Source organism: Callorhinchus milii, unplaced genomic scaffold (genome assembly GCF_018977255.1).
Source record: "Callorhinchus milii isolate IMCB2004 unplaced genomic scaffold, IMCB_Cmil_1.0 Scaffold2, whole genome shotgun sequence".
Taxonomy (NCBI): Eukaryota; Metazoa; Chordata; class Chondrichthyes; order Chimaeriformes; family Callorhinchidae; genus Callorhinchus; species Callorhinchus milii.
In genome coordinates this window covers 179,583-248,258 of record NW_024704743.1, presented here as the reverse complement: position 1 = coordinate 248,258, position 68,676 = coordinate 179,583, and the positions used below count along the sequence as shown (strand labels likewise).

Genomic DNA, 68,676 nt, shown 5'->3' with positions numbered 1-68,676 from the left:
CCCTTCGGAAAAAGGCGATCTGCCAATCGACTTAACAACCGGGTTCTTACTGACTGCGGTGTAAACAGAGGGGTGTGTGTGTGTGTGTGTGTGTGGAGGGGGGTAAGGAAACTTGCCTAAGGTTTCGCCCCCTGTCCTGCCCGGGAATCGAACCCGGGTCCCCTCTCGCTCGCGGTTTCCTGGCTGTGTTTGGCCGGAATGCAGACACTCACTATTCCTGGAACAGAATCCGAAGCCTCTCTCCTTGTATCTCTCTCTCTCTCTCTCTCTCTCCCTTTCTCCTAATCTCTCTCACTCTTTGATTCTCTCTCTCGCTCTCTTTCTCTCTCTCTCTCTCTCTCTGCCCTTCTCTCTGATTCTCTCTCTCTTTCTCTCTCCCCATCTCTCTCTCTCTCTCTCTCTCGATCACTTTTTGACTCTCTCTCTATCCCCCTCTTCTCTCCCTCTCTAGATCTTCCTTTCTGTCATTCATTCTCTTTTTCTCTCTCTTTCTCTCTCTCTCTCTCTCTCTATGTGTCTTACATACTCTGACTCTCCCCGACTCTCTCCATCTCCCGCTCTGTCCATCTATAATAGTAATAATAATAATCCTTGCATTTGATACGTCTTCGAGACATCTCAAAGCATTTCGCAGTAAAGTGAATTGACTGTATATTTTGTGGGCGAAAAATCTCTTCATCTCTCTCTCTCTCTCTCTCACACACACACACACTCTCTTTGACTCTCTATCTCCATCTCTCTCTCTCTCTCTCTCTCTTACTTTTTCTTTCTCTTTCTCTCCACAGCAGCTGCTGGGTTGACTATGGAATTTGGTCTCACCCACCGACCCACCCGCCTCAAACGGAGAGTGCGGTTGGGAGTCCCACATTCCCACCGCTCTCTGTGCGAGGCATTTATTTCCCCCCCCCAACCCCCACTTTAATTCTATTTCAGATCATCTTAAACTTGTCTCTTCCCGCAGCCAAATCTCCGATCAGCCGGAAATAAACACATGACTTGGCGCAGAACGTGGGCCATTCGGTTCCTCTCAGAGAAGCCGTCCATCCGATCCCACTGCCCAGACTGGGGCACTGCCCTTTCCCCAAACTCCTACGCATAGGAGTCCTGTAGCTCAGCGGTTAGAGACCCTCGCCTCGCGAGCGAGCGAGAGGACCCGGGGCAAAATCTTAGGCAAGTTTCCTCACTCCCCACACACACACACACACACACACACCTCAGCAGTAAGTAACATAATAGTAATAATCCTTGTCTTTCGCATCGCACCTTATCGAGACGTCTCAAAGCATTTCACAGAATATACTGTGAAGCGTAATTGACCGTATATTTTTGTGGGCAAAGGCAGGTTGTGCGTTAATTGGCGGATCGGGGGTGATAATTCCCCCCCTCTCCCCACTTTCCCCGAACGTTTGTGGGACGCCGCTGTGTGGAATTGGCTGCCGCGTTTCTGCCACAAAATCCACAGTCACTCCACTTCATAGTATATTCTGTGTAAGCGCTTTGAGACGATGTGATGAGGCGCTGGATCAAGTGCAAGGACTATTATCATAATTATATACTCAGCTATTTCACGCTTGAAGCCCACAATCTTCTCTGCCTCTCCCACCCGACTGGGCAGAGTATTCTCGACCCCCAACAACTCTTGAGTGTGAAAACATTTCTGAGACCACGTGATTCCGATTCCCGAAGCGGGGCTTGAACCCACAAACTTCTGACTCCAGGGGCGAGAGAGAGAGAGAGAGAGAGAGAGAGATAGAGAGAGAGAGCGCTACCACCGAGACACACAACGAGAGAACGGCTCATTCGAGCCGTGTCCATTCCTCTCTCAACCTCAATCTGAGCTCTTTCTCCCCCTCTCTCTCTCTCTCTCTCTCTCTCTCTCCCCCCCCCCAACAACAAAAACAACAACTTGCATTTATATCGAGCCTCTTCCGAGCAGGACTGGAGGGCGGAAAGCAAGAGGACTCACCTCAGCCTTCTCCGGGACGGAGAGATCCCGGGATGTGCTAGTTTCCCTGCGGGAAGACAGGAATTCTGAGTGTCTGAATGGCTCTATGTGAAAGGAAGTCCGCTCCCGGCTCAGGCTCAGGCTCAGTCTCTTTCGGACTCTGGGAGCCGATGACAGCTGGTTTTATCTATGTGCCGAGGGCTATGTTAGGAGGGTGAACGCGATCTATTAATAGGGGCTCAGGATTGCTGTCGCTCTCCCAGGGGAGGGGGGGGGGGAAGGGGGAGGGAAGCAGCCATGTCACCCCTACGTTCCTATCATTCCATCGGCACCTGTTCCTGGACACTTCCCAGATAGCCATGATCTCACACGTTCCCTGTTCCCATCACCCCCCCCCTCCCCCCCTCCCGCACCCCACACTCCCCAAATCCTCCTACTCTCTCCCTTACAATTGTGTCGAGACTGAAATAGCGGTGGAATCCCCACCATAGACCCCAGGCCGCGGGATCGGGATCATCGTAAATAGCATTTAAACACACAACAGTAATAATGATCCTTGCATTTGCTACAGCGCCTGATCACGTCGTTGAGCTGTCCTCAAGCACCTCACAGAATACACTGCGAAGTGGAGTGACTGTGTATTTCCTGGGTGAAACGCGGCAGCCGATGGCGGACAGCGGAATCCTACAAACAGTCGTGGACTGAGCGACTACAGGGGGTGGGGGCGGGGAAGCGGTAGGGTGGGTGTCCTAGAGAGGGGGGAGACCAGATGGGCCAAAAGGGTCTTCATTCCAAACCCAATCTTGTGGTCTTGGGACACCATTGGAGCAACTGCTTGTGATACAGTGCCCTCTAGTGGCCACCTTTCACGTCTGCATCTCTCGGGCGCGCTCTCACTTGTGCGATAACAACAACAACAACAATAATAATCCTTGCGCTTGATACATTTGACAAAGTGTAGTGACTGTGGGCGAAACTCAGCAGCCAATTGCTCTGCGAGACGTCTCGAAGGCGTTGCATCAAATGCATGGATTTTTATTATTATTATTATTGCGATGTCCGTGTCACATTCTTTGCTGATGAGGTCGGATCTAGTCGGGGGTGGGGGTGTGTGGGGGGGTGTTAATGGCTGGTTCTCTGTTGAGTCACCCCGACCCTGGGACTCGCTCGTGTTGCCTTTGCCCTCTGACACAGCGCTGCTCACTGGGAGCAGAATTAGACGTTGACGAGGTTCTGGATCACCGGAAATAGCAGTGTTCTCATCAAGCACAGAGCGGCCCCGACACCGTCCAGCTCAGGCGACCGCACACACCCAGATCAGAGAGGACCTTATAAGACCACAGGAAGGTGATTCCCATGTCACCCCCCCCTCCCCGCACCCCCCACTCCCCTCCACCACCACCACCACCTCGTCAGAAGCTCGTGGGCTCCATTCCCCACGTCAGGACTTGGGGATCACATCATCATAATCCTTGCGTTTGATATAGCGCCTTCGACTAACAACCGGGTTCCCCACTGACTGCCGGGCAAACAGAGGCCCGCGGAGTAAGGAAACTTGCCCAAGGTTTGGCCCCACCCGGGGATCGAACCCCGGGTCCTCTAACCAATGCGCTGGTTAACTACTACATAGAGGTGTCAATATCGGACTATACGAAGGTGTCGCTACACAGAGGTATTTCAATGCCCAACAAACAGCCGGGGAGTGAATATATTATGAGTTATTTTTTTGTACACTGATGTTATCGTTAACTCCCACTCTCTCTTCATGTGATCTGGGAAATTGCAAGTAATGAAAGGAGACCTATTTTTAGTGTAATGTGTAGACAGAGGGTGACTGGTAGTCAGGGATAGAGTCTCTCTCTCTCGCTCTCTCTCTCTCTCGCTCTCGCTCTCTCTCGCTCGCTCTGGCCAGACTTGTAAACAGTTCCCGACAATAGACAGTAGGAATGTAGAAGTCATCACTTCCTCGGTGACCACTGGCTACTCTCCGCATGTGTCAGCCCGGCTCAGTCACTTACCCTCTCGCCTCTGAGTCAGAAGGTTGCGAGTTTCAGTTTCAGTATATAACAGTAATAATACTTGCTTTGACATGTCCTCCCAACATGAAGGCGCTACCTTTCTCAAGACCTTTCTCTTGGACCGTGCCTTCAGCTCCCCCCTCGACTCTCTGCCCCTTCCTCGCTCCCTCCCTCCCCTCCCCTCCCCTCCCCTCACCCTGACCATCTCCCCCTCCTCGCTCCCTCCCTTCCCTCCCCTCACCCTGACCATCTCCCCCCTCCTCGCTCCCTCCCCTCACCCTAACCATCTCCCCCCCCCCCCCCCCCCCCCCCCCCCCCCCCCCTCCCCCTCCCCCCCCCCCCCCCCCCCCCCCCCCCCCCCCCCCCCCTCACCCTAACCATCTCCCGCTCCTCGCTCCCTCCCCTCCCCTCACCCTACCATCTCCCCCCTCCTTGCTCCCTCCCTTCCCTCCCCTCACCCTGACCATTTCCCCCCCACCAATGCTCGGGTCCCGACCCAACTGTCCAGGGCCTCGGGACCTCCTCCCGACGCGAAAGGCGCTCTATAAATGCAATCTTCTTGTTGTTGTTGTTGTGTACATCAATGTTAGCATTTTCCTAGAATAGAACAATCCTAACTTTTTTTATAAGAATAATAATAATAAAAAAAGCGTAATAATCTAATTATTACCACAACAACTTTGCTATCGGAAAAGTAATATTTCATTGCGAACGATCACCTGCAATCGTTTCGTTTTTTATTATACGTAATAATATAGAATTTTTCTTCACTGCCGTTATAATAGTTTTATATTGGACCACACAAATTTGTATAATTGCAATAATCCTCGCGTTTGATATAGCGCCTCGTGGATGTCGTTGAGACGTCTCAAAGCGCTTCACGGAATTTGCTATGACGCGTGTATTTTGTGGGAATCGAACCCGGGTCCTCTTGCCTGAGAGCCGAGTGCTCTCGAGCTGTCACACTGACCCAGTTGAAGCCCACAAATCAAGGACCTCATCGTCTCGGCTCACGGTAGAACAGGTGAGGAGTTCTCACGTGGAGTATAAACACCGGCACGGACGGGTTGGGCCAATGGGCCCGTTTCCATCCCGTAGAGACTTTGCAAACTAATAATATTAATAATAATAATAGTAATAATGATAATCCTTGCATTTGATGTAGCGCCTTATCGTGTCGTTGAGACGTCTCAAAGCGCTTCGCACAATAGGCTGTAAAGTGGAGTGACTGTGTGTTTTACGGGCGAAACGGAAATGTAAAGGTGGTTGTTATTTAGAGACCGAACCCTCGACGGCCCGGGTCGGGGGTCCCCGGGTCACGGTGAATACTCACGTCTGTTGTTGGCGGTTGAGGAAGAAATGCTTTTGCGGGGCAGGGGTGTCGGACGCTGTCCTCGCTCGGGGGTGACGGTCTGGCTGGATAGTCCCTCCTGTGGCAATGATGAGAGCAAACCATTATTCTTTTTTTGCTGGTGGGGGGGTGGGTGGGGGGTGTAGGGGCTGTAGGACAGGGGGTGTAGGGTGGGGGGTGTAGGGTGGGGGTGTAGGGTGGGGGGAGTGGAGGGTGGGGAGTGGAGTGAGTAGGGTGGTGGGTGAGGGGGGATCGTAATTTGTGGGTGAAACTCGGCAGCCAATTGCGCACAACAGTTGTGGATCGAAGTGACCCAATTGTGTTTTTTTTGGGGGGTTTATTATTTGTGGGGGTTTCTGCTAAAGTGTAACCAACTAAAAACCCACACAGCCCTCCCATTGGGGAGCGGGGTAGTGGGGAGCAAGTGGGGGAGACATGTACCCACCTTGACAACCTGCTGGTCGGGCTTAGGAGGAGCGTCATCCAAGCCATCTCCATCGGTGGCTTTGACCCGAGGGGCTGGTGTCTTGGGGGTCTGGTGCCCCTCTCTTTCGGGCCCCGGGGTGCTGGGCTGGGGGAAGGCTGGAGGGGGGCCCTGACTCAGGGCGCAGGGCTTTTCGAAGATGGACCTCAGGTTCCTGATATCGGGGCTCATGGTCCGGATCTGGGACAGGTTCTCCATGGACTTGTACTTCCTCTGAGCCAGCGCCCCCCCCTTAGGGCCTCGGCACTCGAACAGCTGACGCAGATACTCCATCTTGTTTGACGGTAACGTGACAGGGCTTGCGAGCTACACACACAACAACAACAACACCAACAACATGTTACATTTACACGGCGCCTTTCACGTCGGGGAGGACGTCCCAAGGCGCTGGACAGTCAAGGAGTCGGGCCTGAGCTGGGTGTGTATATCTGTGTGCGCGTGTGTGCGTGTGTGTGTACATCTGTGTGTGTGTATCTGTGTGTTTATCTGTGTGTGTGTATCTGTGTGTTTATCTGTGTGTGTGTATCTGTGTGTGTGTGTATATATATCTGTGTGTGTATGTGTGTCTGTGTGGGTATATCTGTGTGTGTGTGTGTGTGTATCTGTGTGTTTGTGTATATGTGCGTCGTGTGTATATATCTGTGTGTGTGTGTATATTTGTGTTTGTATATCTGTGTGTGTGTGTATGTTGGTGTGTGTGTATATCTATGTGTGTATATATCTGTGTGTGTGTGTGTATCTGTATGTTTATGTGTGTGTATATTAACCACATCATTGAGAACGTCTCAAAGCGCTTCACAGAATATACTGTAAAGTGAAGTGACTGTGCATATGGCAGCCAATTGCGCACAGCAGCGTCCCCACAAACAGTCGTGGGTTAAGTAACCAAATTATTATTTTTTGGAGGGATTATTACCCTCGTCCGGTCGTCTAACAACCAGCGTCCTACTGACTGCCGGTAAAACAGAGGCGTGTGTGCGCGGAGTGAGGAAACGTGCCGAAGGTTTCACCCCGTCTGGGAATCGAACCCGGGTCCTCTCGCTTGCGAGGCGAGCGAGCTGTCTAACCACTGAGAGCTACAGGACTTCTCACCAATCTAATAGAATGGCGGAACAGGCTCGAGGGGGGCTGAATGGCCTCCTCCTGGCTCTCATGTTCCTAATAGACGGTGCTGATCCAGCGTGAGCGACGCTGGCCACAGATGTACCGGTGGCAACGTGGCAATGTGCCACATAACGTTTCCTCTTTTGTCTCACCCTCTCTTCCTGCTCCGTGTCTGCGCTCCTCAGATCGTGGATACTCTGAAATCTACAGAGAGAAACCAACAGAGGCTCGGGTTAGAGTCACCTTGTACCAACAACAACTCACACGGCGTAGAGTCCCAGAGCGCTTGACAGTGGAGGAGCACGAGGCCAAGATGGGTGGTGTTGGGGGAGGTGGGGTGGGGTGGGGTGACCGTAGGCACGGTCGAAGAAGAAGGTCTTAAGGCGCGACCTGAAGATAAGGAAGGAAGGGGGCGAGGCGGAGGGATTGGGTGCTCCAGAGTTTCAGGGCCTAGTGTGTGTGTGTGGAGTAAGGAAACTTGCCCAACGTTTCAACCCAACCTGCCCGGGAATCGAACCCCGGGTCCTCTCTCGCTCCCGAGGCGAGGGCTCTAACCACTGAGCCACAGGGACCCCACGTAATAATCCTTACGTCTCAGCCTTTCGCGTCGGGAAGGCATCCCGAAGAACTTCGAAGGGGTTCCAATGTCAAGTGAAGCAACTGCGTATTTGGAGGTAAACTCAACGGCTCATTGCGCGCAGTGACGTCTCACATACAGTCGTGGAGCGAGTGGCCGATTTTATTTGGGGTGTGAGGGGGAATTGTTGGCCAGGAAACCGGGAGAGAAGGAGAGAGAGAGAGAGAGAAGGAGAAGGAGAGAGAAAGAGCAATTCCCTTCTCTTTTCGAACAGTGGATCGGGAAATATTGGGACTTGGAAACTCGTAGTCTAAGCTGATACTTCAACGCAGGGGCACCGGGCAGCGTGTGCTGTTGAGGGGGGTGTCCTTCAGATGGGACGTGGAACACGGGTCCCGTCTGCCCGTTCAGGTGGACGTTAAGGACCGTAAAGGGAAGGGAGTTTTTTATCTCTCTCTCTGTCTCTCTCTCTCTCTGCCAACCTGTAATAATCCCCACACAAAAAAAACTCCCACGCAAGCACTGGACTTTGCCTAAAGCAGCTGTACGACGTCTCGAAGACGTGATAAGGCGCTATATATGAAAGTCAAGGGTTATTATTATTATTATTAACCATAAAGATTTGACAACAAGGACCGAGGCTCCGTATCAGACGCAATCTTTCTTTTTAATTCATCCTCGGTTTTCCTTTCCCTCCTTTCATTTTCTCTTTTATCTTTAATTCGTTCTCTCTTTCTCACTCGTCGGCGACGACTCGGTTCACGTCAGGCCCCTCGACTGTTTGCGGGCGCGATTGGCTGCCGCGTTTCGCCCACGAAAACTCGCGGTCAATTCCGACCTCGCGGTCGTGTTCGGCGAAGGGCTTTGAGGCGTCCCCAAGACGCGATAAGGCGCTGTATCAAACCACAGGACTATTATTATTATTATTATTATTATCATCTCATTTTCGCAGCACTCTTGTGTTCTCCAATTGGCGCTCAAACTCGCGCACTCGCGCCGCCCCCCCCCCCCCCACCACCCCCTCGGTAACCCCTCACCCTCACCCCCACACCTCGTACCTGGTCACCAGTTGGGATACAGACAGCCTTTGGGAATTTTCCGAGTCTGAAACGGAGAGGTTCCACATGGAATGTGCCCGCCTCATCGTGTCCTCCGGCTCCATCGCTTGGCTTCCCAAAGATTGGTCCCACCTGAAAGCAGCGAGCGAGGCGCTGAAACACAGAGGACCAGGATGCGGATTAGTCTCCCGAGAGGAGAAACGGTCCACCGAGTCTGCGCTGGGAATGGTTCATTCACCGGAGTTATCTCCCCTGATCCTCCTCCTGATACTGGGATAGGAAGAGAGAAAGAGGAACGGGGAAGAAGGGACAACGACTTGCATTTACGCAGCTCCCCTCGCGCAGGTTAGGGTCCCGCGGCCCTCGACGGCGGCGGAGGGGGGAGGTGACCGTGAGCGCGGTCTTCGAAGAAGGTCTTCAGTCGTGATCGAACAGAGGGGAAGGAGGGGACGAGACTGAGGGATTGAGAGAGAGAGAGAGTGCTCGGGGAGTAGTTTGAGCGGAGGGCAGCGAGTGGTGGGTTGGGAGGGTAGGGGTGGGGGGTAGGGGTGGGGTGGGGTGAGGGGGGGGATTAAGCAGGTCGGAGAAGCGGGGAAGTGCCAAGATATGAAGGGCTTTGGAGAGGAGTCTGAGGATCTTGAAAGGAAGGAAGGAAGGAAGATAAGGAACGAGGAAGATAGGAAGAAAGAACAAAAAAATAGAAGGAAAAAAATCCGGTGTCCTCCACACTTCGGAGACACGAACGAACCTGTACACCGAAGTCCGGTCTTTGGCTGTTCAGGTGGACGTTAAAGTTCTTGTGGCAAAAAGGAGTCTTTCTCTTCTCTCTCTCTCTCTCTCTCTCTCTCTCTCTCGGTTTCCTGGCCGCCAATCCCTCCCAGATAAAACCAGTCGCTCCCCTTCACGGCTGTTTACCGGGAAGTCGCTGGGCGCAAGTTGTCCGCCGCCTTCGCCCACGAAGCGCCCCGGCGTGCAGTTAAAATAAAAGTAAAAACCTGCTGCGATAAGCTCTTTGAGCCGCGTCGACGAGGCGACGAGCCACGAGATATCAGGCTGCGAGGATTATTTGATGGTGTATTATTAACCCGCGTCCGCCGTACCTGGAAAGGAACAGGTCAAAATTCAGCGGCTTGGTGCGAGCAGGAAGGAAGTGTTTTTCCGGGCGGGTCCGAAGCCGAGGTTTTCGCACGGTTTAATCATCCGCGGGTTAACGTTTAACTTTTAGGTGGAATCCTGTAGCTCGGCGGTGAGAGAGGGCTCGCGACAGAGAGAGAGAGAGAGAGAGAGAGAGAGTGACCCGGGTTCGATTCTCGGGCAAGGCACAATGTGGGGCAAGTTTCCTTACGCCCCCCCACCCCGCACACACACCCCCCACCCACACACACACACGCACACCCCCCACCCCCACACACACACACACACCCCTCTGATTACCGAGCGGTGAACAGGAGTTGGAAAACTCTGGATAATACCAACCGTTCATCGCTAACTGTAGCGTCAAAGTTTTTTTTTGACACTTACGGCAAAGTGTTTCCGTGTGATCGGGTGCTGTATAAAAAAGAGAGTTCCTTTCTCTCTCGTGCGGTACGGAGGGAGTAGGGGAGGGGGGGGTGGGGGAGTGGGGTTGGGGGGGGGCGGGGGCAAGAGAGGATGGTTTCGGATGACTTAAGGTCCAAATTTACCCTGGGCTTCAGGAGGAGAACCAGGCGTAGACGTCCCCGAGACGTCTCGAAGCGCTTCACAGGATACACCGTAAAGTGAGTTGTCTGTATATTTTGTGGGCGAAATGAGGCAGAACAGTTGAAAAGAGAAGGGAGTTTTTCTCTCTCTCTCTCTCTCTTCCCGGTGTTCCCCCACATAAAATGTAGTCGCTCACTCCACGACTGTTCGCGGGGGTGGGGGCAGAGACTCCGCTGTGCGCAACCGACTGCCCACAACATGCGCAGTCACTACACTTTACAGTACGTCCCGCGAAGGGCTTTTGAGAAGGCCGGGCGACGCGATAAGGTGCTGTGTCAAACAAAAGGATTATTTCCATTGCCAAACATGTCACCCTGGGGCCAGTTCAGCTCCGAGGAGACCTCGCCTACCAATGTTTTGGTGGAAGAGAAAAGCCGGGCAGGCGGTCGGTCGGTCGGAAATCAGAAGTGATTGGAGGAGGGGGAGAAGGAAAGAGGGATCGAGGGAGGGGGTGAGGGAGGGACAGAGAGACTTTACTGGAATTATCAATGGCGATGATCAGAAACTTTTATCGCGAGTGTATAAAGATGGAGAGAGAGAGAAAGAGAGAGAGGGAGAGAGAAAGAGAGAAAAAAAAGAGTGAAGACAACTAACTTATTGGAGCGAAATGTCCTCAAAAGTTGTAGCTCAAGGAGGGGGAATGGGGGTGTTGTTTTGGAAGAAATACTTTGCGTTTCGTCTCTCTCTCTCTCTCTCTCTCTCATAAGAACTATTTAAGAATTACATATTGTAATTTGAGGGGAATAATTCACACGGATTTAAAACTGATTTAGTGTCAATTAGGCTCTGATTCTCGTGGGTTTATTGAAATGCGGAGGGGTGTACCTGAAGGAAAATTTGCTTCAGTGTAGCGAAGGTGGTTTTATTTTATTGATGAGCACTAACCATTGATTAATTTATTGATTAATTCTGTGCGAAAGCCATTGAAAACCAGGTGTGGGGGTCTGTTTCGTGTCCTCACCGGTGTGTTCCTGTGAAGCGCTTTGAGACGTCTCGAAGACGTGATGAGGCGCTCTATCAAACGCGATTATATTATTATTATTATCATTTTACTTTTAAAGGAAAATCACCCTTTCTTGCGCCGGAGAATTTCACTGGAGTGCAAAGCTCCACTTGACACTCGAGAGAAAGAGAGAAAGAGAGAGAGAGAGAGGATAATTAACCTCTTATCTTCCTCCCGGCGCACTCTCTCGTTCCTTCCCCGTTCAGTCTAAACCGACGGTCACGATTTCCGTTGAGCTTAGAGAGAGAGAGAGAGAGAGAGAGAAGGTGGGAGTTTTCTTTTTCTAAACGCGTCCGATGTATCAAGAAAGGCGATAAATTATAAATGAAGATTTTGTACTGTACATACACTTTATATCAAAACAAATCGCGAGTGGGGTGGGGTGGGGCGGGGGGGGGGGTGGGGTGTGGGGGGATGGGGCCGGGGAAGAAGTATTTAAACCTCTGCGCCGTACTGGATTGCTGCAACTTATTTATCTTCTCGGTTAGTTTCTATATCTCGTTTGTGATTATTTATGAGTGTTTGACGATGAAAAAAAAAAAAAGGCTTTGGGCTTCACTGTCCGGTAGCTCAGCGGGTCGCGGACTCGCCTCGCGAGCGAGAGGACCCGGGTTCGATTCCCCGGCAGGACGAAACCTTTGGCAGGTTTCCCCAGCAGCAAGCAGGAACCCGGTCGCTTTCCGGGGGGCGTGGGGGGGTAATAAATCCGTCCACGCAAACGTTTGGCCACTCAGTCCACGGCTGTTGGTGGGACACAGCCGAGCGCAATTGTTTTCTGCGTTCCGCCCGCAAAACGCCCAGTCAAACCGCTTGATAGCAAATCCCCCGAAGGGCTTTGAGACGTCCCCCGAGACGACGTGATGAGGCGCCACGTCGAACGCGAGGGTTTTTTTTTTTTCGAGGATTATATTTAAGTATTTATTGTAGCTCTGTCCGTTTTTTGTTACCTGTGCCAAAAAGACAAGTGGGACATCTTTTCACTCACACACACACACACACACACACACACACCAGAGAGATCTGGCTATTTGCTCCTTCCTGCCTGCGGCCCTGTAAGATATTGAAGTGAAATTCAGGAAGATATGTATTTATTACAAAGTGTTAGGGGTAAATTATGCTACGAATTGAATGACTTGTCAAGCAGTTACCTGTTTGCCTTCACTGTGTAAATAGATATATCATTATAATATAAAAATCAATCATTTTTGTCGCAGATGGTACTATGGATTCGTGGCTTTTTTTTTAATATATATATATATATATATATATTGAAGGAAACCAGACACTTGGCTTACGCTGTACAATAGCGATGGATTTACACGCTTGTTCGTTTCATTCGAGCAGCTCGAACCCGTTTTCCAAACTTTTAATTAATAAAAAAAAAATGAATTACGCAGCGTGTGGTCTCTGTGGCTGTAGCGCAGTGGTTAGAGCACTCGGCCTCGCAAGCGAGAGGACCTGGGTTCGATTCCCGGGCGGTTTCCTCACCGCGCACACACACACAGACACGCGCGCGCACACACACGCGCACACACACGCACACACACAAGCCTCTTGTTTACTTCGCAGTAAGTAGGAACCCGCCGATCAACTAAGAAAGGAAGACAAGACAAAGACACTGAGACGATGGTGTTTTGTGCCCTCTCTTTATTGATGAGATCTCGTGGGTCTCTCAGCCTCCCAGCTCTCGCCGCTCAGTCAGACTCCCGTCACCATCATTTACTAGCGACCACCTGGAAGAGATCAACAACTCAGTGTCACGCAGCGACCTTGGCACGGGATAGCGCCTCGTAGCGGTGTGGTTGGACTCGTACTTCAATACGTCATTGACCCGGCGCCTTTCGCGTCGGGCGGACGTCCCAAGGCGCTGGACAGTCAGGGATTTGGACCCGAGCTGGGGGTTGGGATCAGGAGGGGTGGAGGGTTAGGGGAGGGCAAGGGTTGGAGGGTGGTCGAAGAGTAAGGTCTTGAGGCATGCCTCGAAGGAGGCAAGGGAGGGGCGGGGGCGAGGGGGAGGGAATGACGGATGGGTTCCAAAGAGTGGGGACAGAAAGGCTGAGGGTGGGGTGGGCCGGGTGGGGGGACGTGGAGCAGGACGGAGCCTGAAGGAGACGAGCTGAAGACTTTGAGGAAGGGGGAAGAGGAGATGACACGCAACTCCAACTCAACCCCGGTCTCACCTCATTGATCCAGTCCAGGTATGCAGACACTCTGGTGAAGACCGTTGGCTTCTGATAAATGTTGCACGTTCCTGGGCCAAAGCTGACGATGCCCTGGACCACCCAGGAGCCATCGGTTCCCTCGCAGTTAAGAGGCCCCCCCGAATCCCCCTGGGCAACAACAACAACAGGATATCGTGTAAAGTGTAGCGACTGTGTATACTGAGGGCGAGATGCGACAGCGTTAAGTCCATTGATATAATGTCGACCGTTGGAAAAGAACTGTCGTGATGTGTGTCAAACTCAACCCACCTTGGGTTTACAGGGACTACTCCCACCCCCCCTCCCCCCCCGCCCTGTGGTGGTTGAGCCGGGGAAGTATTTAAGGTTTTTGCACCTGCTCAGTAGGGTGTGACTATTCGGGAGCCCTTTCACGCTGGTTTTGGGTAAGGTAGAGATAAACACTTTATAATTTTATACTGATAACGATATAGTAATAATGGGACCAGGGACTTTAGAGATGCGGAGAGACTAGAGAAGCTGGGATTGCTCTCTTTAGAGCAGAGAAGGTTAAGGGGAGACTTAATGGAGGTGTTCTGGAATAGAGGAGTAGATATATAGGGAGAAACTCTTTCCACTGGCGGGTGGGTTGGTAACCAGAGGACACAGATTTAAGAGAATTAAGAGAATTAAGAGAGAGAATCATTACACGTGATATAGTGTCTTTCACGTCTCCTTTGCTAGCTCTCTCTCTCTCTCTCTCTCTCTGTGTCCCTCTCTCTCTCTCTCTCACTCCCTCTCTCCATGGGGACCTATTTCTTTCTGTGCATCATGAGTTCGTAATTACGTGACAGCCGGCCTTTGAACCGTCTCCTCCAGCGCAGATCATTCGCTGGTTCACACCGGAGCCCCACCATTCGTCCCTCGAGCACGTGGCGTGGTCTACCACGGGGAGCAGCGCCTCCTGCAGGCGGATCGCTGCGTTACCCCCGGCTGCAGGGAGCAGTCACATACCATTAACAACAACAACAACAACAACAACCCTTGCATTCGATGCAGCGCCCGATCGCGTCTTCGAGACGCCTCAAAGGGCTTCACAGAAGGAAGTGAATTGACTGTGTGTCTTGTGGGCGGAACGTGGCAGCCAATTGCGCACACGAGCAGCCGTGGATTGAGCGACCGTGGATTTAATCATTATTATTATGATGTTTTGATGGGATTATTGCCCCCCCGGGAAATAACCCTCGACTGCCCAGCGGCTCGGGACGCGAAGCTTTAGAGTAGGTGAGACTTACCTTGGATTAACCCCCAGCCAGTGATGTAGCAAGGGTGACCACTCGGCAATGTGTCTCCAGGAGTTGGCAGTGTCGCGATCTCAATGTTTGAGTCCTCAGACACTGGATCGGCCAAGTGCAGCAAGGCAATGTCGTTGCTGAAAGCACAAGGGATAACTCAGAAGGTTGAGGGTTCGAGCACCCCACCCGTGTTGAGGGTTCAAGCCCCCACGTTGGAATCAATGCAACACTGAGGGTGGGTTGGATTATTGGAGGTGAGACATTAAACCAACCTCCCCGTCTGTGCCCGTTCAGGTGGGTGTTAAAGATCCCACAGTGCTGTTCGAAAAGAGAAAGGAGTTTCTCTCTTTCTCTCTCTTTCTCTCTCGCTGGAGGGACGCCCCCCCCCACCCCCGTTTACTTAATTCCGGAAAGTATTAGGCGAAGGTTGGCGAGAGCCAAGGCTTGGGAGGGGGGGTAGGGTGTTGGGGAGCCCAGAGTGTGCGTTGGGGTAACTGCTGGAGTCTAACCAGCTAAACCCCCACACAGCTCGGCCATCGAGAGCGCTGTCCGGCCAAGCTTTCCCGCTGCTTGGACCTCCCTCCCCGTTAGTTAGGGCTTTGGCTGCGGGGTTACCAGGAGCTGAGTGAGATGACTCTCTGGCCACAGTGACTGATCACTTCCAGGTCCTGCCGACGAGCCAGGCCGGGCTGCGCGGTCATCAGCAGCGTCCTGCGGAGCCACCTATCAGCTGCCACATTCGCCCACGAGTCGCACAGTCACGACACCACATCTCATGGAAATGTTGTCGTTGACTCACCCGAGCGTCAGGTCAGTGGGGTTCCAGTAAGGATGAAGGTAAATGTAGTTCACGTCGACGTAATTTTCGGTGCCTTCATCCTCGTAGAGGTCGTGCTCTCCCAAAGCCACTCGGTACATTTTCCCCTCGGTTCTGGGCAAGAAACAAGCTTTGCAGTTAGCCACAGTCTGGGGCCTCCCAGGTTCATCTGCGTCCTCGGTTTAAACCTCTCTACGATCCAGCCTCGACCCGAGCTCTGGGACCTTCTAAAAACCCTGCCACGTAGGGAACGGGCTCCCCTCGGGGAGAGGGACGGTGGAAGCAAAATGGTTCAAGAACAATTGAGATAGCCAATAATATTTAACCAAATAATGTTCTCTCCCCCGGAGTCCTGGCAAACACTTCCCCCGGATAAAAATGTTCACTCGCCCCAATTGGCTGGCAGGATTCACCCACAAAATACGCGGTTAAATCTACTTTACAATATAAAGCGCTCTATCGAAGGAGAGGATTAATACCGTTACTGATATATTGTTCTCCCGTGAAGCGCTTTGAGGCGTCTCAACGACGTGATGGGGCGCTGCGTTACTTACGCTATGATGCAGTGGGCAGCGGTCATGACCCAATACGGAGAGACAATGGTACCACCGCAGAGGTGGGCAAAACCATCAGGGTCCCACACAGGGCTGATCTGCAAAGAGACCTGCAGGGTGGGGGGAAACCCACAGGGATAAGAATAAGAGACGACAAGGTAGGGCTTGAGGAGTGAATGAATACACAAGGACCCGAGCTGGGAGCGTTGGGATTGGGGAGGGTGGAGGGCAGAGAGGGTAGCGGGGTGGCCGAAGGCACGGACGAAGGGTCTTGTGGCGTGACTTGAAGGAGGCGAGGGAGATGTTAAAAGCTGTCTGTATCCTGTTAATGATCCCGCAAAAATAGAAGGGAGTTTCTCTCCCTCTCTCCCTCTTTTTTCTTCGTCCAAAGCGATGTGATTGTGTGAGATTACTAACGCCCCTCCCTCTCTCTCTCTCTCTCTCTCTCTCCTACCTGCCATTTCCATCGGTGTGGTGTTGCTTCCTCTCCTCCGACGACACGTTCGTTGTGGCTGAGAGGGGTCGGAAGCCCAGACACCGTTCCTATTTCGTAAGTAGTAATAATAATAATCCTTGCATTTGATACAGCGCCTTATCACATCGTCGAGACGTCTCAAAGCGGCTTCACTGCAGAGTGGATCGACTGTGTACTTTGCGGGCGAAATGCGTAAGGCAATTGCGCACAGCAGCGTCCCACAAACACCCATGGATTGAGCGACCAATTTACTATTATTACTTATTGATTGATTTCATTTGAAAGGGATATTATTAACCCCCAGAAAAGCGATCCGCCAATCGATCAACAAGCGGGTTCCTGCTTACTGCTGGGCAAACAGAGTGAGGAAACCTTGCCCAAGGTTTCACACTGCCCAGGAATCGAACCCAGGTCTGCTGGCTTGCGAGGCGAGGGCTCCAACCACTACACTACAGGACTCCTTACATCGTCGATCGGGAATAAGAGGAGAAACAGGTTAGTAGAAATTTCCCTTTTAACTATGTCAGGCCAACAGTCCCTCAGATAAAACCGCTCATTCACTTCACAGCTGTTTGCGGATTATTGGTCACCGTGTCCAACTGGAACATACGTAGGAATTGCTGGACGAAAAAAGACCAAGGCCCTATCTGGTTTGCCTTCCATCGTCCTGGTAGTCACGTGCTACAATAAATAATTGTGCGACAATTAATTGGATTACTCTACAACGAGAGTGGAAAGCTTTGGGAACCTTAGATACACGGTTGCCTGGTTCTTCCAAACCCACTACGCTTACACTTGACATGTCTTGACACATACTCCCAAAATACTATTTTCTAAAATAAATCTATCTAATTTGTGTTGGAGTGAATCCAATGCAAAGTGCAGCTTCCAATTTGTTATTACTATTTATTTATTTATTTATTTGTTTGTTTTCTCAAGTGATTATTGCCAACGGAAAAGCGATCCACCAATCGACTAACAAACCGGGTTCCTACTTACAACAAGAATAACAACTGGCATTTAGATAGTGCCCCTCACGCAGGGTAGTGTCCCAGAGAGTTTGGACTTACTTGGGTAAACAGAGGTGCGTGGAGTATGGAAACTTGACCAACGTTTCGCCCTGCCCGGGAATCGAACCCATGTCCTCTGGCTTGCGAGACGAGTGCTCTAACCACTGAGCTGCGGGACGTTACTTACCGAGGCTGAGAAGCAACACAAGGCACAAGGACTTCATGTTGAGACGTTGAGTTTGATATGTGTGGCCTCTTATAAGCTGCACGCTGTTTGCATCAAGTTGTGGTCAGATAAACACTTGCCTTTCTTCACACGTGTAGAGATATCAAGAGCTCCCAGGGACACGGGTTCTCAATTTGCATTCGGGACGCCAGAAACAATCAATAATGTTTAGAATGAACAATAAATCCTTGTCTCAAGTTCCTGGCTCAAGGCGTAATACTAATCCTTCCGTTTGATCCAGAGGCGCGGTCAAAGAGGAAGGTCTTCAGATGGATACTGAAGGAGGTGAGGTAATGGGTGAGGTGAAGGGACTGTGGGATGGAGTTCCAGAGGGTGAGGGGTGGGCAGGCCTGAGCCTAATGAGCAGAGGGAGCAGAGAGTTTGATAGGGTTTAAGCAGTTCACGGAGGTAGGGAGGAGCAAGGCCTTGGAGGGCCTTGAAGGCGAGGACGGAGATTTTGAACTTGCTCCTCAGGGGGATGGAGCGCCAGCGGAGCCAGACGAGGGTGGGCTGATGGGGTCATGGATCTGGTGCAGGAGAAGAATTCCGGATGATCTGCAGCTCGTGGGGGGAAGAGTTGGGGAGGCCGACAAGCAGGGAGTTGGCGTAGTCGAGCCTAAGGTGAAGTAGGCATCAATGGATGGGTGATAGTGTCAGCGCCTGAGGTGTGGAGGCCCTGACGGAGAGCCTCGGTCTTGTTGACGCTCAACTGTGGAGAGTTAGCTTTCATCCAGGGCTTCATAGAATCGTCGAATTATACAGCACAGAAGGAGGCCATTTGGCCCATCATATCTGTGCCGGCCCTACTTAAATCAATCCCACTCCCTCCGCTCTCTCCCCAACGTCCTGCAAACTTGTCCTTCCCAAATAATGGGAATAATCTGCTTCTCTCTTAAAAGTTGTTATGGAATCGGCTTCCACCGGCCTTTCAGGCAATGCATTCCAGATCCAAACAACTCGCTGCGTGAGAACATTTCTCCTCACCCCCCCTCTGGTTCTTTAAACAACTGTTTTAAATCGGTGCCCTCGGGTTACCAACCCGCCCACCAGTGGGAATAGTTTCTCCTTGTTCACCCTATCGAATCCCCTCATAATTTTGAAAACTTTTATTACGTCTCCTCTTAACCTTCTCTGCTCCAAGGAGAATAATCCCGGCTTCTCTCGCCTCTCCTCATAACTGAAGTCCCTCATTCCTGGTACTATCCCGGTAAACCTCCTTTGCACTCTCTCCAATACCTTGACATCCTTCCTAAAGTGTGGGGCCCGGAACTGAGCACAGTCTCGAGCTGAGGCCTACCCAGTGTTTTATAAAGGTTCGTGTGTTTCATCTGTCATGTCTGACGGCCATTTTGTCAGGACAGCAGTGCAACCACTTGAAGAGTACTATATAAACGCGAGTGTTGTTGTTGTTGCCGCCTGTATATTCACCCGCTCTAAACTTCGTACTCCTATCACACCAGTCTTCGCCAGGTTCCACTGGCTCCTTATCATCCAAATGGATTGACTTCAAGATCCTCTCACCCGTCTACAAATCCCTTCATGCCCTGGCACCTCCGACCTGCTCACTCCACAACCCACCACCCGCCCCCTCCGCTCGGCCAGCTGGTGCCTCATCCCCTCCGCTCCGCCATCGGTGGCCGTGCCTTCAGCCACAATGCCCCGAAACTCTGGAACACTCTCCCTCAATCCCTCCACCGCGCCCCCTCCTTCCCCTCTTGTAGATTACGACTGAAGACCTTCCTCTTCGATCGTGCTTACTGTCACCTCCTCCCTCTCCCCATGCTCCGCCATTGTTAAGCGCTCTGGGACGCTGCCCTGTGTGAAGGGCGCTGTGTAAAGTTGTTGTTGTTGTTTCATACAAAGCACAGAGACTGAGAGAGGTTTATTGTGCTGTAGTTTATTGTCTACTTTTATCCATTGCACATCACCTCCCGTCTGGTACCTCCTGAAGTGAAAGGCGCTATATAAATGCAACTTGTTCTTCTTCTTGTTGTACTGATATGTCCTAATCCCCACCATTCGCTTGTATCACCTGAAAAGACAGAGAGAGAGAGAGAGAGGCTATCAGAGGAAAGTTCTTACGAAGGCCGAGCGAAACCTTGAGCAAGTTTCCTTACTCCACACGTCTCTGTTTCCCTAGCGGTAAGTAGGAATCTGGTTGTTAGTCGATTGGTGGATCGCTTTCTGGGGGTAATAATCCCTTCCAAAATAATAAGAAGGATTTGGTCGCTCAATCTACGACTTTTTGTGGGGCGCTGCTGTGCGCGATTGGCTACCGCGTTTCGCCCACAAAAGACATAGCCGATCCACTTGACAGTACGTCCTGTGAAGCGCTTGAGACGTCTAACATCACACGCAAGGTTTACTATTATTTATTAAGATTCTATGATTCTATAAATGATTCGGAGCTGGAGCTTACCTTTTCCATCCAGTCCTGGTAGGCGGAAACCCGTGTGAAAACAGTTGGTTTCTGAAACTGGTTGCAAGTTCCTGGGCCGAAGCTCACAATACCATAGACAGTCCAATATCCGTCATAGGACAAGCAGTTAAGAGGCCCACCAGAATCCCCCTGGAACAAGTACAATGAGGTTCACGCATAATCTATTTGAACAACAACAATTTGCCGTTCATGCGTGGTAGGGTCTTGGAATGCTTGACGGTGGCGGAGTCTGACCCCGAGCCAGGGGGGGGGAGAGGGAGGAGGGAGGTGACGGTAGCCACGATCCAAAAAAGCAACGTCTTTTGGTGGGAAGAAGGGGCCAAAGCGGGGGGGATTGAGGGGAAGAGTTCCAGAGTTTCGGGGCGTAGTGGCTGAAGGCATGGCCACCGATGGTGGGACGGAGGAGGCAAGGGGCAAAGAGAAGGCTGGCACCAGCTGAGTGGAGGCAGCGGGTGGTGGAGTGGGGGGTAAGCAGGTCGGAGAGGGCGGGAGGTGCCACGGCAGAATGGGATTTGGAAACAAGTGAGAGGATCTTGAAATGGAAGCCTGTGGATCATGGATGACAATATGATACAATAATAGGGGATTGGGGTCACATTGGAGGCTGAACTGGACCCAAAATGACACGTTTGGTAAAGCAATGTCAGATTTTAGCCCCCGTGACGGTTTCCAGTCCTGTTCCTGAACCAGGAGGGCCTTCAGTATCCCAGAGCACTCACTGCTGATGGCCGCACAGCCCGGCCTGGCTCGTCCATCGGCAGGACCTGGAAGGGCCGACCAGTCACTGGGGTCAGGGAACCAGCCCACTCAGCTCCTGTTAACCGTGCAGCCAAAGCCCTAACTAACTAACTAACTAACTAACTAACGGGTAGGGTGTGGTCCTAGCTGGGCAAGCGGTGGGAAAGCTTGCCAGATGCAGATATCATTGGCAAGCTATGGGATCTTGTGTGCAAACTGGCTGTCATGTTCTCCCACAAAACAGCACAGTCACTACGTTTTTTTACGGTATATCCCGTGAGGCGCTTTGGGACATCCTCCCAACATGAAAATATCAAATGTGACGGACTGATCATCATTATTATTATTAATATTATTATAGTTACAAAACAGCCGGCTGTATAGCCATCTCCTCCAGCGCAGATCATCTGTTCGTTCACAGCAGTGCTCCACCAGTTGGATTGGGAACAAGTAGCGTAGTCGACCACAGGGAGTAGGGCTTGCTGTAACTTAGAGGGTGAACTATTACCTGAAAGGCAAATAGTCACCGTCAGTTAGTGAGAGAGCTTCCCGTGCAAATTGGCCATCATGTTCTCCCACAAAACGACACAACACAACACAACACAACACACGTACAGGTGGGAATCTCAGTCACCATCCACCACATACAGGAGTAGTTTAGTGGTTCGAGCACTCAACGAAAACAACTTGTATTCATATAGCGCACTTCACGCGGTTGACAGCGGCGGAGTCTGACACCGAGCCAGGGGGAGAGGGAGGTTGACCATAAGGGAAGGTCCTCAGGCATGGTTTGAAGGTGGGGAGGGAGGGGGCAAGGCGGAGGACCAGGGCAAAACCTTAGGCAACTTTCCTTACTCCACACGCTTTCGGGCCTCGTGGTTGAAAGGGCAGCCATTAATGGTGCAACAGAGGACATATCTGACATTGCTGCGCTCTCTCCCCCCAGCGCTGTGCTGGTGTATTGCACTGAGATGTGGGAATAATAATAATCCTTGCACTTGATAGCCTTGCGTTAGCCTGATCACGTCTTCGAGATGTCTCACAGCGCTGCACAGAATATACTGTAAAGGGAATTGACTGTATATTTTGTGGGTGAAATTGCGTACAGCAGCGTCCCACAAACAGTCACGGATTGAGTGACCAAATTATTATTATTTTTTGAAGGGATTATTACCCCCGGAAAAGCAATCCACTGATTGACCAACAACTGGGCTCCTACTTTCTATTAGGTCTACGTGTGGAGTAAGGAAATTTGCCCCACGTTTCGCCCTGCCCGGGAATCGAACCCGGGTCTTCTCGCTTGCGAAGCACTACTGAGCTACAGGACTCCACATGTGCAATGGAAGGATTCTTACACACCAGTGGACCCCCATCCCGTGATGTAGCAGGAATAGCCATGAGCAAGGATTTCCCCGTTTCCCGGTTCTACTGCAATTTCGATGTAGGAGTTATCGTATACGTTAGTTTTACTGCACCACTTGGACTATGAGGAACGATTAGATAAAGTTCAAGCTGGAGGAGAGACGGCTGAGGGACGATATGATTACAGTCTTTAAGATTCTGAAGGGAGTAGATAATGTCGACCACGATAAGCTGTTTTATCTTGTGCTGAACAATAGAGCCAGAGATATAAATCCAGACACGTTCGCACACACACACACACAAATACAAACACATACACACACACACACACACACACATACGCACACAGAGGACTCTGCCTGGGATCGAGTAGTAAATTCAGATCAAATCTGCGGAAACACTGCTTCGTTGAGCGAGTAGTGAATTCATGGTTCAGGCTCCGCAGGGAGTCAGACCGCGGAAGTAGAAAATGCCATTTGCTTCAAGAACAAATGAGTCAGAATTCTGCGGGAAAATGATATCTGGAGACACTGCACATAGTTTGGGACACGACATGTCAAGCGACTGCCAGGATGGTGGAAGGCGAACAGGATGGTCCTTGGTCTTCTTTCGCCAGCAAATTCTTATGTTCTTATGACTTTACCACACACAGTCGTGGCATTTCATGGAAACGTAGAATCTTACAGCACAGGGAGGAGACCATTCGGCCCATCGTGCCTGTGCCAGCACTTAGAAAGAGCTGCTCAATTAGTTCCACTCCCCCGCTCTTTCCCTTTAGCCCTGCACGTTTTTTTCCTTTTTTAAGTAGCTTTCTCCTCTGCGGAACAGAGGACACGTCTGCCAATGGAGCACTCTCTCCCCACAGTGCAGAGCTGCAGTGTCCCACTGAGCTGCGGGAATAATACGAACCCTTGCATTTGATATAGCGCCTTACTATTATTATTATTATTATTATTATTATTATCACGTCTTCGAGACGTCTCAATTCCCTTTTGAAAGCTACTATCGAATCTGCTTCCACCACCCTTTCAGGCAGTGAAACCCGGCGGCCGATTGTCCACAAGCAGTCGTGGCCACATACTTTTTTAAATGGAATCGAAACCAGGTCCTCTGTCTAACCAATCCCCCACAGGATATTATTACTCATAACCCTTGGTTCACTTCACAAGTACATTCTGTGAAGCTCTTTGGGGGGTCTTGAAGACGTGATAAGGCGCTATATCAAATGCGAGGGTTATTATCATTACTAAGTTAGCTTCTACGTGTGAAACAACAACAGTAGCAACAGCAACAATCTCCAAACCCATCTTGCGATGTGAACGTACCCTTTTGTGATGTAATTTGGATCCCAGTTTTCGTGGATGAAGATCGCATCTACGTCCAGGTAATATTCCGTTCCCTCCACCTCATCAATATCGTGCTCTCCTAAGGCCACGCGGTACAGATAATCCTCGGGTCTGCACAGGAGAGAAGAGGAATTAAATCACGCTTATGTTTAACGTGGAGTCCTGTAGCTCAGTGGTTAGAGCTTTCGCCTCGCAAGCGAGAGGGCCTTGGTTTGACTCCCAGGCAGGGTGAAACCTTAGGCAAGTTTCCTCACTCCGCACGCCTCTGTGATGCCAAGTGATGCTGCGAAACGGAATGCTTTCTCCTGTATCATCGGGCCAGGCGCAGGCGCGTTGAGACCAGGGTCAGGCTGGAACCGCTCCCAATGTCCCAGTTGATGAATGTCCTCATACTGAGAGCTCAAACACGTACGCTTTATATCAGGCCATTGATTTTCTTCAAAAGCTGTCACGGATTCAGCTTTCCTTTTGAGATTGCGCCCAACTGGAGCTCTGCCAACGCCACAGCTCACAGCCAACTGTCTCGTGATCTTTTCCACTCACTGTTTTTGATCGAAGTCCACTTTCTCACCTAAGGGCCAGTCCTTCCGTGGTGGCAGGTTTGCAGCACTTACCAAGAATGGGCAGCGGGAGCTCAGATTAGGCCAAGATTAGGCCAGATCTGCTTCCGCGATCCCAACACTCCCTGCCCTGTGGATTTTGCGACCAGAGCCCACTCGGCCCACAGGAGCAGCGTCGAGCAAACAGCACGAGAATCCCGAGGCGTCCAAGTTAGTAGCAGGGCGGGTGGGGGGGGGGGGGGGGTGGGGGGGTGAGTTTGTACCGCGTTTCCCGATTACAATTATGGAAACTCCCTCCTTATCGGCCTTCCCAACTCTTCCCTTCACAAGCTGCAGATCATCCAAACTCTGCAGCTCGTGTACTCTCACGCACCGGGCTCCGTGACCCCATCACTCCCACCCTCGCCCGACTCCACTGGCTCCCCATCCCCCAGAGGGCCGAGTTCAAGATCCTTGTCCTCACCTTTAAGGCCATCCATGGCCTTGCCACCTCCTACCTCTCTGACCTGCTGACTCCCTACCAACCTGCCCGCTCCCTCCGTTCATCGTGCTCCGGCCTGCTCCATGTCTCCTGCCCGACCCGCCCTACCATCGATGGCCGGGCTTTCAGCCTCTCTGCCCCCACACCCTGGAACTCCATCCCACGGTCCCTTCGCCTCCCTTGCCTCCTTCAAGGCCGGTCTCAAGACTCTTCTCTTAGATCTTGCCTTTGGTCTCCCTCCCACCTCTCTGCCTTCCCTCGTCTAAATGGGTATGAGTTATTTATGAGTTATTTAATGCGTTAATACATAGTTTACTTGTAGGAGATATGAAAAACAAATATGCCCTTGTCAATCCCAGAGCAAGACCTTTCCAATGAGGTACAAATCATGCCTCTGCGTCGATCGGTTATTGAGATCCTTCTCGAAGAGCAGACAGACATTGTCGTTCCATTACAATAGATTACTTGAGATTGACTTACGAGCTGAAGCAATGAGCAGCGGTCATGATCCATTTACGTCTGTAAATGGTTCCCCCACAAAAGTGGCCGTAGTAATCAGGTGAGGTCTTGTATGCGGATTGCAGAGATACCTGTTCGGAAACAAGGACCGTACAGGACAATTGGGTTCAACAAAAATCTATCCGTCCTTCAGATAATAATAATCATAATAATAATAATATTAATAATGATAATCCTCCCATTTGATATAGCACCTTATCACGTCTTTGAGATGTCTCAAAGCGCTTCACGGAATATACTGTAAAGTGCAGTGACTGTGTGTTCTGCGGACGAAATGTGGCAGCCAATTGCGCACAGCAGTGTCCCACAAGTCGTGGATTGAATGACCAATTTTTTTTTTTCTGGGGAAGAGATTGTTACCCCCCGGAAAAACGATCCACCAGTCGACTGATAACCGGGTTCCTACTCACTGCTGGGTAAACAGAGGTTGCTTAAGATGTCGCCTCGCCCGAGTCCTCCCCCTTGCGAGTCGAGTGTGCCAACCGCTACGAGGCTCAGCTTTGGAACAAATCAAACTCTTAAGGTTAACGTTCAAACTAACACATGTGGAATCTCTCTTACCTGCCATTTCCAGTTGTGTGGAACTGCTTCCTGCCCTCCAACAACACGGCCCGTCGAGTGGTGACTGCCGTAGGGGTACAGTTGTGGGAAAGGCAGCCCCCACACCGCTCCTAATTGATCAACAACAACTTGCATTTACAAAGCGACCTTCACTCAGGGCAGAGTAGTTTAATCCAGAGTCTATTACTAATAAAGATGAAGCATCTGTGTGTGTGTGTGTTTGTCTGTGTTTCCGCCAATAACGCAATAACCAATTGATGTAGAGACAAGATTTATACTTCATCGGAAAGGTCTTGCAAGCGGGAGTGTCATGGGCATATTTTTTCGGGGATCTCCTATCGTTGATGAGCTGTATTTAAGAAATGTTGTTATTGTTGATGCAGCGCATTTCACGCCTGGAGGATGCTTTGTGGAGCTTTGCAGGATTTGTACCCTAAAGGATAGTGACTATGTTTACAAGGAAACAAGCCCCTCAGCCTAACCAATCCCTGCGGTGTTTATATTCCACACAAGCTAGAACTCAACTAGGAAATTTGCTTAAGGTTTTTCCCTGCCTGGGAATCGAACCTGCGTTAGAATAGGAGGGGGGCAGCAAATGGGTGGGGGCTTGTGTGGAGTATAAACACCAACAGGGAATTGTTGGGCTGAGGAGCGAAAGAAGAAAGGTCGAAGAGGAGATGAGGTGAAGGGAGTGAGGAAGGGAGTTCCAGAGCCTTGGAGCGTAGTGGCTGAAAACACGGCTGCTGATGGTGGAGCAGAGGAGGAGGCCAGACATCCTCCAGGCATGAAATGCGTTACAGCAAGGAAAACAACAACACATTATATTTACACAGCGCCTTTCACATCGGGAGGTCATCCGAGGGCGCTGGACAGTCAGGGGTTTGGACCTGAGCTGGAGGTTGGGATCAGGAGGGGTGGAGGACGGGGAGGTTCAGGGGTAGGAGGGTGACCAAAGTCGCAGTCGAAGCGGAAGGTCTTGAAGATGGGCTTTGAAGGAGGAAAGAGAGGAGAAGAGGCGAAGGGACGGTGGTGACTCACCCAGGCTGATCAGGAACACGAGGCACGGCAACATCTTGTGAGTGAGTGAGATGACAAAGCGAGTGAGATCCCTACCTCTCTTATATACACTGTGTCCAAAGGGCTGGGCCGGGGTGAAACACTGGCCTCGTTCACACAAGACATGATAAATTTCATTTTATTGAAATTAATTAAAAACCAAGAACAAACAACCATGTGCAGAAAAAAACACAGATGCTTGTTAAACACGTATCTCTGGGACGTGAGATTGAGGACCTCTCATCCATCACGACTAACACATGCTCTCGTATCCCCGACACCTACCCATGCCAGCGCAGGAAATGCACCACCTGCCCATTTGGAGTTGGGTATCTCAGTGGTTAGAGCATATCTCAGGGGTTAGAGCAGTCGCCTCGTAAGCGAGAGACCTGGGTTCGATTCCCAGCAGGGTGTGGGGCGGGGGGGTGTCGTTGTTGGCCAGGAATATGTTGCTGAGTGGCTGAGAAATCAGACAGGTGGCAATCCGATTGTAAAACATTTCACCGTTTCGTGCCATGAGACGACCTTGATCCAGCGGTCAGAGTAAATGTTCCTATTCTCCACCTGTTCCTACACCCTGTTCACTGGCTTCCCATCCCCCAGAGGATAGAGTTCAAAATCCTCGTCCTCGCCTTCAAAGCCCTCCACGGCCTTGATCCTCCCTACCTCTGTAACCTGCTAACCGCACACCAACCTGTCCGCTCCCTCTTCTCAGCAGTGTCCGGCCTGCTCCACACCTCCTGCCCAGCGCGCCTCAGCATCAGCAGTCAGGCCTTCAGCCTCTTCGTCCCCACCCTTTAGAACTCAATCCCATAATCCGTTTGCCTCAACCCCTTCCGTGTCCCCTTCAAAGCGCATCTGAAGATCCTCCTCTTTGACCATGCCCATGGCCACCCTCCTTATCTCTACCCTCCTTGCCCTCCACCCTCCTTATCCCAACTCCCAGCTCTGGTCCAAATCCCTGACTGTCCAGCGGTTTGGGACATCCTCCCAATGCGAAAGGCGCTGTACAAATGTAATTTGATGACGTTGTTGAAGCTGTGATTTTCCGTATAACTGCTCTCAATGGCAAGCTATGTGTGGTTTTAGTTGGTTAGATTCCAGCAGTTACCCCAGGCTCCCCCCAAGCCTTGGCTCTTGCCAACTTGCGCCTAATACTCTCCGGAATTAGGTAAGCAGTGGGCGCGTCCCTCCAGGGAGAGAGAGAGAGAGAGAGAGAGAGAGAGAGAGAGAGAGAGAACGCATTCCATTCCAACAACCTATCTCTGGGATTTCCATGTGTAGGTGGGAGGCGGGGAATTCTCAGTTGGGTTTGGAGTCTCTTAAGCAAAGGTGATGGGTATCTGCATGTGTCAGACACCCGACTGACCAAAAAAAAACTCCATATAAATCATATGAGTCCTGTAGTGTAGTGGTTAGCACCCAAGCCTTGCAAGCGAGAGGACCTGGGTTCGATTCCCGGGCGGAGAACCTCACTCCTTACTCCGCATGCCTATATTTACCTAACAGTAAGTACAGTGGCTTCGGTCCCTTCTGATCCCACAGTCTAACCCCCAGCTCGGGTCCAGCGCCTTGGGACATCCTCCTGACACGAAAGGCGCTGTGTAAATGTAATTTATTGTTGTTGTTATTGTAAAGCCCACCTCTCCGACCTATCTAAGGTCATTGCCCCATAGGCACTAACTCAAAGGACATTGGGTGGTGAGAATAAATTTCATTTTAACTGTTCATCTTAATTTTAAGGTACTGGGGTAAACGTGCAGCATTTATTAAGTCTGCCTTCAATTAGCTGTTAAATTAGCACTGACATTAATTAGAATATTACCCATAATAACAATCATTGCAATTGACACGGTTCCTTTCATGTCGGGAGGATAATAATAAATAATAATAATCCTTGCATTTGATATACTGACGTATCAGGTCTTAAAATATACGAATCAAATCCAGGTCCTCTCTCTTGCAGGGCTCTAACCACTGAGCTGCACAATATTACATAGGACATACAGTACAGAAACAGGCCATTTGGCCCAACTGGTTAATGCCTCTTCCTGCCCTTCCTCAACTCAGCTTATCAGCACAACCTTCTATTCCTTTCGCCCTCATGTACCTATCGAGCTTCCCCTTAAATGCATCTATGCTCTTCGTCTCAACTCGTCCTTGTGGTAGCAAGTTCCACATTCCCACCACTCTCTGGGTAAGAAGTTTCTTCTCACTTCCCTATTTGATTTATTGCTGACTATTTCATATTTATGGCGCCTGGTTTGGCTATCACCCACAAGGAGAAACACAATTTTGAAGACCTATATTAGGTCCACCCCTTGTTCAGTCTTTCCTGATAGGTATAACCACGAAGTTCTGGTATCATCCTCGTAAATCTCCTTTGTACCTTCTCGAGTGCCTCTGTTATCCTTTCTATAATATGGGGACCAGAACTGTACACAGTTCGCCAAGTGTGGTCCAAGGTTCGATATAAGTTGAGCAAAACTTCCCTGCTTTTTAGTTCTCATTCCTCTAGATATGTCAAGGCGTCTCACAGGACGTTCCTGTAAAGTGTAGTGACTGTGTGTTTTGCATGCGGACAGGCAGCCATTTTGTGCACAGCAACATCCCACAAACAGGCGTGACTGATTTATTCGGTGTGGGGGGGGGAGGTTGGGGCTGGAATTAACGGGCAGTATATTAACCACAGTTGGTGTTTAGTGTGAGCTAATGTCAACGACCCCATCTCCCCCATTCTCGCCTAACTCCACCTGCTCCCTATCCTTCAGAGAATCCAGTTCAAGATCCTGGTCCTCCATGGCCTCCCGCCACCCTACATCTGTGACCACCTAACCCCCTACCAACCCGCCCGCTCCCTCCGCTCTGCCGGCTCTGGTTGCTCCACGTCCCCCGACCCACCCATTGGGGGGGGAGAGCCTTCAGCCACTCTGCCCCCAACCTCTGGAACTGTATCCCCCAATCATTCCGCCTCGCCCCCTCCTTAGCCTCCTTCAAGTCCCGCCTCAAGACCCTCCTCTTCGACCGTGCAATCGGTCGCCCCCCTTCCCCTCCCTGATCCCAGCTCGTGTTTGAAATGCTGTACACTGTCCAGCGCCTCGGGACATGAAAGGTGCCATACACATGTAATCTTGTTGTTGCTGCAATAAAACGATTAGTAATGTTCTGATGTGCTTCACTGTGCATTATGTTCTGGCCACAGAGTGTTATCACACCTGACACCCACAAACAGACAGATACACGTACACACAAACAGACCGACACACACACACACACACACATACACACACAGACACACACACAGACATACAATCACTCAGATACACATTCACACACAAACACACAATCACACACACGTTGTCACGGTCAGCCTATTGCAGTCTTTAATGTTTAACTAATACGTATATATAACATTATAATATTCTTTAAGGGAAATGGGGAGGCTTTCTCCTTCGAACGGATTCTGTGGCAGAAGCTGCTCGCAAAAGACTTAGCAAAGAGCCTACATGAGTTGTAACAGTGGACGGGCTCCAGGGCTGTTTGAGTGAGAGTCAGTTAACAAGCGGCCTGGAGGGCAAAATAAAACTTGGGCGCTAGCGCGGGACAAAGCCCGAGCATTCGCATCATACAGTGGGCAGAGCCGCACACCTATAAAACAACAAGATTACATTTATACGGGGCCTTTCACGTCAGGGTTGGTTTAATATCTCTTTGCCAATGTAGTATTGTGCTGCCAGTCGAGTCTCTGTAACATTGCAAATCCAGAACAGGAGTAAGCCCTTCAGAGAGCAGCTGTCGACATCGGGGAGTTCTGCTAGTGTGAGCGTGTGCGTGATGGAGTCCCAGTTCCCGGCCATTGGAGTTAACTGGGAATATCTGTCTGTGTGGGACTCCGACTCGGTTGAGCCACCTTTGAGACAGGGACTCACACCGACAGGGTCAGGAGAGAGCAAAGGGCACTTAAGTAGGAAAGCGTCACTAAAATTCGCACGTACATCGAGGGGTGAGAACCGTCGGAACGTGCAACGCAGACGCGCAGTCTCACACGCTCAATCACACACGCGCGCAACACACAATTACATACACGTACACAGAGTCAAATATGGTTTGATGCTGTATCTTTATTTTCTACTCTTGTTTGATACATATCGGCCTCCTGGTGTTCACTACTCATTGATTATCTGAAAGGGAAAGATGTTGGTCAGATGGAGGAGACGTAGTTAGTGTGACTGACGGAACTACAGGCATTTACAGCACAGAAGACAGCCATTCAGCCCATCGTGTCGGTGCTGCTAATTAAGAGCAATCCTTTCAGTCCCCCTTACCTGCCCAATCCCTAGACCCCTGTTGTTTACTCCTCTTTAGATGTCTATCTACTTTCCTTTGGGAAGCTCATATGGATTCTGCCTCAACCAGCACTCACATTCCATGTCCTAACCGCTCTGCGTGTCGAATATTTCTCCTAACCTCTCTGTTTCCTCGTTTACTTACTATCTTAAACTGATGCCCTCTAGTTCCTGACCAGTGAGTCCAAGAAACTATTCAAATTGTCAAATTTATCCGAAGTGGATAAATAATAATAATACTAATAGTAATCCTTGCGTTTGATATAGCACCCACACGTACCTGGAATATCCAGTCAAGGTAGGCTGACACCCGGGTAAAGACTGTAGGTTTCTCATAGATGTTGCAGTAGATTGGCCCGAAGCTCACAATGCCATGGACTGACCAATAACCGTCATTTGACTTGCAGGCAAATGGACCTCCGGAATCTCCCTGTGCAAAAGAGAATAAGGATTTACACACTGCACAGTCACTACACTCAACAGTGTATCCTTGTGAACACGTCTTTCTGACTCTCTCACTACAACATCAACAGCCAGAACAAACACTTGCATTCAATACAGCGCCTGGTCACATTGTTGAGACGTCTCAAAGCGCTTCACACGATATTCTGTAAAGTGAAGTTGACTGTTTATTTTGCGGGCGAAACGCGGCAGCGTCCCCACAAACAGCCGTGGGTTGAGTGACCAAATTCTTATTTTATTTATTTACTTATTTTTGAAGGGATTATTAACCCCGGAAAAGTGATCCGCCGATCAACTAACAACCGGTAAGTTCCTACTTACTTGCCTAAGGCTTTGCGCTGCTCGGGATTCGAACCCGGGTCCTCTCGCTTGCGAGGCGAGCGCGTTAATTACTGAGCTACAGGACTTCCACAGGGAAGGTTGAGGCCAGGACACTGGGATTCGTTTAAACAGCGGCTCGATGCACGTGATGGGAGGACGATAGGGTGGGTGTTCTGGAGGGAGGAGAACAGATGGACCGAAGGGTGATCTGTTGATGGTGTGATCTGGTGACCTGCTGAGCCAGGCCGGTACATGGTTACCTGACAGCCAGAACTATAGCCGTCCCCTCCAGCGCAGATCATGCGATCGTTCACCGTGGCTCCCCACCACTCGGGTCTCGAGCAGATTTCGTAGCTCACCACTGACAAGCCGGCTTGCTGTAGGCGGGTAGCACCGCTCCCGTTAGCTGTGTGGGGAGATGGTATTGGTCACTGCTTCCCATAGAGAGAGTCGGGTCAACACAACAACAACAACAACACGTTTACACAGTGCCTCTAATATTGGTTACCACCAATGGGATGTCCTCCCGCTGTGAAAGAAGCTTTACAAATGTAATTTGCTGTTGTCCCGAGGCGCTGGACAGTCAGGAATTTGGATCCGAACTGGGGGTTGGGATCAGGAGGGGGTGGAGGGCAGGGAGGATGGGATTAGGGTGGCCGAAGGCGTGGTCGAAGAGAAGGATCTTGAGATGGGCCTTGAAGGAGGCGAGGGAGGGAGCGAGGCGAAGTGACTGTGGGATGGAGTTCCAAAGGATGGAAGCAGAGAGGCTGAAGGTCCAACCACTGATGGTGGGCAGGGCAGGGGACGTGGAGAAGGCCAATGCTTCTTGAGCGGAGGGAGTCGACAGGTCGATATGGAGTCAATAGGTCGCAGAGGTAGGAAGCGGCAAGGCCTCGGAGGACTTTAAAAGTGAGGACGAGGATTTTGAACGCTATCCTCTGGGGGACGGGGAGCCAGTGGAGCCGGGCGAGGGTTGGGGGTGATAGGGTCACAGAGGCTGGTGAGGGAAAGGACACGATCTGCAGAGTTCTGAAACAATCTGCATCTTGTGGAGGGAAGAGATAGGAAATCCGGCGAGCAGGGAGTTAGCACAGTTGTAAAAGTAAGAATAATGGCTTTGCATTTGATACAGCGCCTTATCACGTCGTTGAGAGGTCTCAAAGCGCTTCACAGAACATACTGTAAAGTGGATTGACTGTATGTTTTCCGGGTAAAACAGCGGCGGCCATTTGCGCACAGCAGCGTCCCGCAAACAGTCATAGATGGAGTGACCAAATGTTTTGAGGGAGGGATTATTAGCCCCGGAAAATAATCCACCAATCAACTAACAACCGGGTTCCGATTTACTGTTAGGTAAACAGAGGCGTGTGGAGTAAGGAAATGTACCTAATATTCCATCCCGCCCGGGAATCGAACCCAGGTCCTCTCGCTTGTGAGGCAAATGTGCTAACCACTGAGCTCCGCTCTTACAAAATGAACAAAACTTTTTTTCCCTAATGCCTATACATAAGCTTATACCGCACGTAACTTAAACGAATCTTAACAATAATATCATGATATGCAACGGTGAGGCCACACTTACGGGAGGTTAATCCCCATCCTGTGATGTAACACTCGCTCTGACTGGGTAGGATTTGACCCTCAACGGGTAAGATTGCGATCTCCACGTAGGAATTATCGTAAACCGGGTCCTTCAGCTTCAACAACGCTATATCATACCTGAATAATAGACAAGAATAATCATGGTTTGTCTTAAAAGTAAGCTGTGCCGTTGGCCGCCACGATTCGCCCACAAACACAAAGTCACTTTGTAGTGTGTCCCGCGAAGCGCTTTGAGATGTTTCAAAGTCGTGATAAGGCGCCGTATTGAATCCAATTATTATTATTATGATTATTATTTTAGACATTGACTTCTGCCTGATTGTTAAAGTCTTAGTGATCCATTTTTTGTGGGGGTGGTGGTGGGGGGGGGGGGGGGTGTCCGCCGGGTGTCTGACACATGAGTCTCCAAACCCAACTGAGCAATTAATGCATCCCGCCTACAAGGTCTTCACAAAGTCCTTTTATCCCCCTTGTTCTTTTTTCGTACAGTGGATTTTTATTTGCTGTTGCAGATGAGTGGAGTATAACAATGTCCAATGTTCCTCCATCCACGTTACAGACGATGCGGCAACAAATATGGCGACGGATCATTAACTATGAAAATGTTAGTACTCACTCACTCGCACACATACACACAGTCCTCTGGACGTCTAACTGCAGTTAAACACTTGTACTGAATACAATTAAGTAACTTCTAAATGCAAGTATCATCATTCTGCCACGTGTTTCAGTTGTGGTGGGGGTGGAGGGGGTGGGGGGGGGAATGAATGGGGTAACAGGACTTTGTGGACACCCTGGACGCATGGGAATTGGAGAGATGTTTATTGGAACGGAATGGGAACTCTCTCCCTGGAGGGATGCCATTTGTTGTTGTTGTTGGTGGCGGTGGTAGTGGTGTTTTTGTTGCTAAGAGCTAACCCGCATGAAGAGGGCTATGTAAATGCAAGTTGTTGCTGCTGCTGCTGCTGCTGCTGTTGTTGTTGTTCAAATGTAGGACTGTGCGAGTGAACTTACCCGCTTGCTAAGGAAGAAGGATTCCAGTAGGGATGGACATGGATGGATTCCACGTCCAAATAGTACTCCGTGCCTTCATCCACACTTAAGTCGTGCTCTCCAAAGCCCACACGGTAGATCTTTCCGGAAGGCCTGCAGACCAAATTCCGATTCAGTGACAAGAGGTACAAATTTCCACCCGGTTTCAGCTCAGTCTGACGATTTTTTTCTTCGAGCTTAATCGTGGCAGCGCAGTGGCTGGAGAGCTCGCCTCGCAAGCGAGAGGACTGGGGTTCGATTCCCGGGCAGGAAGAAACCTTAGGGAAGTTTCCTTACACGTCTTCGAGATTCTCTCACTCGTTTTCGAATCTCTTCATGCCCTGGCACCTCCCTACCGACCCGATCTGCTTACCGAGACGCCGTCCGGCGTAGAGGGCGCTATATAAATCCAAGTTGTTGCTGTTGTTACTCCCCCCCACTCTACCACCCGTTGCCTCCGCTCAGCCGGCTCCGGCCTCATGTTTGTCCTTTGTCTCCTCCGCTCTACCATCGGCGGCAGTGCCTTCAGCCACTGCGCCTCGAAACTCTGGACGTCTCGCCCTCAATCCCTCCACCTGGCCCCCTCCCTCCCTCCCCGCTTTCAAATCCCGCCTGAAGACCTTCCTTTTTGATCGTGCTTACGGTCGCTTTCGAGGGTAATAATCCTTCAAAAAAATTGGGTGACCGATGGCATGGTCGAAAAGGAGGGTCTTGAGGCGGGACTTGAAGGAGGCTAAGGAGGGGGACGAGGTGGAGTGACTGGGGGATGGAATTCCAGAGGTTGGGGGGCAGAGTGGCTGAAGGCTCTCCCGCCAATGGTGGGGCGGGTGGGTCGGGGGGGACGTGGAACAGGCCAGAGCTCCCGGAAAGCAATCTGCCAATGGACCAACAACCAGATTTCCGACTTACTGCTACGTAAACAGAGGCGTGTGGGGTAAGGAAACTTGATACCTGCCTGGGAATCAAATCCAGGTCCTCGCGCTCACCTGCGAGGTGTGTGCGCTAAGTAACCAACTGTGCTGTGATAGTGAGTAAATTATTGATAATGTTTGCAAGGCCAAAATTCACTTACGAGTCAACACAATGGGCAGCTGTCATGACGTATAAGTAGTGGATGATAGTGCCACCACACGTGTGCCAGAATCCAGTGGGGTTTGAATCGTAAGTGACTTGAAGAGATATCTGCAGGAGTAGAGAGGCAAAGTGAATGGAGTTTCTCTCTTTCCCTGTATATCCACCCAAATAATATTGGTTATTCTCACCTCATCACCGTGCGCAATCTAGATGCCACCAGTTCAGTACAGCAGTATCCGACAAACAGTCGTTGAGTGAGTGACCACATTATTATTATTATTTATGAGGGATTATTACCCCCCAGCAAGCGATCCGCCAATCGACCAACAACCGGGTTCCTACTCATTACGTTTGCCTACAATCCACACAATGACTACACTTTAGCTGAAAATTCTTTGAAGGGCTTTGAGGTGCCTCCATCCGTCATGAGATGTTTTATGAAATGCAAGGATCATTATTGTTACTAATTAATTAATCAGTGAATTGAATGCGCCTTTAGCCAAACGTGCCTTTAATTAATTAACTAAAGGCACATTTGGCTGAATGGCTTCATCCTTTGCTGAATGTTTCTTTCCTTTCTCTACCCTTGTCTCAACTGGCTGAGGTCTCCTGCTTGTCCCTTATCCCCTCCGCTGCACCCTCCCTCAGTGGCCGTGCTTTCAGCCACTATGGCCCCAAATTCCGAAGCTCTCTCCCTCAATCCCTCCATCTTGCCCGCTCTTTGCCCGTCTTCAAATCACACCTGAAGATCTTCGTCTTTGACCGTGCCTATGGTCACAACCCCTCCCTTACCAGCGTGGGAGCAGACCACAAAACTGCTAAGAGCTCCACCCACTGCATAAACGTTGTTGTGTTGTCCTATAGCCTGGTTAGGACACCCGCTTCACATATGAACATGGGTTCGATTCCCGGCAGGGTGAAACCTTGGCCAAGTTTCCTTACTCCACACGCCTCTGTTTACTTAGCAGTAAGTTTACTTAGCAGTAAGTAGGAACCTAGTTGTTAGTCATTTGACGGATCACTTTCCAGTGGGATAATAATCCCTTCAAAAGCAATAATAATTTGGTCACTCAGTCCACTATTTGTGGGACGCTGCTGGGCATAATTGGCTGGTGGGTCTCGCCCTCAAAGAATACAGTCGATCCACCTTACAGTAAATTCTGTGAAACGCTTTAAGTCTCAAAGATAAGGTGCTACATCAAATATAAGGATTATTATTATCATGATTATAAATTGATCATAAATACACAGTCATTTATAACCGAATGTATAGTTATTCTGGTATTTATAAACAAAATGGTTATTTATAAACTTTGACTATAAAGTATTATAGCTCTGCAAACTTGTCCTCCCCAATTATTGTTGTAGAATTATTATTATCTCATTGTTATAATTTTATTATATTATTATAATATTATTTTTATTATTACCTGCCATTTCCAGCTGTGTGGAACAGCTTCCTGTCCGCCAATAACTCGGCCGAGGTGAGGTTGTTTGGTGAGTGGGTACCTCTTTGCCGGTAGCCCACAAACTGCTCCTAATTCACAAACAATATCATAAACAACAACAGCAACACATTACATTTACACGGCGCCTTTCACGTCGGGAGGATGTCCCAAGGCGCTGGGCAGTCAGGGATTCGAGCAGGAGGGGTGTTAGTAATAATCCTTGCATTCGATATAGCTCCTTGCCACGTCGTTTGAGACGTCTCAAAGCGCTTCACAGAATATGCTGTAAACTAATGGGCTGTGTATTTTGTGGACGAAATGTATATTTTGTGTAAATTGTGGAAAGCAGGGACGGTAGGGGTAGGAGGGTGAATTTAAACACAATCCTGTGGAGCCGGGCGAGGGTTCCAAAATTGAACGGACAGCTTTCTCTAAGACTCGGTACAGATTTAGAATCATAAAAATTCCCCCATAGTATTGAACACCTCCGTTAAGTCTCCCCCTAAGCTTCTCTGCTCCAAGGAGAACAATCCCAGCTCGTGAAACTAAACCGTTTAGAGTGACTTACCGAGAGCGAGGAGAAACACGAGGCAGGGAAACATCTTGAGAAGTTGAGGGTTGAGTGAATTTGCAGTACATGGCCCTGGGGTAAATATACTGTGACCTCCGGTTGCGCACAGCTGAACATTCTCCTGGTTCACCCACACCCCGATAACACTAAGTGGTCTCCACTATCACACCTGTTGTGAAAACCTGCGATTGGTCTCATTAGGATAAAAATAAATATCTTTCCAATGTGTTTGTGTTTTTTTATTTCACATGGTTTAGGTGTCAGCCTGGCTCTGATTCTCACCCGCGCTAAATGCCAACCCCCCCGTCACACCAGCCCTCGCCAAGCTCCCCTGGCTCCGTATCACAGATTGGATCGATTTTCAAGATACTCAATTCGTCTACAAATCCCTATCTTTCTTACCTGTTTACTCCCCACTCCACCACCCGCTCCCTCCCCTCGGCAGGATATGGCCTTCTGCTTATCCCTCATCCCCTCCGCTCCACCATCGGCGACGGTGCTTTCAGCCACTACCGCCCCAAAGCTTACGAACTCTCTCCTTCAATCCCTCCGCCATGCCTCCTCCTTCCCCTCTTTTAGGTCACACTTGGACCTGCTTACGGTCATCTTCTCCCTCCCCCTGGCTCGGCATTGGGCCCCGCCACTGTCAAGCTCTCTGAGAAGGACGCAATAATAACGCTAGTTGTTGTTGGTTCGGAGTCAGCCTGGCTCGGTCACTAGCATTCTCGTCTCTTAGTCCTGTGGGTTCAAGCCCCTATGTCGGGACTTTGTGCTCACAGCCTAAGGTGATGCTACAGTGCTGTGGTACAGTGCATTATCAGAGAGGCTTTCCTGCAGTGAGATGTTAAACCAAGGTCTTGTCTGTCTGTTCAGGTGGACGTTAAAAATCTTGCGGAGCTATCCGAAAAGAGAAGGGATTTCTCTCTCCTGTAGTCCTGGCCAACAAATCTCCATTTACCCCCCCACCCCCCATCACATTAGCTCTAGCCAACCTCCAATGCCTCCCTATCACCGAACAGATCGATTTCAAGATCCTCACACTCGTCTTCAAATACTTTCATGCCCTGGGATCTGCCGACCTCTCTGACTTGCTTACCACCCACTCCACCAACCGCTGCCTCTGCTTGACCCGCTCTGGCCTCCTACATGTTCCTCGTACCCTCCATTCCACCATCAGTGGCCATGCTTTCAGCCACTATGCCCCCAAACTTTGGCGCTCTCGCCCTCTATCCCTCTGCCTTGCTTCTTCCTTCCCCATCTTCAGGTCTCACCTGAAGACCTTCCTATTTGACCGTGTCTTTACATGGTCACCTCCCCCTCCCCCCCCCACCGGCTTCGCGCCGTGCTCCACCAAACGCCCTGGGATACTACCGTGTTTGAGGGGCGATGTATGTTGTTGCCGTGATTCACTTTTTGGCTTTTATTGAGACATTTCTGAGTACAAATTGATCTGCTTATCTATAAAAAAGAAGAGGACCTGGGTTCAATTCCCGGGCAGGGAGAAAATTTAGGCAGGTTTCCTCGCTCCACACATCTCTCTCTGTTTACCTAGCAGTTAAGCAGGAACCCGGCTGTTAATCGATTGACATGATAAGGCAAGGATTATTATTAATAAAGTGCTATTTTAAATTATTAAGGCACTGAAGAGGGCAAGTGGGGACAGACTTTCTCCCATCTATCTGCCATTGCGCAAGTGAGAGACCAGTGTGCCAACCTGCCTCTGCCACATAATCCCACACAGTGTTAGGCGTTGCAACACCTTTGAGTATTGTACGGCTGGAGCGCACCTGTGAACAGGAATGGCCACCTTTCCGAATGACTGGGAATCATTCTCTGCAGCGCGTTGGCTTTGGCTTCATTCTGTCCACGTTTACGATAGGAATAGGAAAAATCCTTGCATGTGGATCAAATTCGCATTCGATGCAAATCGTCTCGAAGCGCTTCGCAGGACGTGCTGTAAAGCGTAGTGACTGTGTGAAACCCGGCAGCCAAGCACAGCCGCGGATTGAAGTGACCGAATCGTTATTTATTTCTTTGAAGGGATTGTTACCCACCCACCGGAAAGTTTGTGGGACATTGCTGTGCGCAATTGGCTGCCGCGTTCGCCCACAAATATACAGTCAATTCACTTTACAGTGTGTTCTGTGAAGTGCTTTGGGACGTCCTCCCGACGTGAAAAGCGCTATATCAAATGCGAGGATTATTATTATTATTATTATTAAAGTGATCCGCTGATCGACTAACAAGCGGGTTCCGGGTAAACAGAGAGAGAGAGAGAAACTCTCTGCTCTTTTCCCGACAGCGCTGCGGACAGCGAGTGAGTGAGTGAGTGAGATTAAACTTCTCATCCGAAAAGACGGCGTCTGACAATGCGGTGCTCTCTCTCTCTCTCTCTCCCTCTCCCCCCCCCCGCAGCGCTGTGTCGGAGCGACAGTCTGTGCTGTGAGCTGAGAGTCCCCGATGTGGGAGGCGTGGGGGGGGGGGGGGAGGGGGGGGGAGGGGGGATCGGGACGGCTGGAACCCACATCCTTCAGAGTCGAGTGGCGGATCGCTCTTCCGGGGGTAATAATCCCTTCGTCCCGACCCCGACCCGACCCCGACCCGACCCCGACCCCCGGCCATTTGTGCGGACGTTGTGGCCCACAATCCGCACAGTCACTACACTTTACGCTGTATCCTGTGAAGCACTTTGAGACGTCTCGAAGACGCGGAGGGGGGAGGAGGGGGGGAGGGGGGAGGGGGAGGGAGGAGGGGAGAGATGGAGGGGGAGGGGGGACGGAGGAGGGTCTGTGCTGTCGCTGTTGTTGATTCAGAGCCGTGGGGTTACATTTCCCAGACTGCACCGTGTCCGCGTCGACGAGCGCCTGAGCACGTCACTTCCTCCCGTTCCTCTTGCTCATGGCAGGCGGGCGGGCGGGGCTCGTCACTTCCGGCGGTGAGGCTGCCGTTTTCCCAGTGGTGCCGCCGACTTCCGGTAGGTGATGTGACTTCCGGCAGCTGATGCGACTCTCGGCGGCGTGCGTGCGTGCGTGGGCGCCGCAGTGACTTCCGGCGGGTGACGTCACTCCCGCTCCTGCGCAGTGCCGCGGCGGCCGCGGGTGAAGATGGAGGCGGTGCCGCGGATGCCGATGATTTGGTTGGATCTGAAGGAAGCGGCGGATTTTCCCTTCGCACCGGCGGTGCGGCAGGTACCCGAGCCCGGTGTAGGCCTCAGGCCCCGCCTCCACCCCCCCACAGCCTGACCCCTCCACAGCCTGACCCCCCCCACAGCCTGACCCCCCCCTCCCCCACAGCCTGACCCCCCCCACAGCCTGACCCCCCCTCCCCACAGCCTGACCCCCCCCTCCCCACAGCCTGACCCCCCCCACAGCCTGACCCCCCCCCTCCCCCACAGCCTGACCCCCCACAGCCTGACCCCCCACAGCCTGACCCCCCCCTCTCCACAGCCTGACCCCCCTCCTCCCCCACAACCTGACCCCCCCCACAGCCTGACCCCCCCCCTCCACAGCCTGACCCACCCCCACAGCCTGACCCCCCCCCTCCACAGCCTGACCCACCCCCCACAGCCTGACCCCCCTCCCCCACAGCCTGACCCCCCCCCACACAGCCTGACCCCCCCCCTCCCCACAGCCTGACCCCCCCCCACAGCCTGACCCCCCCCCCCCCACAGCCTGACCCCCCCCTCCCCACGGCCTGACCCCCCCTCCCCCACAGCCTGACCCCCCCCCACAGCCTGACCCCCCCACGGCCTGACCCCCCCTCCCCCACAGCCTGACCCCCCCCCCACAGCCTGACCCCCCCCCCACGGCCTGACCCCCCTCCCCCACAGCCTGACCTCCCCCCCCCCACAGCCTGACCCCCCCCCCTCCCCCACAGCCTGACCTCCCCCCCCCACAGCCTGACCCCCCCCACAGCCTGACCCCCCCCTCCCCACAGCTTGACCCCCCCCCACAGCCTGACCCCCCCCTCCCCCACAGCCTGACCCCCCCCCCCACAGCCTGACCCCCCCCTCCCCCACAGCCTGACCCCCCCCTCCACAGCCTGACCCCCCCCTCCCCCACAGCCTGACCCCCCACCCCACAGCCTGACCCCCCACCCCACAGCCTGACCCCCCCCCACAGCCTGACCCCCCCCTCCCCCACAGCCTGACCCCCCCACCCCACAGCCTGACCCCCCCACCCCACAGCCTGACCCCCCACCCCACAGCCAGGCCCCCACCCCCAGGATACAGTGATGCTCCACATCATCACTGGGGGTCATAGGGCTGAGGTTTAAATCGCACCACAACATAGTTATTGATAAACTTACAATATTATGATAGTGATTATAATGCGGAGTCCTGTAGCTCAGTGGTTAGTGCGCTCGCCTCGCAGGCGAGAGGACCTCGGTTCAATTTCCGGGCAAGTTTCCTTACTCCCAACGCCCAGCAGTAAGGAGGAACCCGGTCGTTAGTCGATTGGCAGGTCGCTTTTCCAAGGGTAATAATCCCATAAAAAAATATAATAATTTGGTCACTCAATCCCCCAATGTTTGTGGGACACCGCTGTGTGTAATTGGCTGCCGCATTTTGTCCACAAAATACACAGTTCATTCATAGTCCACCCATTATAATGTTAGACCCATCATATCTTGTACCGAACAGTATAACCAGAGGACACGGCCTGCGACTGAGGGGGATTAAGCATTCCGAGACGCGACCCTGTGTGCAGAGCGCTGGATAAGTGCGTGGTGGTGGTGGTGGTAAATTCAGAACATCTGTGGAAACACTACCTCAGCGAGCGAGTAGTAAACTTCTGGAACGGGCTCCCCGGGGAGACAGATGGTGGAAGCAGAAAATGTTTGTTTCAAGAACATCTGAGACAGATTTCTGCTGGAAAATAATATCTGGGGGGAGGGATACAGTGTGTACTGTGGGGCCACGACATGACAAGCGACTGCCAGGATGGCGGCAGGTGAACCTCGGTCTTCTTTCGCCAGCGAATCCTTATGTTCTCATTCCGTGAAGTGCTCTGAGACATCTCAGCGATGTGATAAGGCGCTGTACCAAATGCAAGGATTATGCATAATCACCACAATCTTCTGGGACTGAGGCGAGAGCACTAACGAACGACTTAGCCAGGCTGAGGCCAATGCAAGGGAGGCGGCTGATTCCTGGTGTTAGAGGGATGAGCTGTGAGTTGAATTGAGATGTCCCAGTGGAGAGCTTATCGCAGTGTATAAGAAGATTAATTGGATTGAGAAAGTAAACCTAGAGAAATCCTCAGACACGCCGAGATAGCAGGACAAGAGGGCACAGGGTCAGGGAGTGAGTGGCAGTTTCGGGGTTCTGTAGCCTCGTGGTTGGAGCGCTCGCCTCGCAAGCAAGAGATCCCTGGTTCGCTTCCCAGGTGGGGCGAAACCTTTAGTCAAATTTCCTTGCTCCACATACCTCTATTTACCGAGCAGTAAGTAGGAAGCTGGTTGTTAGTTGCTTGGCGGATCACTTTCCTGGTGTAATAATTCTTCAGAAAATATATATACTTGGTCACTCAGTCCACGGCTGTTTGTGGGACGCTGCTGTGCGCAATTGGCTGCCGCGTTTCGCCCACAAAATTCACAGTCAACTCACTTTACAATATGTTGCGAAGCGCTTCAAGACTTCTCAACTATGTGATAAGGCGCAATACCAAACGCGAGGATAATTATTGTGATATATTTATGCAGAGGGCTAACTTGATGTGCTGGATAACTCTTTACGCTGAGGCTTTTTGCCTCGGAGTGACGTGTCATCCCGGCTCACCTACAAAATATTACTATATTTCTATGATTCCACAGATCACTGACGTCGTCTCTCTTATTTCAGTACATCTTGAAACATTACGGGGAAAACCCTGACAACTACAATGAGGAGCTGAAGAAACTTGACCAGCTGCGGCAGGTAATGTCCTGGGGTGAACCCACAGCCTCAAACCTAACAGTGTGGTTAGTGGGGGAGAAGGACTGGCCTGAAGGTCATTCAGAGTTCCGGAGCATAGTGGTGAGCAGTGACGAGCGAGAGAGAGAGAGAGAGAGAGAGACGGCAAAGGGGATAAAATTAAAAACGAAATAAACAAAGATGTTAAATAATGTGTTATCCGGTGTCCGCTGTGTTGCAGAGCGCGGTGAACGTGACCAGAGACTTTGAGGGATGCAGCACGCTGAGGAAGTACTTTGGGCAGCTTCACTATTTGCAGAGCCGGATCCCCATGGGGTCAGGACAAGAGGCAGCAGTGCCGATCACCTGGTGAGTGTAACAACGACACATTGCATTTACACAGCGCCTTCCACTTCTCGAGGACGTCCCAAGGCGCTGGACAGCCAGGGAATTGAACCCGAGCAGGAGTTTGGGACGAGCAGGGGTGCGGGGTAGGGGTCGAAGAGGATGGTCTCGGGGGGTCAGAGGTTTAAGAGCGGAGGCCAAGGACACGAAGAGACTGGAGGGGTTTGAAGAGGTTGGAATCGTGGCAGGTTTAATAGGAATCTAGTTTATTCAGGATGTTGGGCATCGTCCCATAGCGTAGTGGTTAGAGCTCTCGCCTCGCAAGTGTAGAGGATCCGGGTTCGATTCCCGAGCGGGGCGAAGCCTTTGGCAAGTTTCCTTACTCCACACACCTCTGTTGACCGAGCAGTAAGTAGTAAACTGGTTGTTATTCGATCGGCGGATCACTTTTCTTGGGATATATTTCCTCCAAAAAATAGTGATGATTTGGTCACTTTAATCCGCGACCGTTTTGTGGGGGACGCTGCTGTGCGCAGTCGGCTGCTGCGTTTCGCCCACAAAATGTACAGTCAATTCACTTTACAGTATATTCCGTGAAGCGCTTTGAGACGTCTCAACGACGTGATAAGGCGCGAGATCGATTTCAAGGATTATTATCAGATCGCCTTCATTTAAATGTAATAATCCTTTTGTTTAATAAATCACCTTTCACGTCACGCTTCATAGGATATACTTTTAAGTGCAGTGACTGTTCTGTAGGTGAGCTGGGATGGGACACAGTGCTATGCACTCCGCCTGTTGATGGGGTTTCTGTAATTACAGGACGGAGATCTTTTCGGGGAAGACTGTGACGGTGGATGAGATCTGCTACGAGCAGGCTTGTATTCTTTATAATCTGGGTAAGTGGCAGCAGCAGAGGGGTGTATAGCCCCAACTTACATTGATGTAGTGCACCTCGTGCAGGGTAGCGCCCCAGAGCACCTGACAGTGCCCCACAAACAGCCACGGGAGAAAAGAGTCCCAGTGTCAAGCCCAATGTCAGGACTTTCAGCTCAGTAACTGCCTTCAGAGGTCCCGTTTCTATAAACATCCCGTGGCGCTATTTGAAAAGAAAAGGGAGTTTTTTTCTCTCTCTCCTGGTGTCCTGGCCACCAATCCCCCAAATAAAATCGGGGGATTCTTTGTCTTCAAGGCCTTCCACGGCCTCTCGCTCCTCTCTACCTCTGTGACCTGTTAACCCCATATCAACCTGTCCGCTCCCTCCGCTCAGCGGGCTCCGGCCTGCTCCACGTCCCCCGCCCGGCTCACCATCGGCGGCCAAGCCTTCAGCGTCGCTGTCCCCACCTTTTGGAACTCCATCCCACAGTACCTTCATCTCTCGCCCTTCCTCGCCTCCTTCAAGGCCCGTCTTCAAGACCTTCCTCTTCTACCGTGCCTTCGGTCACCCTCCTACTCCAACCCTCCCCGCCCTCCACCCCTCCTGATCCCAAACCCCAGCTTGGGTTTAAATCCCTGACTGTCCAGCGCCTTGGGACGTCCTCCCGAAGTCAAAGGCGCTGTGTAAATGTCATTTGTTGTTGAATTACAGATATCAGTAGCTCGTGACAGGTGGCAAATGACTTTTTTTTCTTTCATCCCTTTGTTACTGAATCGGTGATGTTTGGCTCCCCGCAGGTGCCCTGCACTCTATGCTCGGAGCAATGGACAGCAGAGTAACAGAGGAGGTGGGTGCCAATACAATGATTCTTGCTGTGGGGTCAAAGTTTGAAGCCCCGAAACTCTGGTACACTCTTCCCCTATCCCTCCGTGTTGCCCCTGTCCTTCCCCATCTTCAGGTCACGCCTGAAGACCTTCCTGTTCGACGGTGCCCACGGTCACCTCCCTCTCCCCCAGCTCGGGCTCATGCTCCGCCACTGTCAACTGCTCTGGGTTGCTGTGTAAACACAAGTTGTTGTTGTTGTTGTTTTCCCAGGGGATGAAGGTTTCCTGCACGCACTTCCAGTGTTCAGCCGGAGCTTTCTCCTACCTGCGAGATCACTTCAGCCACTCGTACAGCATGGACATGAGCCATCAGATCCTAAACCTCAACATCAACCTCATGCTGGTGAGACCCCCACTCTCGATGGCTCCCACAGACACACAGACCGGGCTCCAGACTGCATCCGTCTCGTCATTAATAACCATAATAAATAATCTTTGCATTTGATACAGCGCCTCATCACGTCTTCGAGACGCCTCAAAGCGCTTCACAGGATATGTCGTAAAGTGGATTGTCTGCGTATTTTGTGGGTGACACACAATACAGTCACCACTTTACAGTGTATCCTGTAAATTTAGTTGTGGAAACAGCTTGGATATCAAATGTATATGCCCGTCCCTCTTTTGCTCTCTCAAGCCCCCCTTCGCCACCTCACTCTCCCGTTCTCTCTCTCTCTCCCTCCTTCCTAACCCTGCTCTTCATTCCTCCCCCTTACTCTCCCTCCCCACCTCTCTATTAACTCCCTTTCTACCACTCCCCACGTCACTCCCCTCTCTCGTCTCTTTATCTCTCCCCCTTTCCCACGCAACCTTCTCTCACCCCCACCTCTCTCGCTCTCTCCCCATCTGTCTTTCTCTTTCCCAAACCTCTCTCAACCCTCCCTCTCTCCCCTCCCTCTTCGACCGTGCCTATGGTTACCTCTCCCCAGCTCGATGCCGTGCTCCACCATTATCAAGCGCTCTGGGACGCTACCTTGCATGAGGGGTGCTGTGTAAATGCAAGTTGTTATTGTATTAAATTCTTCATCACGCTGATTATTTTAGGGACAAGCACAAGAGTGTCTCCTGGAAAAGTCTATGCTGGACAACAGGAAAAGCTTCCTGGTGGCAAGGATTAGTGCCCAGGTTAGTGAGCGGCAATTCATATGGCAGCCAGGCGCCTTAGGCCATCCTCCCGACATGAAAGGCGCTACTAAAGTGTTATTTGTATTTGTTGTTGTCTCCTGTCAGAAATAATAATAATCATTGCATTCGATACAGTCATGTCATTGAGACGTCTCAAAGCGCTTCACAGCATATGTTGTAAAAAAAAAATACTGTACATTTTATGGGTGAAACGAGACAACCAATTGCACACAGCGATGTCTCACAAACACTCATTGGATTCAGTGACTCAATTTTTTTGTTTGAGGGAACATTCCCTCCGGAAAGAGTATTGATACCCTCCGGCCTGCTCCTCCATCAGCAGTCGGGCATCCGCCTGCCTGCCCCTTCCCTCTGGAACTCCATCCCAGAGCCTCTCTACCTCACCCCCTCCCGTCCTCCTTCAAGGTCCTCTTCCTCCGCCCGCCCCTCCCGAATTAAACTCCCAGCTTGGCTGCAAACCCTCGACTGTCCAGCACCTTGGGGTGTCTTCCTGATGGGAAAGGCGTTATATAAATACAATGTGTTGCTGCTGGGCTGTTTGCACAAATGATTACCACACTTGGCTATAATTACATTGAAGCACTTGGAGACATTAGCGTCCTGATAATTTGCTGTAGAATCATAGAATCTTACAGCACAGAAAGAGGCCATTTGGCCCATCATGCCTCTGCCGGCTCTTTTACAGGGCTATCCAACTATTCCCACTCTTCCGCTCTTACTAACCCCACAGCTCTGCAAAACATTTTCCTTTCCACGGTGCCTATCCAATTCCCTTTTGAAAGCTACTACCCAATCCAGCAACACCAGCCTTTTCAGGCAGTGCGTTCCAGTAAAGCCATTTGCTCTTGTGGGACAGGTCGTGGATTATTACAAGGAAGCCTGCCGTGCCCTGGAAAACTCCGAGACTGCTTCGCTCATCGGGAAATTTCAGAAGGACTGGAAGAAGTTGGTGCAGATGAAGATTTATTACTATGCCGCTGTGGCACATGTGAGTGTCCGGGATGGGAATCCCAATTAGGCTGCTCTCACTCCAGGCTCTCCTTCGTGTGTCAGCCCCGGCTCAGTGCGTGTGTGTATGTGTCAGCCCCGGCTCAGCGCGCGTGTGTATGTGTCAGCCCCGGCTCATTGCGTGTGTGTATGTGTTAGCCCTGGCTCATCGCGTGTGTGTATGTGTCAGCCCCGGCTCAGCGCATGTGTGTATGTGTCAGCCCCGGCTCAGCGCGTGTGTGTATGTGTCAGCCCGGCTCAGGGACTGGGGATGGCTCAGGGACTGTGGGATGGAATTCCAAAGGGTGGGGTCGGAGAGGCTGAAGGCCCGACTACTTGAAAAGAGAGGAAAGTTTCTCCTGGCGTCCTGACCGACAAATGTCAGTGTCTTTTGACGCTCCTATGTTAAATGTAAAGATTATTATTAGTCTACGCTGAAAGCTGTGTTAGTCCTCTCTCGATACTCTGCTGTGTGTTACAGCTACACTTGGGCAAGCAGGCGGAAGAACAACAGAAGTATGGGGAAAGGGTGAGTGAATTTTAATCTTAATTTTATTGTTTTACGGGGGGGGGGAATAGTTTTAACTGGGATGGGGGAAAGAGGAGAGAACTACACCAAGCACTGTGTGTCTACTACCCTCCGATGACGTCCACTGTGAACTACACCAGGCTCCGTGATCCTATCTCCCCCCCACCCTTGCCCGGCTCTCACTGGCTCCCCATTCCCCCAGGGGATAGAATTCAAAATACTCATCGTTGCCTTCATGGCTCTCCACGGCCTCTCGCTCCTCCCTACCTCTGTGACCCGCTAACCCCATATCAACCCGTCCGCTCCCTCCGCTCAGCAGTCTCCGGCCCCACCCTTTGGCACTCCATCCCACAGGACCTTCGCCTTGCCTCCTTCAAGGCGCATCTCAAGACCTTCTTCTTCCACCCTTCCTGATCGCAATCCCTGTTCAGGAAACGCGCTGTGCAAATGTAACGTGTTGTTGGGCGCAGGGAATTCTACAAGAGTGTCGCTTGAATCTCTGCTCTCGGTCTCTCTCCGAGTCTTGGCTCTGTCTCTAACCCGAGTTGTGTTTTTTTGTCGTAATCCCACGGTCACTGCTCCTTCGCTGCAGCTCGCTTACTTTCAAAGCGCCCTGGACAAACTGAACGAAGCTGTCAAGTATGCCAAGGTACCATTTATTCTCTACTTTCCTTTAGCCGCCTTTCCTTCGCGCTGACGGTTATAGACCCAGCAAAAGACTAGGGAGCTTCTCCTCAGGCCTCGTAGCTTAGTGGTTAGAGCGCTCGCCTCGTAAGCGAGAGGACCTGGGTTCGATTCCCAGGCGGGACGAAACCTTACAAAATTCCTTACCCCACACACCTCTGTTTAGCAGTAAGTAGGAACCTGGTTGTAAGTCGATTAGAGGATCGCTTTTCTGGGGCTAAGAGTATCTTAAAAATAATAATAATAATGTGATCACTCAATCCACGACTGTGGGACGCTGCAGTGCACATTCGGCTGCCGCGTTTCGCCCACAAAACACACAGTCACTACTTTACAGTGAAGCGCTTTGAGACGCCTCAAAGGCGGGATAAGGCTCTGTATCAAATGCAACGATTAGTATAAAAAGCAGCCGGGTGCTGTGGTGGTGGGAGGCGGGAGTGGGGGTGTGGGGGGGTGTCCTGGAGGTGATGAGATCAGATGGGCCAAAGGGTCTTCTTTCACCCGAATGGATCTTGTCACTAACCCTCGTGTGATTGCAGGGGCAGACAGACAACGTGCAGGAGGCCCTGCGCTTTACCATGGACGTCATCGGAGGGAAGTGAGTAACCGCTGCTGTGCGCAACCTGCTGCCGCGTTTCGCCCACAGAGCACTCAGTCACTACACTTTACAGTATATCCGGTGAGGCGCTTGGAGACGTCTCGAAGACGTGCTGAGGCGCTGTGTCAAATGCGAGGGTTATTATCATATTATAACCTGGAAATACGTGTTAACCTTTTACCATTCAGATCTTTTAACACTTGGTCTTGAGAGAGAGAGAGAGAGAGAGAGAGAGAGATCTAGAGGGAGGGGGATGTTTTTAGTGTGGAGTTTCTAGATTAGGTATGAGGTTACTGCACTAACTGAATGAAAATAATAATACTTGTATTTGATATAGAGCTTTATCGTGTCATTGAGACGTCTCGAAGCGCTTTCCGGGGGTAAAACTCTCAATCCACGACTGTTTGTGCGACACTGCCGCGTGCAATTGGCTGCCGTGCTTCGCCCGCGAAACACACAAGTCAATCCGCTTTACGGTATCTTCTGGGAAAGGCTTTTGAGACGTCGCCACGACACGACAAGGCTCGAGATCAAAAGCAATCGTCAGAAATACTCTTTAAAAATGTTTCGACGTGATAAAGCGGTAACGGAGGTGTTTCGTTCCTTCGTTTCAATGGGGATTAATCAGGAGAACTGCGAGGATGGTTATAAAAGTGTGTTGTGAGTCTCTTGCTGCCGTTCTTTCTGTCTTGACTATTTACTGATCTCCTCTTTCCTGTGTGTCCGTCCTGTTTAGGTACAACTCGGCAAAGAAGGACAATGATTTCATCTACCACGAGGCTGTTCCACCTCTCGATTCGCTTCAGACTGTGAAAGGCAAGGTTTACGTCCTCGCCTCCAGATATTAATGATCCAACGGGCAGCAATTGATGTTGCACCAGTCTCCGTGACCCTATCACCCACCACCCCCCACCCCACCCTCGCCCGGCTCCACCGGCTCCACATTCCCCCGGAGGATAGAGTTCAATATCCCCTTCCTCGCCATCAAAGCCCTCCGTGGCCTTACTCCTCCCTACAACAACAACAAGACCCCTGTGACCTGCTAACTCCACGTATACCTGTCCGTTCCCTCCGCTCAGCGGGCTCCGGCCCGCTCCATGTCCCCCGCCCGGCTCACCCTACCATCGCCGGTCAACCTTCAGCTTCTCTGCCCCCACCCTTTGTTACTCCCATCCCACAGTCCCTTCGCTCCCATCCTTGCCTCCTTCAAGGTCTATCTCAACACCTTTCGATCGCGCCTTCTGTCACCCCTCCTACCCCCAGCCTCCACCCCTCCTGATCCCAACCCCCAGCTGGGGTGCGGGTCCTTGACTGTCCAGAGCTTTGGGACGTCCTCCTGACGTGAAAGACGCTGCGTAAATGTCATTTGTTGTTGTTTGTGGGACGGTGCTGTATGCAAATTGATTTGTTTGCCCACAAAATGCACAGTGTTCGCTGTATCAGATGCAAGGATTCTTAATGATTGCTTTTAACATTGGGATCAATTATGCAAATATAATCCTTCCATTTGATGCAGTATCTTTCGTGCCGAGAGGACGTCTTAAAGCACTTTACCAGTGGCATCCCGTAGCTCAGAGGTTAGAGTGCCTGGGTTTGATTTCCGCGTAGGACGAAACCTTAGGCAAGTTGCCTGGAACTCGGCTGTTAGTCGATTGGCGGATCGCTTTTCCCGGGAAATCATCCCTTCAGAAAAATAAATAAATTCGGCCATTCGATCCACGGCTGTTTGTGGGGACGCTGCTGTGCGCAATTGGCTGCCGCGTTTCGCCCACAAGTATACAGTCACTGCACTTTGCAGTATATCCTGTGAAGCGCTTTGAGACGTCTCGATGATGCGATAAGGCGCTGTATCGAATGCAAAGATTATTATTATTATTATTTTGTGGGAGGTTTATCTCTGGTGTTAATGTGTTGGAAACGTTACAGGTTGCGAGCTCTGACCCAGTCCCCGCTGTTCTTACAGGAGCGTCTCTGGTGAAGGCTCTCCCCGTTAATCCCACCGACCCCAGTGTGACCGGCACGGACATCTTTTCCAAACTGGTGCCTATGGAAGCTCACGAGGCCTCATCGCTGTACAGGTCAGACCATCAGCCTTCCTCATCCTCGGCTTCGCCTTCAAAGCCCTCCACGGCCTTGCTCCTTCCCTGCCTCTGTGACCTGCTGGCCCCATATCGTCTTGTCCAATCCTTCCGCTCCGGCCTGCTCCACATCCCCCGCCCAGCCCGCCCCACCATCGTCGGCCGGTTTTCAGTCTCTCTGCCCCCACCCTTTGGAACTCCATCCCACAGTCCCTCCACATCGCTCCCTCCCTCACCTCCTTCAAAACCCGTCTCACGATCTTCCTCTTCGACTGCGCCTCTGGTCACCCTCCTACCCTGATGCGAAAGGCGCCGTGTAAGTGTTCTTCGTTTTGTTGTTGTTCCTCTGCTCTTCGGCCGAACCAATCAATGTTTATGCTTCAGCGCCTAATCTTTTCAAAGTGGTTTAAACGTCGAAGGGTTTCTCAGGGTTCATATCTCAATTCAGGCCACATATGTTGCTTCGTCTCAGGAATTTGAGTGCCGTCTTGCAATTCAGCGAAGCGTCGCTCCCACTCTCTCTCACCTTCTCCTCTCTTTGAGATGTGTCGATGTTGGGAGAGCGCTGCATCAAACACGGGGATCGTATTAATTCGCTCATTTTTCTCCTCTTTTTCCAGTGAAGAAAAGGCAAAGCTCTTGCGAGAGGTGGTGTCGAAAATCGAAAGCAAAAACGAAGCCCTAGAGTAGGTATTCGGTTCAACGTAAAGTCCTAATGGATAACTCCACGCCCTGCCCCTCCCACCTGCTCACACCTCACTCCTCCACCTGCCTCCTCGCCTCACGCAGCTCCAGTCTCCTTTCGATGGCTAGTTCTTGAAATGGACCTTTTTTTTTATACATCCCTCCCTCCCTCCATCCCTCTCTTCTTCTATTTACTTCGCCATTCTGCCCCCACCATCTGGAACTCCATCCCTTACTGTCACCTCCCACTCCCCCCCCGGCTCTGTTTAACCCATCAGTATATAGGAACCTGGTTGTTAGTCGATTGGCGGATCGCTTCACCGAGTAATAATCCCTTCAAAAATAATAATAATTTGCTCACTTACCCCACGACTGTTTGTGGGGACGCTGCTGTGCACAATTTGCTGCCGTGCTTCGCCCACAAAATACACAGTCGATCCACTTTACATTCTGCGAAGCAGATTTGAGACGTCTCAACGGCCTGATAAGGCCCAGTATCGAATGCAAGGATTATTATTGTTGTGGTGAAAGGGCAGGTAAATGGGACTGAAGAGATATTCTTAAAGGAGGCTGCACAGACATGAGGCACCGAACACCCTTCTGTACTGTAAATGTCTACGGTTCCATGGATCATAGAATTATTGAATCTTACAGCGCAGAAGGAGGCCATTCAGCCCATTGCGCCTGTGCAGACGCTTTGAAAGAGCTACCGGCCAGTCCCACTCCCCCCACTCTTAACCTTACAAATTTTTCCTTTTCAAGTAAATATCCAATTCTCTTTCGAAAGCTACTATCGAGTCTGTCTCCCCATCCGCTCTGGTTCTTTTGCCAATTATCTTAAATCTGTGCCCTCTGGTTACCAACCCGCCCGTAATTGTAAACACCTCTATTCCACATTAAACACGGCTAGATGTCTCTCTCTCTCTCTCTCTCCCGCAGGCAGTTCATGGACTCGCTGCGGATCGACGTGGAAACGGTGGACAATTTAAACCAGTACAGTCACATCCCACCCGTCCTGATGGAAAAGTGCGCGGCACTCAGTGTCCGACCAGATACCGTCAAGAATCTCATCCAGTCCATGCAAGGTAGTCTGCTGGCTTTAACGCCTGTTTACCTGACAGTCAGGAGGAACCCGGTTGTTGGATTTTCTAACCACCACATTTTGGAGTCCTGAAGGGTGAGAGGGTTCTGTCACCCACGATATGTCTCGCTCTCCCTCACAAGAGTACTGGGTGGCCTCTGTGTTCAATCCTCACTAATCAATGCAAGTCCCTATAAGTAGGTGTAACTTGACGAATGAATTCTCCCACGACGGCAGATACTACCAATTGCTATTTAAATTAAAGTAAATTGGGAAGCTTCTGTCAATCAGGCTGTGACCCAGGCCGAATCGGTTTGCGTGTTCCCTCCTTTGATTTATACAGAAAGCTCGAGTTAAGCACGGTTAAGTTAGCTCAACAGAATTTTATTGTAGCTTCAGTGAAATCCACAACCTTCAGCAATAAATCTTAAACGACACGATAAATATCAACAAACAGGACCATGAGATAACAAACATGAATCACACTTCAATTACGCACGATAGCAGCCACTTGTAATGAAGTTAATGTGAAAGTGCACAACCCACCAACCAACCTCTGACTCATCAATCGTACCTTTGTTGTCATCAGGCAGTAAAATAACCACCACCAGCACATGGAGCTCATTCTTTATAGGCATTGAGCCCTTCCCTGAATTAGGGTACCCGATGGTTAGCGCAGTCGCCTTGCAAGCGAGAGGACCCGGGTTCGATTCCCGGCTGATCAGGGTGAAGCCTCAGGCAAGTTTCCTTACTCCGCGCACACGCCTCTGTTTACCCAACAGTAAGTAGGAACCCGATTGTTAGTCGATTGGGGGATCGCTTTTCCGGGGCTAATAATAACCATCTCACAGTCCCTTCACCTCACTGATGTGACCAGAGGAAATAGTTTCTCAATCGGATCATCCCTCAACCTTCTGAGCAAAAAAGTGTATGCAATCTGTCCTCATAATTATCTCTCTAAGATGATTCCAATCCCCCCCTCTCTCTCTCTCCAGTCCTCTCCGGGGTGTACACTGATGTGGAAGCCTCGCTCCGGGAACTGAAAGAGCTTATCGACCAGGACGAATTGTCAGAGCAGAAACTTCAGGAGCTGTTCGGGAAACGTCCGGCGCCCGGCGGAGCCGCGGAGCTGAGCAAGGAGTGGGCCAGGTACATGGAGGTGCACGAGAAAGCCAGCTTCACCAACACCGAGCTCCACAAGGCCATGAACCAGCACATCAGTAACCTGCGGCTGCTCAGCGGGCCCTTAGAGCAGCTCCGTGCGGCACTGCCCACTCCCGTCGTGTCTGAAGGTACAGCGCGCGCGTGGGGGGCGGTGGGGGCGGGTGTTAGTCACTTCTAATGCGTTTGTGTGCATGGGTCAGTCATTCATAGTTTGTGTGTGGGATGGGGGAGAGTGTGTGTGTGTGTGTGTCAGTCATTTATAAACATCTACTTGTGAGTTACTCATTTATTGTGTGTGTCTGTCAGTCATTTATAATGTCTGTGTGTGTGTGTGTGCGTGTGTGTGTGTGTGTGGGGCGGGGCTGGGGGGTGGGGGAGAGTGGGGGCTAGTCATTTATAGGAGTCCTGTGGTGTAGTGGTTACCTACGCTCGCCTCGCAAGCGAGAGGACCCGGGTTGGAATCCCGGGATGGCCTGTCGTGCGAATCCCCGCGTTGCTCAGCGACCCGTGTCTCTGCAGAGGAGAAAGGCGTCCTTCACAACATGAAGCGCCTGCTGGCCAAGGTGGAAGAGATGAGAGACCAGCGGACGTCACTCGAGCAGCAGCTACGAGACACCATCCAGAAAGACGACATCACCACCACCTTAGTCACCACCGACCATTCAGAGATGAAGGTGGGAACGTTTCCGTCTCCCGGGATAATTCGCTCGGCGCTGCGCCTCGAGGAAATATTAATCATAACGTTTGAGTAATTCATTTTGACACAGCGCCTCGTCGCGTGGTCGAGCTGTCTCACAAAGCGCTTCGCGGGGCACACTGTAAAGTGCAGTGACTGCGTATTTTGTGGGCCAAACGTGGCAGCCAATTGCACACAGCTAACATTTTTATGTGTGTGTTTGTGTGTGTTTTGGGGGTTTGTGTGTTGTTTTGGTGTGTGTTTGTGTGTGTTTTGGGGGTTTGTGTGTGTGTTTTGGGGGTTTGTGTGTGTTTTGGGTGTGTGTGTGTTTTGGGGGTGTGTTTTGGGGGTGTGTTTTGGGGGTGTGTGTGTGTGTTTTGGGGGTGTGTGTGTGTTTTGGGGGTGTGTTTGTGTGTTTTGGGGGTGTGTTTGTGTGTTTTGGGGGTGTGTTTGTGTTTTGGGGGTGTGTTTGTGTGTGTTTTGGGTGTGTGTGTGTGTGTTTTGGGGGTGTGTTTGTGTGTTTTGGGGGTGTGTTTGTGTTTTGGGGGTGTGTTTGTGTTTTGGGGGTTTGTTTGTGTGTTTTGGGGGTGTGTTTGTATTTGTGTGTGTTTTGGGGGTGTGTTTGTGTGTGTTTTGGGGGGTGGGGGGTGTTTGTGCGTGTGTGTAAAAACAATCTTGCAGAAACTGTTTGAGGAACAGCTGAAGAAGTACGACCAGCTGAAGGTGTACATTGACCAGAATCTGTCTGCGCAAGAGAACGTACTGAGAGCCCTGACCGAGGCCAACGTCAAGTACGCAGCCGTCAGGAAAGCCCTGTCCGAAGCCGAACACAAGTGAGTCCCTTCATCGGGAGAAAAATAATACTCCTTGCCTTTGGTATAGCGGCTTATCACGTCATCGAGACGTCTCGAAAGGCTTCACAGAACTCGCTGTCAAGTATATTGCTGTGTGTGTCTTGTGGGCAGTTGAGCTCAGCAGAGTCCCACCAACGGTCGAGCCAAGTGGCCACATTTTGGGGGTTGGGGGGGCAACTCGGTTTCTTACTCCACACGCCCCTGTTTATGAAATGCGGCACTGTGGATGGAGCGACCAAATTATTCTGAGTTTTCCTGAAGGAATTGTTCCGCCCGTAGAGCGACCCGCCAATCGACTTAACAACCGAGTTCCCACTTAGTGCAGAGACGTGTGGAGTCAGGAATCGAACCCAGGTTCCTCTTGCTTGCGAGGCGAGTGCTCGTAACTACTCTGCTATGGGTTTCCAGATGAATGAATGCCTAACCTGCTGTCTCTCTCCACCCCTCACCCCCACAACCCGACCCTCTCCCTCTCCCCCAGGTGGAACTCGATCGTCCAGATGTTAGTTGCCTCGTTCGAGGCTTACGAAGACCTGATGAAGAAATCTCAGGAAGGCAAAGAGTTCTACGCAGATCTGGAGGGTAAAGTGACCAGACTTCTGGAAAAGGCCAGAGACATCTGTAAATCTCAGGAGGAGCAAAGGCAGCAGATACTGGAAAGGTACATCCAAACCTCAGCTTACTTCAAGGGGAATCTGGATTGGCTTCTATCTATCTATCTATCTGTCAGCCTTTCCAGTTCTCAACAACAACAACACGTTACGTTTACGCAGCCCATTACATGTCAGGAGGACGTCCCAAGGCACGGGACAGTCATAGACTTGGAGCCTGCTGAGCGGAGGGAGTGGACAGGTTGATCTGGGGTTAGCAGAGGTAGGAAGGAGCAAGGCTGTGAGAGCTTTGAAGGCACGGATGAGGATTTTGACCTCTTATCCTCTGGCGGGAAGGGGAGGGGGATTGTCACCCGGGCTCAGCGGTTGAAGCTCTCACTTCTGAGTGAGTTCAAACCCCACGGGAAGACTTGTGTCTATGCTGACGCTCCCAATGCCGTGCCTGAGAAGAAGGATTGCATTGTCCCCAGCGCCGTCCTTCAGATGAGACGTTAAAACAAAGGTGTGCGCCTTGTTCAGGTGGACTTGAAAGATGCCATGGCTCTGTTGGGAAGGAGAAGGGAGTTTCTGTCTGATGCGCTGGGATAATTAGCTGCCGTGTTTGCCCAGAAAATACACAGTCACTTCGCTTCACAGTACATCCCGAGAGACTCTTTGAGACTCAGGCGCTGTATCGAATGCGAGGGTTATTATTATTGATTGATTACGATGATTGTTTTACAGAGAGATTGCGAAGAAGCCCCCACCTCGGCCCACGGCCCCCAAACCTGTGGCTAAAGCCTCCGAGGCAGACCGCGAGTCCCTGTCCAGCGCGGAGGATCTAGACCTGCAGCAGCTCCACGCGGCCTTGTCCTACAGCGACCTCCCAGAGGACTTAAAGAGCCTTCCGCCCGATGTACTGGCCGCTCAGCTCAACGCGGTGGCTGTGAACGGCATGGGGCTTTACCCCGCGGAGCCGGGGGGCTTCCTGGGCCAGAGACCCCCTGGACCGGAGGCCTATCTGCCCGCTCATCGCCAGGGTCAGCGGCCGATGGCCATGGAGCCCGGCTACTCTCCCGTCTACTTCCGCCCCCCGCACGGCTCGGCCCCCAACCCCGCCCTGGGACCCCAGTATCTGGGGGTCAGCCATTCGGGCCCCCCGTCCGCGGCCACGGCGGGCGCCGGCTTGCCCCCCCACCGAATGGGCCCCTCCGTGTCCTGCCCTCAGCTCCCTCATCCGCACAGCCCCTCCTCGCCCCCGCCTTCCTACCCGGCCCCGGCCCCGCCCCACTTCCAGGCCAGGGCCGGGGGGTCACCCCAACACGGGGCCACACCCGCACCGGGGGCAGGGCACCATTACGGTCCTGCCTGCCCGCCCGTGGGACCGCCCACGGCCTACGGCACAGGTCAGCCGGTTTCCTCTGCCATGCCCATGCCCCTGCCGGTCAACGCCAACCTCCACATGGTCAGGCCTGCCCTCGCCTACCCCCCACCCCCCGCAGGGCAGTTTGCCGGCCAGATGCCAGGAGCCAACGTGGCCTCCCAACAAGGCCCGGGAATCCGTCCGTCCACCACCACCGTAGACAGCGTCCAAACCCCAATATCCAGCTTCACCCCGGACCCTCACCAGCTGCACAGGCAGACGATGTACGGACCCCCGGTGGGGCAGTACCCCTACCCCCACCCCGGCCCCCCTCAGCCCTACAGCCACCAGACGCCCCCACACTTCGCCTTCCCCGCTCCTCACCAGCAGCCGCAGCCCATGTTCCAACACCCCGGCCACATCCGAGCCCCCGTGCCCGGGCCCCCCCGGCAGCCTTACCCGGGCCAGTTCCTGCCCCACATGCAGGTCCGAGCCCCCCCACCCCCTGCCCTGCAGCCTCACCAGCCCAGACCTCACCCGTACCCGCTCCCGGCTCACCCCCCGATGCCGCTCGGCTACCCGGTGGGCGCCGTGCAACCACCGGCCCCGGGGGAAGCCGTGCCCGTGACGCCGGCGTCCGTGCCTTTTGCCGTCCCCCCGCCGCCGCCGCCGCTTCACCCCAGCCCGGTGCCCCCGCCCTCGCCCGCCCCCCTCCCGGCTCCCGTGCCCAGCTCCGTCGTGGGTCAGATTCAGCCGCCGGCTTTGGGGCCGGGGTCTCCCTTACCCCCAACCCCCGCACCGTCCCCCCAGCCCGCCCCCATGATGCCCACCGCTATGACTCAGCGCCCCCCTCACCCCGGGACGATCGCACCCCCTCACGAGCCGGGCTTCAAGCGGCAGAACTCCTCCACCGACGACCTGCTGTCCTCCAGCCCCGAGACCCCCCACGGGGGCCCGCAGGCCAGCGTGACGCAGCCCCTGCTCCTGCCCACCAAGGCCGACTGCAAGGAGAAGCCCAGAGGGATCCAGATCATCGAGGAGGATCCGTACGAGAAGCCGGAGCACGTGCGGAGGCTGCTGACGGAGCTGGGCAGCTTCCGAGCCGCGGTGCAGTCTCTGGAGAGACCGGCGTGCGGCAGCCTGACCGAGCTGGACTGCAAGTGGAAGGACCTCCAGGACGGGCAGGAGCGAGACGCCCGGCAGCTGTCCATCGCCATCGCCCGCTGCTACGCCATGAAGAACCGGAACCAGGACGTCATGCCCTACGACAAGAACCGCGTGGTGCTGGAGACGGGCAAGGACGACTACATCAACGCCAGCACGATCGAGGAGCTCTCGCCCTACTGCCCGCGGTTCATCGCCACCCAGGCCCCGCTGCCGGGCACCGCCGCTGACTTCTGGCTCATGGTGCACGAGCAGAAGGTCTCGCTGGTGGTCATGCTGGTCTCCGAGCAGGAGGTGGAGAAGGTGAGCCATCACCGTGTTCCTCACACGCTCGCCTTCGCACCTCGGCACCTCCCCGACCTGCGTACACCCCTCCCCCCCACACTCCAACACCCGCTGCCTCCGCTTGGCTGGCTCCGGTCCTTCACCCCCGCCCCCCCCCCCCACGCCCCATTTGTCCTCGAGCCCCTCTGTTCCACCTTCAGCCACTATGCTCCAAAAGCCTGGAACTCTCTTCCTCCAATCCACCGCCTTGCCTCCTCTTCCTCCTCCGCCCCATCTTCGAGTCACGCCTTCCTCTTCAACCGTGTCTACAGTCACCTCCTCCATCTCCCCACCCACACACACACCCCCCTTCCACCCCTCCACCACCCACTGTCAAGCGCTCCGGGACGCTACCCTGCGTGAGGATAGCACAGACACGATGGGGAGAGAGGGGGAGAGAGAGAGAGAGAGAGAGCAGGGAATGGGGTTAGAGCTCCAGTGGGGGAGTTATTGGAGGTTTGCCTCATTGTATTGTTCCTCTGTTCCAGCAAAAGGTGATCCGTCACTTGCCCACGGAGCGGGGGCAGCAGCTGGTACACGGACCCATCACGCTGACGCTGACCACCCAGAAGATCACGCAAACACACGTGGAGCGTATGATCGGGCTCCAGTACCGGGAGCAGAGCCTCAAACGCACCATCATCCACCTTCAGTTCACCTCGTGGCCCGAGCTGTGAGCAAGACCCTCTCACTCGATTTCAAACCCCTTCGCGCCCCGGCACCTCCCTCCCTCCCTCCCTCTCTGACCTGCTTACCCGCCCCACCACTCCCCCACCCGCTGCCTCCGCTCCTGGCTCCTGTTCGTTCCTCGTTCCCCTCCGCTCAACCATCGGTGGCCATTCCTTCAGGCGATACGCCCCGAAATACTGTAACTCTCTCCCTCAATCCCCCCACTCCCGCCCCACCTACAAAACCCACCTGAAGACCTTCCTTTTTGATGGTGCTTACGGTTCCCCCCCCCCTCTCTCTCCCCCCGGCTCGGGGTCAGACTCCGCCACTGTCGAGTGCTCCGGGACCTCATGTCAGACTCAAGTTGTTGAGTCTGTTATTCGCTGTGATATTGGTGTGGGTTATGGCCCAAATCCCATCGCTGTGTGATGACGTGTGTCTCCTCTCCTTCCCTCCCTCCCCCAGGGGGCTGCCTGACAGCAAGAGTAACTTGCTGCGGTTTATCCAGGAGGTTCACGCACATTATCTCCACCAGCGACCCCTCCATACGCCCATCGTCGTTCACTGCAGGTGAGCTTTCCTTCCTTCGTCGATTGCCTCCCTGTGGCCTCTGTGTAAAGCTGTTTAAACTGGAGTTTCGTGTGCGTGCGTGTGCGTGCGTGTGTGTGTGTGCGTGTGTGTGCGTGTGTGATGCAGAGGGAAGTTGAGATGATGATGATGAACTGACTGTGTGCTGTGTGTTGGCAGCTCTGGGGTGGGGAGGACGGGGGGCTTCTGTCTGCTGTACGCAGCGCTGCAGGAGGTGGAGGCCGGGAACGGGATCCCGGACCTGCTCCGGATCATCAGGAAGATGAGACAGCAACGCAAACACATGCTTTACGAGAAGGTGAGCGGCGCTCCCTCCCTCCCTCCCTCACTCCCTTGCTCACTCACTCACTCACTCACTCCCTTGCTCCCTCGCTCACTCACCTCACTCACCTCACTCCCTCGCTCGCTTACTCACTCCCTTGCTCCCTCCCTCCTTCACTCCCTTGCTCCCTCCCTCCCTCACTCCCTTGCTCACTCGCTCCCTCGCTCACTTACTCACTCACTCCCTCCCTCGCTCACTCCCTCCCTCCCTCCCTCCCTCCACCCCTCGCTCGCCGGGCTCCACCAGCTCCCAATCACCCAACGGATCAAATTCAAGATCCTCACCTGCCGAGCCGGGGGTGGGGGGAGGGGGGAGGTGACCGTAGGCACTGGTCGAATAGGAAGGTCTTCAGGCGCGACCGGAAGATGGGGAAGGATTGGAGCGAGGCGGAGGGACCAGAGGGAGAGGGTTCCAGAGTGATGGAGGGTAGTGGCTGAAAGCCCGGCCACCAATGGTGGAGCGGAGGACACGAGGGACGAGCAGGAGGCCGGAGCCGGTCGAGCGGAGGCAGCGGGTGGTGGGTTGGTGGGTAAGCGGTGGGTGGTGGGTGGTGGGGGGGAGGGAGGGAGGGAGGCGACGGGGTGTGAAGGGAATGTTCTCGTCACGGCCGCTGTGTTTCCTGACCGGCAGCTCCACCTGAAGTTCTGTTACGAGGTGTTGCTGAAACACGTGGAGCAAGTGCTACAGAGGCACGGAGTCACGACAGCGACCAGCAAAGCCACCGGCAGCTCAGCTCAGAAGGTACCAGCTCACTCTCACTGCTCCACTCACCCACCCACCCACCCACCCACCCACCCACCCACCCACGCTGAGTCGGGTCCAAATCCCTGACTTGTCCCGCGCTGTGGGACGTCCTCCCGACATGAGAGGCTCTGTGTAGGTGTAACGTGTTGTTGTTTCAGGTTTACGCTCGTCAGGAATCCCAGGACTTGGTGCTGGGAGGAGATTTGCCCATCAGTTCCATCCAGGCCACCATCGCCAAGCTGAGCATCAGGTCTGCAGCGGCGGGGGGGCCGGGGGGCGCGGGGGGAGAAGTCAGAGCCCTGGGAGGGGAGGTCAGACCTACCCTGGAGCCGGGCCCCGCTACGTGGCTGGACTGGCCGAGCACTGACCCACTGAGCGCCGAGGGGACAGCGCAGGAGCTGACCACCGCCCCTACTGCCTCCACCAGCGTCCCAGACCCGCCTCCCGCGGAGGCCAGGGGGCCCGAGACCCCCCCGCTAGCCCCCCAGGGCCCCGGCGGTGAGGAGGGGGACAACAGCAGGGCCTCCTCGCTGGACCTCCTGGCCTCGCTCACCGCAGAGGCCTTCGCTATGGACTCCAACCCCAGGAACAGGCAGAAGATCAGCAAGGAGAACTTCCTGCAGCCCCCCAGCGGCCAGAGTCTGCAGCCTCGCCCGGCCAGCGCAGACCCCCTCAACCTGCTCGACCCCCTGTGGACCCTCAACAAAACATGACCAGCTGCTGCTGGTGGTGGTGGTGGTGGGGGGGCGGGTGGGGGGGTCTTTACAAAGCAGCGAAGCTTCGCCCAGTTACGCAGTCGAGCCAATAACTTGGTCACTCAACCCGCGGCTGTTTGTGGGGACGTCGCTGGGCGCAATTGGCCGCCCGCGTTTGGCCCATAACATACACAGTCTCTGCACTTTATATCCTGTGAAGCGCTTTGAGTCGTCTCGAAAGACGTGGTGAGGCGCTGTAACAAATGCGAGGATTGTTGTAGTTTTCTGTGCTTGGCTGTGCTAAAGATTTGGATGTAACGGTAGGGGAGTGGAGTGGCTCAATTTCCTCGCTGCGGGAATGCCTTCTGATCGTCTTAATGTCTCCACACCCTTTCCCCCATTCCCCCTCCCCTCACCACCCCATTTGACGTGATTCAATCTCTGGGAGCACTGAGGTTTTCCCTCTCTGATGGTCATGTGGGGGAACAGCTCTCTCTCTCCCTCTCTCTCTCTCTCTCTCTGTGCGTCATCTCTTCGAAGTGGATTTTCGGAGTCAGCGAGTCAGCCCTCTCCAGTCCGGCTCCTGAGCCAGGAGGGGCCGCAGTATTCCTGGGCGCTCACGGCGGCCCGGACCGGCCCGGCTCATCCATCGGCAGGACCTGGAAGGGCCGACCAGTCACTGGGGGCAGGGAATCCTCCCCCTCAGCTCCCGGTAACTCTGCAGCCAAAGCCCTAACTAACTAACTAACTAACTAACGGGGAGGGGGGGGTCCACCTGGACAAGCAGCGGGAAAGCTTGGCCGGACAGCAGTACAGGCACAGTACAAGATACGCAGCACACACACACATATAGAGATAGCGTTTCTTGTATCTGTATAAGACTGTGAACATATTAGTAACTGGAACAGAAGCTAAAGCAGAATACACTATATTTATAACTAACCATTAAACCGCGGAATTATTTCATCTTTAGATGTGATATTATTTTTCCTTTTTTTTTTAAATGTCAGAATTTGAAATAAACAACGTCAAGACACAGATCACTTTAGGTTCAAACTTCCGCCTTCATTAAAATCCTTTCCCCGTGTATTTTGGTGGTCTGACGCCCGGGGAAACCCGTCACCGTCGCTTAAGTGTCTCCAAACCTCAGCCGAGAATTCCCCACCTCCCACCTCCACGTGGAAATCCCAGAGATAGATGGTTGGAATGGAATGCGCTCTCTCTCTCTCTCTCTCTCTCTCTCCCTGGAGGGACACCCCCCCCCCCCCCCCCCCCCTTCTTACCTAATTCCGGAGAGTATTAGGCGCAGGTTGGCGAGAGCCAAGGCTTGGGGGGACCCCAGAGTATGTGTTGGGGGTAACTGCTGGAGTCTAACCAGCTGACAACCTGCCGTTGAGAGCGCTGTCTGGGCCAGGCTTTCCCGCTGCTTGTTCAGACAGTGCTCTCAATGGGGAGTTTTTTTGTGGTTGGAAAGATTTCTGGAAGCGTCGTGGTGGGGTACAATGTATTCTGGAACGCAAAAGAGGCTTATTGTATGCGTTTAAATGGATTGGGGGGGGTGGGTGGTGGGGGGGGGGTTCGCGAGAGTAAAATAGTGAAGCCAACTTATTTGTTCAAGTGGCCATCAACATCGACCTGACAACTCTTTGACCACCAAATCTAATAATAATAATAATAATCTAACAACGCCTCATCACGTCTTCGAGCCGTCTCAAAGCGCTTCACAGAACGTACTGTAAAGTGAATCGACTGTATTTTGTGGGCGAAACACGGCAGCCAATTGCGCACCGCAGTGTCCCAGTAGTGGATTGAGTGACCAAATTATTATTAGTCTTCACTTTACAGCGAAGCGCTTTGAGACGTGTCGGCGGTGTGATAAGGCGCTATATTAAATTATAAGGATTATTATTAACTTCTCTCCCGAACAGATTGCTGCTTTGCCAGTGTTGCCCTGACAGTCACTACAGTAAAATACAGAATGGGTTGTGGGCGTAACGACTAACGCAGATTATTGTTATCGCGGTAACGTTTATCCTCTTCTGTCGATGCTCAATTATAATTCATCCATTGCACTAAAGATCAAATGGCCTTCTCTTAAGTCCCCCTCTCCTTAACCCCCCACTTCCCAATTTGTCCAGAGTTCAGCGGTTGCCACAATCGCAGCCCGAGATGTGAGAGCCGAAGAGGAACATTGTTAACAATGCAGTCACCGAACGCTTGCATGTGTATACGATAAAGTCTGATCACACTAAAACCAACTGATTCCACTGTAAATTAAAATACTTCTATACATAGCTCTTTGTCTCGTTTTTCTTATAACCGCCGCACGGAGTTCCTTCTGCTCCGTCCCGCACGAGTTGGACCGAGAGGGTTGGGTAGAGCTCCCACTGTCCTGGTTATTTTTACGCTGCCTCGATGTACAAAATAAACCATTGAAAAAGATCCGACGCGTCTCCGTTGCTTACGTTGTCCACAAACGGCGCGCGCTGAACTCAACAGCAAACGCACGTACAGAGCAAACGTCACGCGAGGATGTTCTAAGCTGTTGGGGAAGAAACCCCTCGAGCCGGTCCCGCCATTCTATAAGATTGTGGCTGATCTGAACCTCAACTCCCAATTACCCGCCCTTACCCCGTATCCCTTAATACCCCAATAAACATCTATCCCCTTCGCTCTTGACGACGTGACTGGATCTCGGAGCTCGGAAATCCGCCACCGGAGGAAATGTTTTCTCCGTATCGAACCCGTTTATCATTTCAAACACCTCAATCGGGTCACCCCTCAAACCTCCTCAACTCGAGGGGAAGGAGACCGTGTGCATGTAACCTGTCCTCGTAACATAACCCTTTCTGACCACAACTTGCATTTGGTTTGCGCCCCTCGCGCGGCGGCGTAAGGTCCCGGCGCAGAACAAACCCACTCGTTCAACAGGTATCAAAGCTTTATTTGCAATTAGTACAAAGTTTCCTGTGGTAAAATATTAAAAAATATAGTACAGACTTCTACATATGAACACACTGTACAGTGCCTATGACAGAAGGAGGAAAAGGTACCGCCCGGCCTGGATGTTGCTCAAGAGTATTTACACCCGGAGCCCGAGGCCCCACTCGTGAGGGGATAATTTAAAACAATTCGCTCTAAAAAATTTTTTATATAAATATGTACACGGTCATCACCGCAAAACAGACAAAAGCTTCATTTCTCCCGCAGTCAAACCAAAGTTTAGAAAGAGCCCTTATTTTACCCAACCCTCCCTCTCCCTCTACGCCCCTCCCCCAAATAAATAGAATAAAATAATAATAAATTGGTCGCTCAAGTCCACGACTTGTCCGTGAGACGCTGCTGTGCGCCAATTGGCAGCCAAGTTTCGCCCACAAAATACACAGTCACTACACTTTACAGTGTATCCTGTGAAGTGCTTTGAGACGTCTCGAAGACGTGATAAGAAGCTGAATCAAATGCAAAGGATCATTAGTTTACTATTGGTCTCGTTTCCCATCGACACTGACTGGGAGAGAGAGTGAGAGCGAGAGGGCACTTTCTAGGCAGCAAAATACCCCCTTAAATTAACCACATGGGGGGTTGGTGGCGTATGTGTGTGTGTGTGTGTGTGGGGGTGAGCGGAGTCATTCCCTAAATAGCAGCCCACTTCCTTACCCAACTCTCGCAGCCAATCGCCAGGCTCTGTAAACTAAGAGTTTAATTCACAATTGAATTAATTTTGATCGCTTTGCCGGAGGTAATAATCCCTTCGAAACAAAAACAATAATAATTTTGGTCACTCAATCCCCGGCTGTTTGTGGGACGCACTTGCTGTGCGCAAACCGACTGCCTACAAAATACGCAGCCAAACCCCTTAAAACGGTGTACGGTGAAGCGGGTTGCAATAATCAATGCATTTGATGTAGCGCCTTATCACGTTGTGGCGTCAAATCGACTAACAACGGGGTAAACAGGGGCGCGCGGAGCGAGGAACCCCGCCTGAGGTTTCGCCCCGCCTGGCCGGCCGGGCATGAACCCGGGTCCTCTGGCTTGAGAGTCGAGCGCGCCGGCCAACAAGGCTTTCGAGACATCTCGACGACGCGATATCGAATGCACGGATTGTTTAATCGCCCCGACAGAGCGGAGGGATCGCCTGTAGCTGTGGTGCGTCAACCGTACATTGCATTGACTCAGTATTAAAAAGCAACGCTCACAATGCATGCTCGCTTCACTGTGAGACTCAGTGCAGATATATATATACCCGTTCTGTACATTGCAGGGGCTCCGTCCCTCCCTCCCTCCCTCCCTCCCTCTCGCTCACACTATTATTGTTTCTCCTCCTCCAGAGCCAAGTTTACCGAAATTCATCGTATTTAGCAAAAAATTAATATTAACACTTAAAAAATAACCGTTTCCAAATCCTTGAGAGTCACGCACTCTGACCGGGGGGCGGGGGGCGGGGGGCGGTCCTGGAAATCCTCATTGCAAGACCCTCCTTTTCGACCGCGCCTTTGGTCACCGCCCTCCCGGCTCCCCCCCTCCTCTCCTGATCCCATCCTCCAGCTTGGGTCCAAATCCCTGACTGTCCTGCGCTCTGTGACAACAACAACTTGCATTTACATAGCCCACCCCCCCAACCCCCTCCCCGCAGAGTAGTGTCCCGGAGGGTGGGGCGGGGGGGGAAGCTGTGAGCCGGGGTGCAGTGAGCCCACCCACAGCCCCCCACCCCCAGCGCTGCTTGCTGTCTCACTCTCTCTCTCTCTCTCTCTCTCGCGCTCTCTTCCCTCAGTCCAGTTTCTCCAGCACGGAGGGGAAGTAGACGAGGCTGAGTTCGCTCCCGAAGTCGCAGATGATGGCCGCATTGTCTAACACCAGCAGCTGCCGCACCAGCTGAGCCTCGTTGTTCTTGCCCAGGTACACGGTCTGCAGCAGGTCTCCATAGCCAACGTCCCACAGGCTGACACAGCCCTGCCCGCCCGTCACCAACAGGTGGTCAGAGATTACACCCAGGCTGGCACCACAACCCAGGTCCTGCGTGTGCGTGAGTGTGTGTGTGTGTGTGAGAGGGAGGGCGTTTGTGTGTGGGTGTGTGAGAGAGTTTGCGCGAGAGAGAGTATACGTGAGAATGTGTGTGAGTGTTTAAGAGTGTGAGTGCGTGTGTGTTGGGGAGGGAGGGGGTAGAGAGAAAGGTAGAAACACACAATGTTAGTCAGAAATCTACCCAACCAGTCTGCATTGCTGCTCCCCACTCCACCCCCTCACCCACTCCGCTTAATCCCCCTCTCCTACAGCCCTCTATCCCCCTTTTATGACAGATGCTGGGACGAGGCAGCGCTTTCCCAGCGGGGACTGCAGGGTCAGTGTCAGCACTACACTGTGAGCTGACAGAGAGGTTGGGGAGGGAGGGAGGGAGGGAGGGAGGGAGGTACCTGCTGGATGGAGTAGAGCTTGATGGCTGTATAACGATCCCAGATGCAGATGATATCGTCGAGCCCCCCGCTCAGCACACAGCTGGAGGTACAGACCAGCGCGATTACGTCCCCCCGATGTCCGTGCATGTGGCTGACCCGGCTTCCCGTCAATACATCCCACAGACACAGGGCTCCGTCCTGCCCGCCGCTGGCCAGCGCCATGGTCTACATGGGGGGGGGTTGGGGGGGGGGGGGTTGAGGGGGAGAGAGGGCAATGCGTTACTCAACACCTCTCACCAGAGCACACAGCTTACAGTGATACAGCTGAGATCTTTCAAGCACGGTATTGACATGTTGCAAAGAGTCTCGAAGCTCTTCACAGAACATATTGTAAAGTGCAGTGACTGTATATTTTGTGGGCGGAACGCGGCAGCCAATTGCGCACAGCGGTGTCCCCACAAACAGCCGTGGATTGAGTGACCCAATTTTTTTGGGAGGGATTATTACCCTCGTGGAAAGCGATCCGCCAATTGACTAACAACCGGGTTCTACTGACTGCCGGGTAGACAGGAGTGCGGAAACCTGCCCAACGTTTCGCCCTGCCCGGCCGGG

General features: G+C 52.3%; 6 protein-coding genes and 1 non-coding gene across 7 annotated transcripts in view; 2 read left to right on the top strand and 5 right to left on the bottom strand.

The window, feature by feature from the left end:
• Positions 1–9,290, bottom strand: part of LOC103172374 (xin actin-binding repeat-containing protein 1) — a 23,312-nt gene extending 14,022 nt beyond the window's left edge. The window contains exons 1-5 of the mRNA XM_042332514.1: positions 9,286–9,290; positions 8,538–8,690; positions 7,055–7,106; positions 5,760–6,104; positions 5,297–5,393 (exon numbers count right to left, since the gene is read on the bottom strand). Of these exons, the coding sequence (XP_042188448.1) occupies positions 5,297–5,393; positions 5,760–6,104; positions 7,055–7,106; positions 8,538–8,641 (598 nt within the window). The 5' untranslated portion in view covers positions 8,642–8,690; positions 9,286–9,290. The remainder of the gene's footprint in view (positions 1–5,296; positions 5,394–5,759; positions 6,105–7,054; positions 7,107–8,537; positions 8,691–9,285) is intronic.
• A 3,648-nt stretch (positions 9,291–12,938) lies between these two features.
• LOC103189856 (chymotrypsin-like elastase family member 2A) lies at positions 12,939–17,382 on the bottom strand. The gene is made up of 7 exons (XM_007910388.1): positions 17,374–17,382; positions 16,106–16,215; positions 15,534–15,665; positions 14,735–14,871; positions 14,287–14,432; positions 13,461–13,610; positions 12,939–13,013 (listed from the first exon to the last, which is right to left on the bottom strand). The coding sequence occupies exons 1-7, from the start codon at positions 17,380–17,382 to the stop codon at positions 12,996–12,998; spliced, it is 702 nt and encodes a 233-aa protein (XP_007908579.1). The 3' UTR covers positions 12,939–12,995.
• Positions 17,383–19,738: 2,356 nt separating this feature from the next.
• LOC103189849 (elastase-1) lies at positions 19,739–27,168 on the bottom strand. The gene is made up of 8 exons (XM_042332512.1): positions 27,165–27,168; positions 25,824–25,933; positions 25,224–25,333; positions 23,660–23,813; positions 22,354–22,477; positions 21,360–21,502; positions 20,236–20,385; positions 19,739–19,848 (listed from the first exon to the last, which is right to left on the bottom strand). Exons 1-8 carry the CDS (start codon positions 27,166–27,168, stop codon positions 19,822–19,824), a joined length of 822 nt encoding a protein of 273 aa, XP_042188446.1. The 3' UTR covers positions 19,739–19,821.
• Positions 27,169–30,980: 3,812 nt separating this feature from the next.
• LOC103189848 (chymotrypsin-like elastase family member 1) lies at positions 30,981–37,877 on the bottom strand. The gene is made up of 8 exons (XM_007910380.2): positions 37,733–37,877; positions 37,147–37,253; positions 35,715–35,824; positions 34,625–34,756; positions 33,591–33,727; positions 32,269–32,414; positions 31,506–31,655; positions 30,981–31,060 (listed from the first exon to the last, which is right to left on the bottom strand). The coding sequence occupies exons 1-8, from the start codon at positions 37,764–37,766 to the stop codon at positions 31,046–31,048; spliced, it is 831 nt and encodes a 276-aa protein (XP_007908571.1). The 5' UTR covers positions 37,767–37,877; the 3' UTR covers positions 30,981–31,045.
• Positions 37,878–40,814: 2,937 nt separating this feature from the next.
• On the top strand, positions 40,815–62,689 carry ptpn23a (protein tyrosine phosphatase, non-receptor type 23, a). Its single transcript, XM_042332511.1, has 25 exons — positions 40,815–40,923; positions 43,578–43,652; positions 43,870–43,997; positions 44,796–44,872; positions 45,648–45,697; positions 45,946–46,077; positions 46,776–46,856; positions 47,734–47,865; positions 48,346–48,393; positions 48,986–49,042; positions 49,617–49,675; positions 50,412–50,491; positions 51,639–51,753; positions 52,374–52,439; positions 53,377–53,522; positions 54,514–54,810; positions 55,202–55,356; positions 56,040–56,191; positions 56,694–56,873; positions 57,547–59,632; positions 60,142–60,326; positions 60,788–60,892; positions 61,070–61,208; positions 61,863–61,973; positions 62,135–62,689. Exons 1-25 carry the CDS (start codon positions 40,840–40,842, stop codon positions 62,687–62,689), a joined length of 5,295 nt encoding a protein of 1,764 aa, XP_042188445.1. The 5' UTR covers positions 40,815–40,839.
• trnat-cgu lies at positions 49,132–49,203 on the top strand. Its single transcript has one exon. It is a non-coding gene; the product is annotated as a tRNA-Thr (tRNA).
• A 4,607-nt stretch (positions 62,690–67,296) lies between the features above and the next one.
• Positions 67,297–68,676, bottom strand: part of LOC103189854 (SREBF chaperone) — a 50,197-nt gene continuing 48,817 nt past the window's right edge. The window contains exons 24-25 of the mRNA XM_042331971.1: positions 68,083–68,289; positions 67,297–67,684 (exon numbers count right to left, since the gene is read on the bottom strand). Of these exons, the coding sequence (XP_042187905.1) occupies positions 67,439–67,684; positions 68,083–68,289 (453 nt within the window). The 3' untranslated portion in view covers positions 67,297–67,438. The remainder of the gene's footprint in view (positions 67,685–68,082; positions 68,290–68,676) is intronic.

Bases quoted from the DNA above. Each gene is read 5' to 3' on its own strand.
- LOC103189856 (XM_007910388.1), bottom strand. The intron at 15,666-16,105 runs GTAAGTAACGCA...TTTCTTGCCCAG, and splicing joins GCTGCCCACTGCATCATAGC to AACCGAGGGGAAAATGTACC. The intron at 14,433-14,734 runs GTAAGTCTCACC...TGCTCCCTGCAG, and splicing joins TGGCTGGGGGTTAATCCAAG to CCGGGGGTAACGCAGCGATC.
- LOC103189848 (XM_007910380.2), bottom strand. From the start codon at position 37,766: ATGTTTCCCTGCCTCGTGTTTCTCCTCGCTCTCG. The intron at 37,254-37,732 runs GTAAGTCACTCT...TTTGTGAATTAG, and splicing joins CGTGTTTCTCCTCGCTCTCG to GAGCAGTTTGTGGGCTACCG. The intron at 34,757-35,714 runs GTAAGTGAATTT...TTTGGTCTGCAG, and splicing joins GCTGCCCATTGTGTTGACTC to GCCTTCCGGAAAGATCTACC.
- ptpn23a (XM_042332511.1), top strand. From the start codon at position 40,840: ATGGAGGCGGTGCCGCGGATGCCGATGATTTGGTTGGATCTGAAGGAA. The intron at 43,653-43,869 runs GTAATGTCCTGG...GCTGTGTTGCAG, and splicing joins AACTTGACCAGCTGCGGCAG to AGCGCGGTGAACGTGACCAG. The intron at 43,998-44,795 runs GTGAGTGTAACA...CTGTAATTACAG, and splicing joins GCAGCAGTGCCGATCACCTG to GACGGAGATCTTTTCGGGGA.
- LOC103189849 (XM_042332512.1), bottom strand. The intron at 23,814-25,223 runs GTAAGTCAATCT...TCTCCTGTGCAG, and splicing joins GCTGCTCATTGCTTCAGCTC to ACCCGAGGATTATCTGTACC. The intron at 22,478-23,659 runs GTTTGGAGATTG...CGTTCCTCATAG, and splicing joins ACGTTCACATCGCAAGATGG to TCCAAGTGGTGCAGTAAAAC.